Below are 55000 nucleotides of genomic sequence, written 5' to 3'. Positions count from 1 at the left end.
TTAACATTTAACAAATGTCATGAATTGCCAGTATTTCTTCAGACAAACATGCAAATGTACAAATTACAATTTATTGTTGTCAATCATGTCTATATTATAAAAGCCTACCATAATGGTATAGATATACGTGCAAAATAATATTATTATGACTCATCCAACAAAAAGATCGAACAAATGGTCAAATGACTGCATTTCGATCATTTCGATAATTTCGATAATTTCGATAATTTCAGAATTGCAAAAAATGTAAAACATTGCATCTGGAAGGATCTCAAGAAACATCACCGTGAGGCCGAGGGGTGTGACCTCTTAAAGGTTGTATCCACTGTGAAACCGGCTAATGTTAAACTGACAAGCTACCAGAGGGGACCCCCCCCCCCCACTAGAGGGGGTCTCTAGTCTCAGAGGGGACCCCCCCCACAAGAGGGGGTCTCTAGTCTCAGAGGGGACCCCCCCACTAGAGGGGGTCTCTAGTCACAGAGGGGACCCCCCCCCAAGTAGAGGGGGTCTCTAGTCTCTAGTCTCAGAGGGGACCCCCCCACTAGAGGGGGTCTCTAGTCACAGAGGGGACCCCCCCCCCCAAGTAGAGGGGGTCTCTAGTCTCAGAGGGGACCCCCCCCACTAGAGGGGGTCTCTAGTCTCAGAGGGGACCCCCCCCCCCCCCACTAGAGGGGGTCTCTAGTCTCAGAGGGGACCCCCCCCCCCACTAGAGGGGGTCTCTAGTCATACAGAGGACCACCCACCAGCTCCTTGTACAGCCGCTCCTCCATCTGGGGGTCGGCCAGGCTGAAGACGTGCTGGTGGGGCGGCGCGCTGGCGACGGAGCGCAGGCGCTCCACGGCGTCGCGGGGCTGGCCCGACGGCCGGATGGCGAACACCCTGATGTTGTGGTTCTTGGCGTCGGCGGCGGCGGCCAGCGCGCTGGGGCTGCGCGGGTGGTCCACGCCGTCGCTCATCAGCAGCGCCACCCGCAGGCTGCCCGGGGACGTCTCGCGGCCGAACAGCCGCGTGGCGTTGCCCAGCGCGTACGCCGAGTAGGTGCCGTGGCCGATGTACGCCATGGCGGCCACGCGGCCCCGGAACACGTCCAGGTCCTGCCAGTCGCGGAAGTTGTGCTCCACGACCACGCTGCTGCTGTACTGCGCGGCGGCCATGCGCAGGCGCACGCGCCACCCGGGGGCCTGCAGGCGGGACAGGCGCTCGCTGAAGCGCAGGACGAACTCCTTCTGCTTCTGGAACAGCAGCAGCTTGGCCGTCTCCGAGCTGTCCACCAGGAACATCAGCTCCACCGGGCACACCAGCACTGGCACATCAGCCACAGCCACGGAGACAGAGACAAGGGCAACAGGGTTACTGCGGCCTCGATGCACACCACAGGGGGGGGGTCCACGCTAGCTGTGAGTCGGTCAGGTTATGTCAGGTTAGAGAGGGCCTGTGGGTTAAAGCTGGGATTCATAACTGCTCAGTCATTTAGTCTAAAGCTATTCGCCTTTTTGTTTAAAAACAATGTTGATTGTATTTTCTTACAAAAATAATGGTTGCTTTAATAAGGGTGGGTACATATGGAACGTTGGTCACCATGGTTGGGTTTATGTTGATAATTGGGTTGTGGCTGGGTGCAGATCTTATTTCATGTAGACTCTGGGCCATAGAAACTTGTTTAGATGACTTGGAAGTGGGCCTTGAGGGGGAAACAAAGGTTGGGGTCCCCTCTGCTGAAGGGTAGCACACTAACCACTAGAACCAAAGCCTCAGCAAACACAGACTGAATATGTTGGGCTGACTGTGGAGGAACGTTAATTCCCTCTTGTGAGGCTGGGATTCCAAGATTTCTCCCATCTTGTGGTAAAATTGTATTTGCATTCAAACAAATAGTGCTCTCCAGTGCCTCACTTTTTCAAATGTGGTGCGGTAAAGTACATTGACAGAATCATGTTGCATGGGTCTTCATAATACGGGCATCAATACTCAAGGGAAGGGCATCCCAAGAAGCCCCCCCCCAAAAAAAAAACACAGACAGACACAGACAGACACACAGACACACACACACACACACACACACACACACACACACACACACACACACACACACACACACACACACACACACACACTCACACACACACAAACACACACGTATCCATCCAAACACACATGTGATGTGATTTACTTGTTGTCTTACCTTTCCCTTCGTTCAGGATGACCTGGTTGTCGTCTCTCTGCCCCTTCCTCCTCCTCCCCTGGGCTCCGGCAGAGAGCCGCAGGAGCAGCATCAGACAGGCTAGCTCTAGGACCCAGCGCATGACTCCAGCGTCCGCTCACCCTGCCGCACAACATGTGGGGACTGCATTTAACACGATATTGGCCTACTGCAAAAGTCGATATCGATGTTGTGTGATGTGTTATTTATTTATTCATGAACTATTATTTAGTTTAAATAATTATAAGAATATATTTACTCAAACCTTGAAGCTGTAAAACTCAATTTCATAATTTTGTTTCCTCCATCGTAAATCTTGCCAATTTTTGGAATTCTAACCCTGAAGTAAATAAAGTGTTCTGTTCCCTACGATTAACACAATTATATAATTGAGCATGTAGCCAATTATAATCCCTTATCCTTCAAAAAAGTAAGTCTTCACAACTCACACAGTGGAATCCCTCCACTGCTGGACGAATTCCGGCACGCCAAACATTGCTGGTTCACAACACTAGGGGGGGACAACGCTACACTCGTCTGTCTATCGATTTTGCGCCATAAATATTAATCATGAAATGTATTCACTGCATGGCCACTGATTTAAACCATCTCAGTCTCTGAAAGTATAGCGGCGTTTTTGTAGAGTCAGACAGAAGCACATATAGATCAATTGCTATAGTTATATTATATAATTGCAAACTATATTATAGGCTATATTAAGACCCAGCCAAAAGTATTTTCTTCAAAACAATTATGGTGGGGCCATATTTTACCGACTGTGGACTTATATTAACATAACTTAGTTAGGCCTAGGTTGATAACTGAAACGTCTTTCTAAGCAGTATCAACAGTGATCCATGAATAATGAAATAGATGTCTATTTGAATACACTTTTGGTGCTCCCCCCCCCCCCACCCCACCCCAGTAGCTAACTATGCCATCATGTAATCAGCACCGCAAAAACAAGCATATAATGAACCAGAGCAGCTCTCACCTGTTAAATCAGACGCAGATTGTTTTCCGTAGAGGCTCAGGAGGGACGGCTGTGGGTCCGAGGTGACGCTGCTCTGAGGCCGCCGAGTGAGGGGGTCCGCGCTCTGGAGTCAGACCTGCTGGACACCCCCCACACACACACTGAATATGTATGACGAGGACCCTGTGAGCTCAAAGGCAAAGGCAGGGCCAGCAAGGCTGGGAATGCGTTAATAATCCCCCCGTGAGAAGACAAAGGCTGCGTCCACGGTTGTGTTTGTGTGATCATGGACGGTTGTAACAACACGTTCTGAGAGGCTGCGGTCGCCCGGGCCCACTGTGGTCCAACACGAGGAACATCCAGGAACGCTGAATGCATTCCTGCTTTACTGTTCTGCTGGGAGCTCTCTGTGTACCATAGCAATACTTCTCCCATCTTTGCAATTGGCCTTAAGTGTGTGACCGAATGTCAATCAAACATTGAATAAGAAGCAACATAAAGAAGACTTACGGGGTCCAGAATGGGAGCGGAGCGATGATCCTCTATCGAGACGCGGTCCATGCGGGCGAGATCCGCTCAGAAGAGAGCTCTGGAAAATGTCAATATGGAAAAGAGCCATTTGGCCCCACGTCGTAACTCAGGTAGACAGGCTATAGGGCCTGACAGGAGCCTGGCATCAATCAAACAGACACACGCCGCTCCTGGCGCAAAGGGAAGGGAGACGCTCCTGATGGATTCACTGAGGCCCTACTGCAGCAGCCTGTCAGGGTGCAGCAGCCTGGGAGTTCAGCAGCCTGTCAATGAACAGCAGCCTGTCAGTGAGCAGCAGCCTGTCACTGTTCATCAACCTGTCAGTGTTCAGCAGCCTGTAAGTTCAGCAGCCTGTCAGTGGGCAGCAGACTGTAAGTTCAGCAGCCTGTCATGGTTCAGCAGCCTGTCCGTTCAGCTGCCTGTCAGTGTTCAGCTGCCTGTAAGTTCAGCAGCCTGTCAATGGACAGCAGCCTGTCAGTGAGCAGCAGCGTGTCGGTGAGCAGCAGCCTGTCAGTGTACAGCAGCCTGCACATCTGGTAGGTGCACTTTACACCAAACCTTGAGAAGCCGTTTAACTAATAAGCAAACCTGCGGGAAATAAACTTAACTAACTAAACAAAGACTTAACTTAAAGAAAGGTAGCAACAACTCATCTTCAGCTTCGTTTCAACCCAGGGAGCCAGGAAGCTATGACTTCCAAGCTCCAATAGCATGTGGCAGATCATAACTCTCAGACATCCGGTCTTTCCCTTCAGGTTCACAAAAAGTGACTTATTCCATAATGTCATATTTATGACTCCAGACAGGCCTCATGGTATGTTTCCTTTACCTTTACCCAATACTTTAAATACAATTAATGCATAGGACTAGGTCAAACTTGAAAAAACGACCACTACATTAAACCCAGATACCAGTAGGATCAATTCTAACAAATAAATTAAAAGCAATTAATAAAAAAAGAAATTCTTTACTATTAATATTCAGTGTCATATTCAGTCATATTCTGTGGGATATTCTGTGTTACATTCTGTGTGATATTCAGTGTGAGATTCTTCGTGATGTGATTTACTTGTTAAACCATTATTGTTGAGCTGACATGAAGGTAAGAGAACTACTTCATTTATTTTATGGTTTTGGTGTTTGTCTTTTGATTATCAATGACGTGATGTTTAATTGTCTTGTCTTTTGAGGCCCGAGAAAGAACAGTTGTTACGGCCGTAATAACTATGGGGGATCCTAAATAAATAAAATAGCTAAATGTAGGTTTGAAATACAAACCTTGTGTTTTTTGTTTGCCGCAAGGCAGAGGAGAAGAGCGTTCCCTGGCGGCTGCTGCCCTGCCTTTAATTCTAGAACCACACCGACAGGCTACCCGCTGTTCTTCAGTTCAAACCAAAAACGTGATATTCCTAAAATGAATAGACGTTAAGTAATTGAATAGTATGAACGTTTCATACATTTTCCTCCATTGGCTCCAGAGTATTTGCTGGCAAATTAAGTCTCAAAGCCTCAAGAAAAAATGAATGGCCGTTTTTATTAAAGCATTTGTAATTCACCCAAGTAGCTTGCAGCCGCAGCCATTAAGTTTCCTTGAACCTGCCATGCTCTGATCGTTTGTTCAACATGTCACAGACATGACACAGCGGAAAAGCATGTGGGAATGTGAAAAACTACCAAATGGGCCTGACAGCTTTATATAGCAGGCCTAGCCCCCCACGGCCCTAGCCCCCCACGGCTCTAGCCCCCCACGGCCCTAGCCCCCCACGGCCCTAGCCCCCCACGGCTCTAGCCCCCCACGGCCCTAGCCCCCCACGGCCCTAGCCCCCCACGGCTCTGGGTATGTGGACGAAGAAGGATGCCCTTCTGGAGGTGTGTTGGGGGGATCACCACGGAGGACTTCATTGGGCGGTTGAAGCAGATCCAGGGCCGGGTGGAGGCCGGTGGGGTGGTCCTGACGGGGTTAACAGGCACAACAGACCAGTGGGGGACCACCCCTGAAATGCTCAGGGGTCCAGGCCCGACCGAGGGCCTATCAGCACTGATCTGGTTGACTGTGTAACACTAGTGTTAACACAAAGCTGGGCTTTGTCGACCTTCAGAAAGGGAACTTCAAAAGACTAAAGTGCCTCAAAAGTTGCTTTATACTTATTTTATTATAGAACGATGATACAACTCTAAATTGAACCCTTCATATGTACAGCGTATTGTTGGCGGGCTTAACAGCTGCAAAGACAATGTTGGTAATGAGACGGAAACCTCCTCAAAGCCCAGTGTAGATCCGTGGAAGCTACCCTCTAATGAGGTCCTACCATTAGAAACTTCTAGTGCTCAAGCACTAAGAGAAAAGACAGAAACCATCCCACGGTGTTCAGCTTGTGACTCAGAAGGCCTTACTGGTACTCAGAGGGTCAGAACCAGTACTCCAGTACTCTAGCTCGGATGTGTGCAGGGCTGGTGACAGATCCACTGTTAGCATCCATACCAATTAACTTTAAGTAATGTGCACTTATCAACAGAATAAGCACATTTCTGATTCAATATTGTTTCAATAGGGAGGACAAAGGTCATAAGAGGCACCGTTGTATGCGCAGTGACTTATTTGTAAAGGGGAATATTATTAACAGTGATATACATCAGTTGGTATACGTGGGTTAGGTAGAGGGTTGGTATCAGTAGGTTAGGTATAGAGTTGGTGTCACTGGGTTTGGTATAGGGTTGTGGAGAAGGGGATTTGTTTAGCAGTAGCCACCTGATCACAGGGTTATAGTGCAGGAGACACACAGACCGTATAAGCAGATAAATGATATTGTATGCATCTACGCACCAGGCTGTTGAATGTACAATTTAGCAAATTTTTTTATACCTGCTCTCAGTATAGTTATTTCCACTTGAAAAAGAAATCTGGTCACAGAAGACGTTGCTTTACACCGGCTTCAACTGAATTTATTCATTTGGAAATGTAACCCTGCCTAGGAGGGATACATTTCTTTCTTCTCATTTGTCTAAATGTGATATCTTGCAAGATCTCTAAGAATAAGAATAATGACAGATTGATTTGCTAACAGATTGCAGCGATCGCTCTAAAATGGAGGCTCAGATAAGAGCAGATGTCAAAACAAGCGCAGTCGTCTCGACCTGCATTCACATGACAGCTGGCCTGCTCCAGGCAAGCCCTTCCCACCCCTCAAGAGGGCCGTGTATAGGCACGGTTACTCACTCCGTTCTGTCCACTAGATAAATCATCACTGCTGACAATCAGCCCATTACAGCCCCTTGGTGGTCACAATTGCTTTCACATTTTCTTTGGATGCGTTTTTTTTAATCATTGGTTGGGATGGATCATTGTAGCCTTGCACAACTGCATTAGCTGTGGTGCTGGAGAAATCCAGATAATCTTATGGTGGTTTCAGAAATTGTTATGGGAGAAGCCTAGATTTAAATAAGTATTGCAATGATGGAATATACCAGTAAAAGGTTAGGCATTAGCACGGTCAAGAAAGTTCAAAGGGCAGGTTAAGTTACATTGTATCAAATGAAATATCAGCTTTGACTTGTTATATATTTAAGGTAGGTTTATACATAGTACATTTAAATGTACACTTTTATGATTTCCTGCATCACTATAAATCAAGTTGTTTTGTATTATTGGTCATTTCTATGTCTAAATGACATGATGTCGATAAAGTAAAGTCATAGAGGCAGAGTACTGCAATAGGATGCATTTAGTCTTCAACCAGCAGATGGAACCATGGAGCAGGCTCATTACAGTTACATCTACATTGACAGGCACGTTGGAAAATGCCATTTTCATAATACATTAGGCATTTTAAATTATATACATTATGGATAATTTAATCTTGATATGGTTAAAGAGATTAACATTGTTTGCTGTACAGTGTATTCAACGTTTGGACTTGTAGTGAAGATGCAAGCTTTTAAATATACAATTTTATTACAGAAAGCTACTTTGGCTGCAAATCGTGCACAAACGTATAATTAAACATTTACAAAACAAACTGAAGGAATCACATAACGAAAAAGGGCCAAAGTCATTTATCCACTTGTTTCCACTTTAAAGGGGTAGTACTGAGAGAAGTCATGGATCACTTTGAGAGCTTCATTGTAAAGTTCCAGATCTGGAGGGTAAGAGGAAACAAAGATTAACAACATAAGAGCTCAAAGTGCACTAAAACCGCTTCAACATGAGAAAAATATGTACATGTGTCTGCAATGACAAATAAAGAAACTTCTTGTGTTCAAAAATAAAACTCACCAAAAGCGACGCCCTTCTCGTCCTGGAATATGGTGTAGGCAGAGCCCATGAGAGCTCCCTTGTTGGTCACCATGCCAACGACTTCCACCACGCCACTCAGCTCCTCGTCAAGCTGGAGAAGAGGAGGCATCCTTCATGTTGGTATATTATATCAGGCTACTCAAGCTACTGTACTTGAGAAGCGTCTCCGAAGTAAGAACTTTAAATGAGGACTTTGAGTTATTAAGATATTATTTGAGTTTGAGATACCCATTGTATAGTCTCGACTTGCATCCCAGCCCTTTATCGTCTATATGGCATTTTGCATTCCTACTGACGTTAGGCCTTTGCATTTAGCAATTGTCCTCTTCAGACATATGTCTTAAAATTGAGAGAATTTAGTCTGACCTCGGATTAAGCCACTTCTTGGGCACTAATCAACCCCCCTACATAACACTTGGTCGATTTCTTCATATATGTAATATTTCTCATCTTACATATTCAACCATGTAGTCGTAGTGGCTTGAAAGGGAAGATAAACAAACGGACCGTATGGAGTCAATCCGTCCCTGTTATATAACGTTAGACGTCTCTAGAGGATCAGTAACTAGGAGAGAGGCGGCTGTACTCACGGGTTCGTTCAGCTCCACTGACACCACCTTCCCTTCTCCATCACACATGGTGAAGGACTTCCCTGAGGGATGGACCTGCGGACAGGACGAGACGTTAGTGATCACTCCTTTGTGGAAGACCTTCACTCTCTCCATCAGACAGGGTTACGGTCCTCCCTGAGGGATGGACCTGTGGACAGGATGAGACTTTCGGGACCACTGCTATAGCCCTGGACTGAATGAACAAACACAACGTCGGTGTTTAACCAAACCAACCGACGAAGAGGAAAGTCCTACCTTCTCCACGCGTCCCACGAAGCAGACGGGGCGGCTCACATACTGGGACAACATGGACGTGTTTATTCTGGCTCTCGGGGCTTCATAGATAGCTGACATCTTGTTGTCCTCCTAGGTTTGGTGAACTGGGAACAACGCTGTGTTGCGCGGGAAATATTTGATTGTATGTTTTGTGTCAAAGGACATCCCTGATTGGCGGTGCATGTGTCACCCAAGGCCCCAACATAGGGTTCATGTACCGGGAAACCCAAATACCCAAAACGAACGCACCCAAAACGAACTACGTATTTCCTGGCGTTCTGTAGTGATATACTGTCCCCTCAAACAATAGTTATACCGTTAGGTGGTTCCCACTCAATTTGGAAATACATGTGTGTATCTGTACATAGGCTAATTTTACTATTATCTGGAATTATATGGTTGGTGTCGGTCAAATGTGTATTTTAATGTCCTGGTATTCATCATAAATATGTTAAGATTGCGTAGATTAGCGCATAATTCCGGGAATGGTTTGCGGAGGCTGGTTTCGACCCGGAGCGAGTTGAACGCCGCGCCACAGCTACCATCACAACAGCGATACAAGGAAGACACAAACCGATAATGTTGTCCGTATTACTTTAAAACGAGACATTTAAACCACCAACAGTTGATTTAAAGCTACATCTACAGTAGGTCGTTCATTTAATTTTGACCAGTGTTAAGGCGATGCAACATCGCAATGTTGAGGAATAATGGCCACCGTTATCATGGGGTCACCAGACAGTAAAGTAAACTTTCAGTTCCCTGGAAGTCACTCAGCACAAGCCCACTTACTGGCGATTAACTATTATGACTTGATCGATGTTATGGTTGTATTTGTCTAATGCTAAGGGAATACTCGTTGTAATCAGGCACTTGCCCACAGATCGGAGTCATGCTGAACTTTCTGGGTCTTCGTAAAGACCCCAAGAAGACGACCCCCGAGAAGGAGACGGACGGGGGGTTCGTGATAGTCGGTAGGACAGACTATGACATTTACTATCTCTGATAACGATGTGTTTGCTAAAACGATTTATCCTGATATTTAAAATAATCTCGCAATAAAACTGTAAGGAAACGAAACCGCTGTTGAAGCAGGTAGTCGCGTTGAGGTCACGTGTCTCCTGCACTACAACCAATGAGTTAATCTGAAATGAGATGAGAGATACTTTTTTAAGCTTCATCGCAATAAAATATCAAGTCGCAGACTAAATTCAATATTCTCATATGTATTAGCAGAACTGTTTTTGTTTAATTTTTTACATTCGTGAAGGCTGCCTTTTCTGAGCTGTATCTTCAAATTACTTCATCAACTATAATTATTTTCCCCCTAGAATTCTTCAGAGAAATAAACACAGTCAAGGTTGGTTCGTTTTGCAGATATGGACAATCCCTAAAAGAAATGTAGTCTGTGTTAGTATTAAAGATAATTTTGTGTTTCCCAAATTTGAAATGAGGCTGTAAATAGGCTAAAGAAAATGTATCAGTCTGGGAAATTCCTTCTTCCTACTGTTGGTTTCAGTGTGAGGTCTGGTTGATCCTGTGTCTTTAATTGGAAGAGCTCCCAGGAGAGTGGCCGCAGATGGCCTCGAGTGGCCTGTTATGTTTGGCGAGGGTTTCTGTGCACAGTGCTCTAACCTCCAGTCAAGTTGACCCACCCCCATGCTCCCAGATGCTCCCCATGCTTGGTTTAATCCTGCTCTTCGATCCAAGCATGTTGAAGAATATAGTAATGTCATATTGATGGCTGCCACAGTGTCATGTTACAAGGAATATTATAATTCAATACAAAACACAATGTTGTTAAACAGAATTTTAATTAAATAATACTGTTTTGTTCTATCTTTTTATCTATCCTTTATCTTCAAGAAAGTATACTCAAGATCAAATGCAATAAACAATAAACAATCACAAAGGAGAAACACTGTTCATAAAACATCCAAAATTAATAATTTGTTTTATTTTATTTTCAATGAATTTAGGGCCCCTTAAAATAGTTTTTTGGAATTTGTTAAATCGGTACATTTGTTTTGAGCTCTAATCCCATGGCGGTAGAATAATAGAAAAAGTAGATGAAAGTCCTTCAGTTTTGGTGTGGAGTGTTAGGAGACCAGTCCCATTCTGTAGCCATGGGAACTGCCTGCCAGCAACACCACCCCAGCAGGGCGGAGTTAGGGTCATGGTGAGTTTCTTGCCGAACATGACCCCCCCCCCCCACACACACACGCACGCCTTCATCTATCCATTTGGTAACCGAGGCAGGAAGATCAAATCCTCCTGAGGGTTGAAGGGTTTTTGGAGAAAAACAAGGTGCTATGGCTACCCCCCAACATTAGGGGGCAGGCTCAGCCTCATGTGTCACATGAATCTCAGAGGCTCGTCACTGAAGGTCTTTGAGTTCGTGGTTCATTTCCTTTGTGTCCAAAGGGCACGTTGACGCATGAATAGTGTTTTTGTTCTTTGTGACTGCATCCACATATCATTTAGATGCTTTTAATTGGCTGTACGAATTTAGTTTTTTTATGGATACAAATATCTTTTTCACAATGATGTTGCATGCAATCTGAAGGAGGACACATCCGTGGGAGTGGTTGCTTCAGAATTTTCCCCATTGTCTGATTTCTGAAGCTAGTTCTCTGAGAAAATGGTGCCTGCCTCAAAGTGTAGATCAGAGTCCAAGTCAGTGTGCAGCCGAGTCTGAAGAGCTGTCTGTTTAAGTCCCAAACAGCTGTTTTCCGCCTTTCTTGACCCGCCTCTTTTTCTCAGACACTCAATTGGCTTCTTGTGTGGATTACAGGATTTTGCCAATTTTATATATATCTTCAGAGAGGGAAGACAGTCGGTGTGCATCTGTGTGAGCTGACTTGGCTTCTAACGACATTATAAGCGATACCGTACTCTTAGCTTAACCAGTGTTAAGTCCCGGACCCTGTCACGCATTACAAGGCATTATCCCTGAGAATGTGTTGGCCCATTCTATTTTCTCACCTAGTTTGGGAGTGGCCTCTAGCTTTGTATGCCTTGCATTGCACTGCACTCATAAGCACTGACATAACCCCATGAGATCACTAACACAAGCTGCACAAAATAGCAGGCAAGCCAATAGAGTCTAGAAAACGTTTTACTTTAGAAATACATATGTTTTTTAACAAGCCACATGCAGTTAATATTTTTTGCACTGGCTTTTACCTACAGCACAGAGACTAAACTGTGTGCCCTGTTTGCAATGGGAAGAATATAACTAATGATGCCAATAAAAGGAGACGTCACATTAACTGGTGACATTAACTTACCAAAATCATGACCACTATCAGAAATCCAGCGGTAACTATTTGTGTCCCCTCCAATGCATGGTGGGAGAGAAGGGTTCGGCTGACGGGTCTGGGATGAGGAGGAAGGCTAACTTACAGCTTCAGCTCTGAGTCTTATTGAGGTCAAAGATGAGGCTATTTAGAAACTGCTAACCCAATTGTCTTGGCGATGGAGAATACCTAGTCTCACGTTGTTTAGCATTATGGATTTGTTTCAAAGCTGCAGATCTTTTCGAAGACAGAGACTCACCTCTAACTTTCACAGTGGCCCTGCCAGGAATTCCTCTTGCAGATGTGAATGGAAAGTGCGGCTCTAAAATGTCAGGAAATATGTCAGGTTCTATTTTAGATGGGTTTCATAGAACTGCAGACTTCATGCTCAGGGAAGATTTATTTTGGCAGCGTTTTCCTAAGGATTGTTCCTCGTGACCCTAAGAACAGGAATACACACAACAATCTCACTCCTTTTGCTTGCTGAGTGCCTGCATACTTTCTGGAACAGGAGGAGTGAGATAGGAACATTTTACTAAAGTCACTGGGACTATATTTGAGAACCATATGAGTTCCAATGCCAGTCTCAGTAAAGGGATTATAGGGTATGTAGACAGAAGTGATTAAGTGCACCAGTGAGAGTAAAGTACTCAAGGGATACAAAAAAACCTAAGTGTGGCTGCAGCAGGATTACAGTCCACCAGCACTGTGTTTTGGTTTGGACTGCTCAACAGAAAGATGCAATAAACTGGGCCCATGTGGCCCTAGCCTGAGTCACACTCCTGCTATGGCAATGGCTGCTTCTATAGGTTCCATTGAGGATGAATCGGTCATGGACCACAAGGGGATGGGGAGAATAGGCCAGTCAAATGCTGTATTAAATCCTGTAAGCATGTGTGGTGTAGCTGAGTGCTATGTGCTATCAAGATGTAGTGGGTGTGGTGCAAGAACAGCTGTTCTGTCTATGAACCAGGATCAGGGACCTCACTGGTTACAGTAAGAGCTGGTCTGTCTATGAACCAGGATCAGGGACCTCACTGGTTACAGTAAGAGCTGGTCTGTCTATGAACCAGGATCAGGGACTTCACAGGTTACAGTAAGAGCGGGTCTGTCTATGAACCAGGATCAGGGACTCCACTGGTTACAGTAAGAGCTGGTCTGTCTATGAACCAGGATCAGGGACCTCACTGGTTACAGTAAGAGCTGGTCTGTCTATGAACCAGGATCAGGGACCTCACTGGTTACAGTAAGAGCTGGTCTGTCTATGAACCAGGATCAGGGACTCCACTGGTTACAGTAAGAGCTGGTCTGTCTATGAACCAGGATCAGGGACTCCACTGGTTACAGTAAGAGCTGGTCTGTCTATGAACCAGGATCAGGGACTCCACTGGTTACAGTAAAAGCTGGTTTGTCTATGAACCAGGATCAGGGACTTCACTGGTTACAGTAAGAGCTGGTCTGTCTATGAACCAGGATCAGGGACTCCACTGGTTACAGTAAGAGCCTGATGGGACTCTGATAATCTCACTTTCTGACCTAGTTTACACTTGAATGACGAGAAAAAAACAGTCAAAGAAGTCGTTCCTGTCTTTCTTTTCCCCCCACTATGGTCCTTTTTTGAATCCCCACCATGGCAGCCACCCAGCCGTTGATCTGCCGACACTCTGACTCAGTGTTGAGCTCTTGGTTGGCGAGGAACCGCAACGAGTGAACCTGTTTAAAGGTGTTCCGGTGTGTTCCACGTGTGGCTTACTAAAGGACCTCTTTATGTTTCCTCCCCAGGGGAGACGGTCGGGGAGGAGAGCTGGAGGATGCAGAGGGCCTACGGGTCCCACCCGTCCACCAACGTGGTGGTGCAGTCGTCTCAGGTGCTCCACCGCTCCGCCGCCACCGCTCACACTGTCGTGCACTGCGGCCGAGCGGAGTAGACGTGTGCACAACAACACATTGGTGTACTGGTGTGTAAGCATGTGCTTCTTATGGCGCAACAGCAAGCTGGTGACGATAGCGGCAGACCGGCAAGACTGTTGACCAGAGCTGTGGTAATCATTAGCAAAGTATGTTTCTCTTGGAAAAGAAGGAACACTTTAACCGGATATGCCGACAACTAAATGTTTTTGTCTACATATAAAATATAGATGTTTGAATATATCTCTATCTTTATAGATATAGAAATAGATATATCTATATAGTAAGTGCTCACGTTGCCGTGGCCCTGCCTGAGTGGCTCCTGGTTTGTTTGGTGTTTGGGATCCTGGAGACTGTAACTATGTGTGGTTTAGCAGAATCCACAACACGGTAGGCCTGAGTAGGTAGACTCATGCTTGTTAGGGTTCTCTTTGTGCTCCCAAAGGTATCTGCAACTCTCTCTCCATATTGCAAATAATGAACGTCAACTGCAGGGACATTACGCTGCAATCAGCAAACAATGGCAAGGATGAAATAAATTATATATGTAATGCAGCAAAGGATAGCATGGAATATACAACCTTATTTTGTTCACGTTAATAACAGTAGTAGCTATGCACTTAAACTCTTCTTCATTCCATAAGACGTATAGAAAACGTATTGAATGCAAGAGAAAGACAGACTATGAGTGAATGAATGAATTCACTGTTAACCTATTCACATGAGCAGGCAGTATATTCCTACTTAAAAACGGGCACTATAATGACAAACAGAATAATACTTTTCACTCTTCACTGGTCTAAACAAACCGACTCCTCCACATCTCACATTAACCTGTGTTATTTAGCCGTCCCACTGACAGTGTTTACAGAGCCATGGCGAGTTCTACAAACAGCAGCATGTCTGCAGCGCTTTAGGACTGTAATTGTGGTGTGACCTGCATTGAGAACAGTGTTGAGGTTTGTACAGATACTGCATCTGTCGGTGGTCACCGTGGCCTCAGCACCCATCGCACTTCCTTCCTCGGGTTGTTGCAGAAGTGCACAGCCTGGACTGGTTTCACATGTGGCCGTGTCTGTGAACTGAAGTTTTATTTTGCCTACGTGTCGGGAGCGTGAGGAAGACCGTACACTGACTTAGGGATCCCACGAGCTGTGTCAGAGGTTCTGACAAGTACTGTCGGCGTCTGGGGATCAGCATGTTCATCACCTCATTAAGAAAGTATTTGGATGGAAATATTGACTCTGGGAAAGGAAGGTCATTAATACTAAATGTTGATCCATAAGCTTATATATTTCTGGCCTCATGTCATATAAATCACTCCTCTTTAAAGAAACGGGTCACAGTTTGAAATGTAAATATTAAATGTGTGTTGTGCTGCACACAGCTTGCCTTTTTATGCAAGTTAAGAGTAGGCCAAGTGTTCTATAGGCAATGCCTAAATGAACGCATTGTAGTAATGTGGAATGTCTGCCAAATGTGGCCTGTACATCAAACTCCACCTGGTATCAGCCCATGTACTTTCACTCACATTTAACAGTGGATAACCACTGGATGGACTTCCCTTTTAGTCTAAAGTGATGAATATAATATAGTCAAAAGAAGGTTCAGACCTAAATCTGCCACCCAGTGAACAGAAGCGACTGGTCAGCTGTATATAGACGATGCATGGCCTTCTGTTGAGCTATGGAAGGAGCGGAGACGATTCTGCAAAAATTGTTACCCCTGTAAAATTAGAACTTCAAAGTCATTGACCAAGTATTGCAATTAACAAACCTTTGCAATCCCATCTCCTTCCAGTACCCTCAGCTGTACCCCCACCTGGCGGAGCCCAAGAGGCCAGCCCCAGCCGTGCCCACCGCGGCGGCGGCGGCGGCAGCAGCAGCAGTCGCCCCAGCCCCTGCTCCCACAGACCTGAACGTGTCCGTGCCTGACTTCCTTGGAGACGTCCCCTTCACCCTGGCCCCCCACATCCTGGCCATGCAGGGGGGGTTCCCCCTGAACTCTGACCTGAACCTGTCCCGGGACGTGAACTACAACCTGACCAGTTTCAACTACGACTTCACCCTGGAGAACTCTGTGCTGTGTGACCTGTGAGGCCCCGCCCTGGGGGGGGGTCTACCGCTGGCTCTTCTGGCCTCCCCTCTGGTCAGAGACGATGTAGCATAGGAAAGAGGAGGAGGGGTGAGGGGGGGTGGGTGGAGGTCAGGCTACACCAAGCAGACACATATTGCGTACAGTTGGACAGGATGTGGGTGGGACAGCTCAACATGCCTGAGCGACTGTAGGGTGTCAAAACGACGATTGGACTTTTCTGATTCCAAGCTTCATCGTTTACAGAGCGTTTATTATAAAGATACTGACAAGTGTCAGTGCTTTGGTTAAGTTATATTTGTTCATTTTCCCATTTCAGAGAGAAAAAGGTCAAGAACTTCATTCATCTAATGCCATATCTGGTCCTCCCTAATTAGGCAACACTGTAACATCCAGGGGTAGTGGATATAATACAAATTCATGTACTGTATGCATTTAAAATGGGGTCTTTCATCAGCCATGGGGACAGTCCTGACCCCGAGGTTAGATGCAGTTTCTTTTGACAATATGTTGAGTGGCCATTGCCATAGCAGCCTACATTGGCCCTTACTGAACACTGAGCAGGATGCTGTCGGTGTTCCATGCTGATTACAGGTCAACTGTATACATTTTGAGCAATAGAAGAAAATGGCCTCCCTGTAGGTTAATCCAATGAGGATGTTAGAAGGCCATCCTGGCTTGTTTTATTGTTATGTAGCCACAGCTTACGTTGATGATTGTATCTTGGTCTCAGAAATGCCTGCTGTTAAGGACATAGCAAAAATAAACAATCCTTATGTCCTAGTAGTAGTTATACTTGATAGTATTACAGCTTTATATATTTTTGTCTAGGGGTTTTGCCAAGTTAATTTAATGATTCAGGTTACGGTGATATTGGTATTCATATACCAATATTTCTCTCTAATTATGAAGCAATGTGTAAATCCACACATTTCTGTATGTTCATTGGTTTTATTTGTGCTCTTTTTGTACCTGTTTATGAACAGATTTAGCTTGTTTGTATGCATTCACTTTGGAACTTGCTGTGCCTTCTTCATGTAAATACGATCTAAATTTTAGTCTACTTCAAAAGCAAAGACTATATTTCGGATTTTCTTGTTTTTATTAAAATGTTTTAAGATCCATGAAATTTAATGTTATTCTTTTTGTGATGGTGGATTTGTGCCTGGATAAAGAGATCTTGATGCTATTCAGGATTGGTCATCAAAGTGATGCAGTGAAATTATGAATAACTGTTATCCACGGATCCTTAACCAATACGATAGTCCCAAGCCAGGCAGGCAGGCAGGCCAATCAGAGTGGCTGAATTGATTTCGACCCGCCCTCTTCCATAACACTAGGGTCAAGGCTCTGGTAGGATGCGAGGTTTCGAGTAACAAAGGAAGAACTTTATAATGCGGTGATTCACTCACTCCGAAGCTGGAACCAGGGTTTTAACTGCACAGGGAAGTTGTTGGATGCTTTAGTTTTTAGCTAAGTGAATTAGTAAGCCTTAAGTAACTTTCTGGGACTCGTTGAGACCGCCAACATGTAGCAGACCACATCGCCGATGCCGACTTTGGTGAACTAAACAAGCCTTCCACAAGTTGGATCTTTCTTATTTTTAATCATTGTAGAGCTCAAATAGAAATAAACGAGTAAGGAAGTAGTGAATCACCATAGAGAACCTTCAAACATTTTCCACGACTTCTGTCAACTGTAGAAGTGAGTCAATCTGTGGTTAATAACAATGTCAGCATCAGCCTCCTCCTCCGCGGGCCCGCCACGGGGTAAGGCCGGCGGGGACGCGGCCCCTCCGACCCCCTCGGCCGGCAGCGGCAGCGCAGCGCATCGCCCGCTGCAGCCACTCCGCGCCACGGTTCCGTTCCAGCTTTTGCATGGAAACCAGCAGAGCCCGACCCGCTCTCCCTCCTCCTTCTCCTCCTCCTCCTCCTCCTCCGCAGTCGGTAACAACAGCGGATCAGCGACGTGCTCCAGTCCCGCCAGCCCGACCCCACTGCTGCTTGCGAGCCCAGGAGGAAGCGGCTCGGAGGGCAGGCTGGTGGCCCGACAGAGGCTCTCTCCGCCCGACAGGAGCTCGCCGGAGCCCGTATCCAAAGGTAACGACGTGACTTGAGGTCATCGGTTCGCATCCCATCCCATCCCTGCTGCTCGGATAGCTCGGTGACTAGCAGGCTAGCTGTCTAAGTGGGTCAGATCATTGGTGGAGGTGCCGGGGGGATTTTGAGGGACACCAAAGAATAAACAGCAACAACAGCAGCAACAACAACAACAACAACAACAACAACAACAACAACAACAACAACAGAGAACCGATCATCAATCCTGTCATATATCGATAAGGTATTGATCATTACATAAGTGCTGTTTTTATGATTCGGTTGATGCGATTATAGTTTTGCGTTAGGCAAAAGGTTGACGTTAAACTAAATCACAAAAAAATCGTGGAATAGCTCGAAGTGTATATTAGTTATAATGTAATGTTAGACTTCGTGGTTAAAGAGGTCCTTATAGATGCGATCATTCATTTGAGGAAATGGATGGCAGTGATGATGCGGCTCCTGCTGCGTAGCAGTCCTCACACGAACCCCTCGGTGTTCATCCGAAACATCCATCGGCCATGGGCTTCTCCGAGTGTAGTGCTAGTTCTATAATATGTATTCTGATGTTCAATATCCACCAGCTAAAGGGGGAGCATGATGTGATGACATGTCCCTTGCCCATGGCAGCACAGGGGCCTAGCTAAAGCCTCCCCAGACATAAACACAGCAGCCGTGCTGCTAGCTGTTGCACACTTGCACGAATATAGCAAAGCTTCATGCAAAAGTGAAAGAATTACCAACAAAAAATAACCTGGTTAACATCAGACATGACGGCACCAAAGGTTTGTGTTTCATTGTAACGGCAGACGCACATATCTACTGTCTCTCAAATATGTATTTGTTTAAGCACACTGTATCTTGTAATTGCCCAATAAATAAACCAAACCACTTTTCAGCTATGCATGCTTTATAGCACGCAGCGATGCAGCCTCCTCAGGTTTCAGGGGGGAAGCATCCAATATAAATGTAGCATGTTGTATTAGAGCCACTGGGTTTTTGAAATGTCAAAAACATGTCTTGCAGTGACCTGCAGACCGATACACTAACTGAGTAAAGAAAGTAAACAGATTAACACAAATCAGTAAGGCTGCACGTATTGCATGTTTTAAGCTAATTATAAAGCCCATGCATTACAACATTAGATTCCTATGAATTGACGTCATACTTGCTATTACTAGGAAATAGAAATCAATGCTTCCTATGTTATGTGATGCAGAGGAAGAGTTGTCAAATGGTAATGACTAGTCACCTCCGTCCCCATGTCTGTCCTAATGCGCCTCGACCAGGCCCCGGTTCCACCAGCGGGCCGGGGCCCTCTGGTGGAACGGGGGCCCGCTCCGAGGTCTGTGGGCCGCTGTGTGTTCTCCGGAGCCTCACGTCTGTGGTGGAGCAGTAAAATTCTGTCGTCATGGCTACGGTTCTTTAAGCATAAGGCCGCTGGTGCAGCAGACCGATGTGGATTACACACTGGGAGGGGTTTTAAAAAACACTAGTGTGAGTCGGGTATGAAGGTTGAGAATACAAGTTCAACCTTCATCTCCTGGAGATAAGTAACAAGCGGTGCAACCGGTCTGTTTATTAAAACAACACGCCTCGCTCCGTTTGTTCTATGAACCGCCCTCCTCAACCAGCAATCTGCCCGAGAACTGCCTGAGAACACCAACAGCTGTTGCTATCTGCAAGTATACGAGCACTGAATGGGCCCATGTCTGATGGCCATTTTGTGGTCTTGGCCTGTAAATCCTAGAATCCTTTTGAAACCCGTGGGCCTCGGTGAATCAGTGGGGCGATTATACAGTGGGTTGTCTGGGGCTGTGTTCTTTTGTATACGCCCCTCCTGTCCTTGCACGATGGGGGTGATGCTGTCAGGCGGCTAGGTCTTATGCTATAGCTCTCAACGTGTCCTAAACATCTTTTCTACCCATAACCCTGGGACTGTAGTAGGCTTCCATTCCACACTTCATTTAGGCAGTGCAAAGTTGAACTGTGTGTGTGTGTGTGTGTGTGTGTGTGTGTGTGTGTGTGTGTGTGTGTGTGTGTGTGTGTGTGTTTTAGTTACCCTACACAGGAGCAAAGGACCATGCAATCCAGACAGCCAATGACAGGAAGTCATAGGCTTGTTTTCATTTCAGCCATTCAACCGAGCCAGAGGTGGGGGTGGGTGGGGGAGGTCACGGGTGGTTCAACATAAGGCCCTCGAGACGATGGACTCTTTAATCAGTACGCCCGGCCAGGCAGGAAGTCATGCTAGAGAAGGGACCCCGTCTTTTGGAGGACTGTTAACATGGTACGAGGTAGGGGTCTTAAAGTCTGACCTCCCCCTGATCACTTTCTGTTCCATGAACGAAAGGCTCTGCATCATTCAATTTCATCAAACACTTTTGATGTCCATCATTACAAAATGGTTCAAGTCACCTCAGCAGATCCTTCTTCTAGAATCCAAAATACTATTTTTGTTTATTACACTTTTTGAACATTCATAATCAGTGTGGTTAGATGGCACCTAAGAATCAATGCGTTCTAAGTGTTTGGTGTTAGTCATAAGCAGAGTCTCGTACGATTCCAGCTATCACTCATTTAACCAGCTAAGTTTCTAGGGTAACCGCATTGGGCCTTTCCTCATCGCGGTGGTCCTCCATCCCTGGCCTAATAAACGAGGCCCCATACTGTGTTGCAGGCAACATGTGTTGTGTGGAGCCTTCCTTGGGCCCGGTCCTACTAACTCACTCTTGTACGAGGGAGGCTTCCCTTGTGTCTGTGGGGAGGCTCATGCTCAGCCACAATTTAGAGTACGCTGTCAGTGCGTTCTGTTGCCATAGCAGTACCTCTCTCTCCTGGTTTATTGGGCAGACAAACCCCAAACAGGCCTCACTTAACACTAGAATAGACTGATGTGCAGTCTCTGGTCTTTTCACCTTTTTTGCCACATGTCAAATTGGCTCTTGCGAATCAACAGGAAGGTTCTGTATTCTGAAAGATATTTTTATGCCTTCTATGGCCAGTGGAGTAGAGAGGGACCGGGAAGTGACTGAAAGAGGGAAGGAATGACATGTGTATTGAATGGAACCGTGGTTGCTCAAGGCATTGCACATGTGGTGAGCGTGTCAGTGGGCTGAGCCACCAAGCCTCCGCAGGAAGGGTTCAGTATTAGTGCACTTTTGTTACATCAGGTTTTAAAGAAGACCTTAAATCCGAATCCTCCTCCTTGTATTCAGTATTCTGGCTGGTAGACCATGTCACCCAAAGGAGTTCCCATTGTTTCAGTGCCACAGTGTAATACGGCAATACCTGTAACTTGGCACAAAATTATGTTTCTCTGGGATACACACACCAGATAAGTCTTGATATGGTAAAAAGTTCTATCTTGAACCTTCTGAAACTAACAAACACACACGCACGCACGCACGCTTGGAGCTGTGTGTTGGCCACCAGCCTGGCAGACAAAATCACGATGCACGAATCACAAGTTGATACGTAAGGTATCTTGCATGGAAATACTATACTGTAATAACACATCCTATATAGACAGTGGGTTGTACCGTACAGAGAGATTTGCTGCTACTGCTGTTGAATACGGTAACTGCAGTTCTGATCCAGCATCGGAGAACGCAATGTCAATCACACCTAACATTACCTTACTTACCCCAACATGAGGGCTGGGTAATGGCTAATGGCCACAGCCTAATTGCCGTTAGCTAAGTTGGCTTACAAGCCTGCCCCACAGAGAGCAGCGTTGCCTCACCCCGGCTCATGTGTTTAGCCTCTTCACTCCCCAGATGCTACCAGTCCCAAGGCTACCATATGGATATTCTTTAGCTTCTCGCATTAATGTTCACAACAAAACAGCACCTTTTTGTTTAGTGTTTTACCCCAAGGGGTGATTCTGGAACGTTCTGTAGAGGAGTGTCCTCGTTTGCCTTCCAGTCCGCTCTCCTCTCTTTCCTCACTCTCTTTCCTCTCTCCTCTTCCTCGTTCCAGCAGGGGTGGAAGTGGTGCCACATTAGCTAGCACAGGAGGCCCGTTAAGGACAGACCTACAACTGCCAAGAGACTTGCAACAAGATGAGGAGGGTGGGAATATTGTCGTCTCTAGCCAAGGGACGACGACATGAAGCAAATAAGCGTGCCTTTTATTATCGTACTGGTACATGCATCTTGATTTATGAACACATGATAACGGCAGCATCGTAAGAATAAACAAAATACCTTGAGCCAATGTTTCCTTCTCCTTATGGCGAGGTGTAGAACTGCCTCTGTGTAAAGGTCTTTGTGGTAAAAAAAAAGAAAGAATCTGCCATTCATCAGGTTTGCTCCCTAAGGTTGAGGTTGAGCTCGGGACACCAGCGGTCAGGCCGGGTCTGCTAGGGCCAGAGGCGGGAGACCTCTCCGGATAAAATAAATCCTTTTCAGGACTCCAGCGGAGATGGGCTGGTACCCATTTTCTGTGAATGGTCCCATCATCATTTCTGAACAGGTAGTTCTCCATGAAGTGGACGAAAGAAACCGGGCAACACTGGTTACTGGGCCACACTGAGGGAGCAACAGCATTGATGATATGGCAATACCATAATTAACCATATTTATTTGGTAGTATTTGTATTCATAAAATGGGGAGTATCTCCATTGCTCTGTGTGTGTGTGTGTGTGTGTGATTTCCTACTGTTGACCTTTTACTCTTGGTTATTTCTGGCCTAGAGTAAACCGAGGTTATTGACCCCTTGATGATCTGAATGAATGTTTAATACCACTATGTTTGACATTTCACTTTGTATCGACAACCTGACTCTATACTGCTTAACTACACAAGAGAAAATCATATACAGTGGGGCAAAAAAGTATTTAGTCAGCCACCAATTGTGCAAGTTCTCCCACTTAAAAAGATGAGAGAGGCCTGTAATTTTTATCATAGGTATACCTCAGCTATGAGAGACAAAATGAAAAAAAAAAATCTAGAAAATCACATTGTCTGATTTTTAAAGAATTTATTTGCAAATTATGGTGGAAAATAAGTATTTGGTCAATAACAAAAGGTCATCTCAATACTTTGTTACATGCCCTTTGTTGGCAATGACAGAGGTCAAACGTTTTCTGTAAGTCTTTACAAGGTTTTCACACACTGCTGCTGGTATTTTGGCCCATTCCTCCATGCAGATCTCCTCTAGAGCAGTGATGTTTTTGGACCTTCGCTGGGCAACACAGACTTTCAACTCCCTCCAAAGATTTTCTATGGGGTTGAGATCTGGAGACTGGCTAGGCCACTCCAGGACCTTGAAATGCTTCTTACGAAGCCACTCCTTCGTTGCCCGGGCGGTGTGTTTGGGGTCATTGTCATGCTGAAAGACCCAGCCACGTTTCATCTTCAGTGCCCTTGCTGATGGAAGGAGGTTTTCACTCAAAATCTCACAATACATGGCCCCATTCATTCTTTCCGTCACACGGATCAGACGTCCTGGTCCCTTGGCAGAAAAACAGCCCCAAAGCATGATGTTTCCACCCCCATGCTTCACTGTAGGTATGGTGTTCTTTGGATGCAACTCAGCATTCTTTCTCCTCCAAACACGACGAGTTGAGTTTTTACCAAAAAGTTCTATTTTGGTTTCATCTGACCATATGACATTCTCCCAATCCTGTTCTGGATCATCCAAATGCTCTCTAGCAAACTTCAAACGGGCCCGGACATGCACTGGCTTTAGCAGGGGGACACGTCTGGCACTGCAGGATTTGAGTCCCTGGCGGCGTAGTGTGTTAGTGATGGTAGCCTTTGTTACTTTGGTCCCAGCTCTCTGGAGGTCATTCACTAGGTCCTCCCGTGTGGTTCTGGGATTTTTGTTCACCGTTCTTGTGATCATTTTGACCCCACGGGGTGAGATCTTGCGTGGAGCCCCAGATCGAGGGAGATTATCAGTGGTCTTGTATGTCTTCCATTTCCTAATAATTGCTCCCACAGTTGATTTCTTCACACCAAGCTGCTTACCTATTGCAGATTCAGACTTCCCAGCCTGGTGCAGGTCTACAATTGTGTTTCTGGTGTCCTTTGACAGCTCTTTGGTCTTGGCCATAGTGGAGTTTGGAGTGTGACTGTTTGTGGTTGTGGACAGGTGTCTTTTATACTGATAAGGCGTTCAAACAGGTGCCATTAATACAGGTAACGAGTGGAGGACAGAGGAGCCTCTTAAAGAAGAAGTTACAGGTCTGTGACAGCCAGAAATCTTGCTGATTTGTAGGTGACCAAATACTTATTTTCCACCATAATTTGCAAATAAATTCTTAAAAAAATCAGACAATGTGATTTTCTGGATTTTTTTTTAAATTTTATCTCTCATAGTTGAGGTATACCTATGAGGAAAAAATAAAAAATTACAGGCCTCTCTCATCTTTTTAAGTGGGAGAACTTGCACAATTGGTGGCTGACTAAATACTTTTTTGCCCCACTGTATATATATTTGTTTCTCCAGTGCTTTGCATTGAGTGTTGATTGCACCATTGCAGCTTTTGTAAAAATAAAAGTCATCATGTTGATACTGGGGCCAGTCATATCGTGATCCAATGTCAATATAAATGGGATGTATTGTGCAATAACTATTTGCTTGATCAATATTTGTTACGTAATGGCGTTAATCCACAACACAGTGCAGTGGGTTTGATGATTGTACTACCGCAGCTATTGCCTAATACTGAACCCTATTCGGCACATTCACACTTTCACACATTCACAGTCAGATCAGTATGTACCGCAGGCTCCAACCACACTACAGCATGGTTAGCAAGACGTTCTCACACGGTCCAGAGTATCACACTGACTACTAAGGACGGTGGGAATACCTCTGTGTCTCCTCATCTGTCTCCTCATCTCTGTGTCTCCTCATCTCTGTCTCCTCATCTCTGTCTCCTCATCTCTGTGTCTCCTCATCTCTGTGTCTCCTCATCTCTGTCTCCTCATCTCTGTGTCTCCTCATCTCTGTCTCCTCATCTCTGTGTCTCCTCATCTCTGTGTCTCCTCATCTCTGTGTCTCTCCTCATCTCTGTCTCCTCATCTCTGTGTCTCCTCATCTCTGTGTCTCTCCTCATCTCTGTCTCCTCATCTCTGTCTCCTCATCTCTGTCTCCTCATCTGTGTCTCCTCATCACTGTCTTCTCATCTCTGTCTCCTCAACTCTGTCACCTCATCTCTGTCTCCTCATCTCTGTGTCTCCTCATCTCTGTCTCCTCATCTCTGTGTCTCCTCATCTCTGTGTCTCCTTATCTCTCTGTCTTCTCGTCTCTGCTTCCTCGTCTCTGCCTCCTCGTCTCTGCCTCCTCGTCTCTGACTCCTCGTCTCTGCCTCCTCGTCTCTGCCTCCTCGTCTCTGCCTCCTCGTCTCTGCCTCCTCGTCTCTGACTCCTCGTCTCTGTCCTCGTCTCTGTCCTCGTCTCTGTCTCCTCGTCTCTATCCTCGTCTCTGACTCCTCGTCTCTGTCCTCGTCTCTGTCTCCTCGTCTCTTTCTCCTCGTCTCTAACTCCTCGTCTCTGACTCCTCGTCTCTGACTCCTCGTCTCTGACTCCTCATCCCTGCAGCTGAGAGGCCAAAGGCCCAGCAGGTGAGGAGCGTGGGAGCCATCAGGCGGACCTCCTCTCTGGGCACCATCACTGGGCCCTACCTCACCGGCCAGTGGCCCCGGGACCCCCACCTGCACCACCCGTCCTGTATGAAAGATAAATCAACACAGGTACCCTCCCCCCTCACCTCCCATGAACACACACACACACACACACACACACACACACACACACACACACACACACACACACACACACACACACACACACACACACACACACACCCCTTTCTTTGAATCATCTGAAGACATCACCACAGATCCACATCTCGCTGTGATTACTGGTTCCCTGAATGGCTGAATTTGTACAGTCAGTGTTAGGCTGGCAGGGGGAGAAAGAGCAGCCAGTGAGTACTGCTGCAGCCAGTGTGGACGTGATCCCCAGGTCCATGGCTGGAGGTACGGGCCGTGCCCCAGCCATCACGTGTTCCCCTGCAGCTGCTGGGGGGGCCGCCAGGGCAAATGAGGAACTTGGAAGCAGAAGTGCCTGCTACTTCTTGTCTGAACTGAAATGTCCTCCCATATGTTTGAAGACAACACCCTGTCTCCTGCTTTGCTATCATAACCTCTGGCTATGCACCAAACGTGATAGCCTGCAGACACTCTTCATGTTGGCCAAGAGATGTTAAGTAGCAAAGACCACCTACTTTATGGGGGCCAATCTCTTGTCGGTACTTAGGTTCTTTATTTATTTGTTGACATGCCTTTGAAATGAAGGATGGGCTAGGAGTCTTGAGTCAAGCTATTTCAGTGTTGGTACTAGGGCTGCACGACATATATCGTTTTCGTTTAGAAATTGCGATATTCATACTGTTTTCTTTTAAATATCAATGACTTATTTGCAAGATAAATCTGTCAGAATAACATAATTTACGCCTGATTTACGGATTCTTGAAAACACAGTTTGTTGCCAGGGATTGACACGCAGGCTCTGAATGCCCACAGCGAACCACCAATCACAGAGGACAGGGTGCCAGCGTCCAGGGCCCCACGCCCGGCCCCCGCGGGCCCCGGGGCTCTTCAACCGGCCCCAAGGCGGAGGGGTGTTCCAGGGGATAGTTAGCCAAGTGGTACCCGGGGCAGAACGCTTCTTTTGGAAATTGCGACTCCAAAATGTTTTGAACTGCAGTGCGTTTGGGATTTGGGAAAGCACGGATCATCAACAGCTGACAATCATCGTGTTTACTTTGCGAGTTGTTAGTTTTTCTCTGGGTGGTGAAAAGCTTCCTGCACAGAGAAGCCTCTTTATACAACCCAGTAAGAGGAAGGCAACGTTGAACCAGAGCATGGATCCTCCTCCACAGAGGAGTCCAGTGAGGAGCGTGCTGCCGCATGGAACTGTCTGCATCTCCACACACACACACACACACACACACACACACACACACACACACACACACACACACACACACACACACACACACACACACACACACACTATAAAAGTAATAATGATGTGTTGTTTCAAAAGCATTTGGAGTCCTGGATGTTAGATGCTGTTTCTGTCCGACGTGTGTGAGTGGCACATTTACAATATTAATAATGAGATCTATATTTTAAATGGTCCTGGTCGTGAAAAGGCCCCGCCCCTTCAGACGTCAGGGCTCCCCTATTGGTCAGGCCTGTCAGGGCTCCTCTATTGGTCAGGCCTGTCAGGGCTCCCCTATTGGTCAGGCCTGTCAGGGCTCCCCTATTGGTCAGGCCTGTCAGCCCAGCAGGAAGAGGGTCAATCCTCCGTCTGTTCACACCTTTCCCTCTCTGCCCGCTTTGCATATTGGCCCACAGAGTGAAACATGACGGGGCTTTGGCCTCTTTTCCACCCGGGTATTTTCCAGTGCTGAGCCTTTCCACAGCTTTGCCTCCAGATTTAGTGTGGCTCTTAGGCCCCCGGAGGCCTCCAGTGCTCGTCCGCTGGGAGCCGCTAAAACAAGTGTGTGTTGGAATAACCCCGAAGCCACCAGAGAGAGAGAGAGAGAGAGAGAGAGAGAGAGAGAGAGAGAGAGAGAGAGAGAGAGAGAGAGAGAGAGAGAGAGAGAGAGAGAGGAGAGAGAGAGAGAGAGAGAGAGAGAGAGAGAGAGAGAGAGAGAGAGAGAGAGAGAGAGAGAGAGAGAGAGAGAGAGCTAGCTAGTAACTGACTTGCTGGGAAGAAAATGAATAAACAAACGTCCCTTTGAGTCAAGAGCCATTAAGAATGAGCAATGCTGGAATTCAATTTCCTCCCTCTGTCAGGCTACAAACTGGGAGTGTGTGCATGTGCACTCATCTGTTAGCTAACAGGAGAGGCGAAAGGGATGCAGTGTCATTCATGACCCTCTGTCACAACAACCAGCGGTGTGTGACAGGCATGACCCCCCCTATCCACACAGGGGGTCATGCCTTCAGCCACGACAGAACGTCAAACTACCGCATGATTCCTCCATCCGGTTTGATTCCATAGCCGTGTGTCCCTGTGCTCTTGTGTTCAGACCCCCGTGTGTTGGATTGAGGAGGTGGAGGAGGAAGAGGAAGCACACACCAGCGATCCGCCTCCTGGGGCAGCACTGACCAGCTCAAAGAGGTACGGGGGCGGGCCCGCCGTCACGCAACGATGCACACGCACCCGACGCACGCGCGCGCACGAAACGCACACGTGCGTCGCAACGTACATGTGCACGCAGCGTAGGCACAAACGCAGCGCCACGTACACGCGCGCGGAAATCACGTAAAGTATGCACGCACGCATGCACACAGCAGGCAGGCAGTCAGGCAGGCAGTCAGACAGGCACACGCACAGACAGGCAGGCAGGAAACCAAGGCACGCGAGCTGTCATTGAACCTGCAATCAAACTAAGGTCATTAAAAGCTCTTTCGACTGCTTTATGAGGAATAGTGTGACAGCTGGCGGGAGTTGTTCCACATTCCAGCCAAAACGGAAAATGTTTCCGCTTTCTCAGATCCCTTAGTTCCGTGTGCGTCCCATAGCCGTGGAACAGCCTATCTCCTGCATCTCAGCGGCCTGGCCACGGGGACCAGGAGCAGCTCCTGTTGGAGGACGTGTCTTCTGGCCTGATGCTGCTCGCTGTCAGACAGACGGACAGACGTGCGGCCAGACAGGCAGGGCTCCACCCAGCTGTCTGTTGAAAGAGGGGAGGTAGTAGATAAGCCTATCTCCTCTGCTAACGACCAACATCCTCTCCATAGATTACGCCGGACGCAATCTATGGGGGGGGGGGGGGGGGGGGGGGGGGGGCATATGATGTTTGTCCCTGTAGCTCTGAGGGATGGTTACTGGTGGATCTACACCGGTTGGTTTGAACGCATGGTTGAGCAATATGGTGTTCCACCCCAGTTCACCTTGTTATCGTTGTGTTCTCAATTCACAATTTAAACAAGCTTCTCCCTGGGAGTGCCTGAACAATGTGTTCCCTGCATTGTGATTGGCAGCTGAGGAACGGACCGGCCGAAATAGGAGAACTCCTCAGAAGCAGGGTCACATGACCCCTGCAGTCGGCCACATGTCACAGGACTACAGCTAACGGGTTGAGACGCCCCTTCTTCTCCATTATTAGCATCGTATTTCATTTGATCCACTCATGCACAGCGTGAACGTAGAACTCTTCCATTTGGGTCTCCAAGCGTCTGAACAGGACGCCTGATCCAGCGTCGCGTCTTTACACCACGTCAACCGTTGTCACTGGAGACGGGCACTCAGTGTGTAACCCTGATGTGGAGTAAGAAGGGAGTTAATGGCTGCGGTCTTCCTCTATGTGTGGGACTCTGCTGGAGGGTAATCCATCCGCATCAAAGCAACCACGTGACGTCACTACGCTACTATGGGACTGACACCAGCGTGTTGAGGTGGATTCTATTTCCTGCCATTCCCTGCGTCCATCTGCATTCCACCAAACAGCTGTGGAACAGACCACCAAAATGTGATGTGTGTGTGTTATTGTGACCAAATAAGGATGGCCGACTTGCCTGCCTCACCAGACTAGTAAATCCCTGGGAAACCTTTAATGATGAACCACAACACTTTGTCTCCTTTCCATTAACTGTAGTGTTTGGCTGGCTAGCGTTTCCCCCTCTTAGACACTGAGCATATCTATCCACTGCCATGCATTTCTGCAGAACGTATGACTGCTCTGCATTTATCCTCTATAACATGGATTCACATCTAGATAATGAAAGCAGCATAACTAGCTCCGTCAGTGTTGAATCTAGGGATGTAGTCATTTAGCAACCTTCTGGGGCTGTGGTCTTCATACAGATGATAAACCACAGATACATTTTGACATGTCAGTGCTTTCCACAAATTTTCAAATACAGGGAATATTCACTGTAGGGCAATAAATCAAATACAGAATGATTTTGGACTAAACAGAAAAGCCAGGCGCTTATAAAAACAAAAACACCAATTATTTTAACGTGTTAAACTGGCACAATTGCATTCCTGTGGGAAACAACAAACTAACCCTGACCAGAGAATTGCTGTGAATTCAAAGACAGCGTTCTACATTTCTGCGTCATTTGGCCAACGATAGTGCAAACAAACAAACAGAGAAATCCAATCCGTGGTCGAGTGCTGCTGCTGCTCCCGCCGCCGGCGGGACGGGGGTCCTTTCTGCTCCTCCCCAGCCCAGGCAGCTCCCACGCCCCCCGCTGCCCCGGCCCAGTGGCCCCCCCGGGGGCCCCACGGGAAGAAACCTGACCAGAGGCCCTGGTTCACCTGTGATGTGTGAGGAGAGGAAACCAGACCTACCCGCTCCACGGTGTCTTAAGCAGCGGCCCGGCCAGAGAGAGGAGGGGATCGCGTGTCGGCCCCTTTCAGACGGCCCTCTGTGTTACGTGCGTGTGTGTGTGTGTGTGTGTGCGCGCGCGCGCGTGTAGGAACATGTGTGGACATGTCCCAGGCATGTGCAGACAAGTTCCGGGCCGGAGTGTACAGATTTGAGCAGACCGATGGTCCTCAGAGTCCAACCACTGCTTGTGGTTCCTAAATGAACCAGCGGGCGCCCCCCTCCTACCAAGAGCTCTGACTGGGTCTGCAGCACCTGACCCACACAGGAGCATCATGTCCCACCCTCTCTCATGGATCAATTAGAGCCGTTGTAGTCGTCATGACACCATTAGCTGGCTGTTGGTCTACTGGACTCTGTGCTCGTTCTGGAATTCAACCCATGGATGTGTGCTACGTTCAGCGCTACCCTCCACAGCGTCCGCTCTGCCCCATCGCCCAGCTCCCGGGTTCAGTCCCCTCCCGTACCGATGGGGACCTCCAGTGGCGGCCTCTGCGTATAACACGTGTTGTTCTATTAGCCTCACCGCATGACAAAGGTCCTGCAGGAAAGTTCAGTCAGGCCTCCGTTCAGATCTGAACCGTAAACCCTCGTCTCCACCTCACCTAAAAGTGAGGGAGATGGCTTGGCTGTAATCACCGTGTCTCCCCTCTCCCTCTGCCTCTCCCTCTCTCCCCCCCCCCTCTCCCCCAGCAGATAGCCAAGCTAAGGCAGCAGCTGCATCGAAGCAAGCAGAGCGGGCGCCACCACCCCCTCCCCCACCTCCCCCCGCACAGCGGCAGGGACAAGGACTGCCTCTCCCCCCCGCCTCCGTGCATCGCCTACGGCCCCGCCACCACCCTCAGCCCCCTCACGGCCCTCAGCCAGCTGCAGGTACACACACACACACACAACACACACACAGACACACACACACACACAACAGACACACACAACAGACACAGACACAGACACACAACAGACACAGACACACACAACAGACGCACACACGCATGAATGCACGCACAGACACACAGACACACAGACACACACACACACACACACACACACACACCACGCACACCTGACACTCCCAGGGGCTCAAGAATGATGACAGTGAATCCTATGTGTCTCACCCCCCCCGCTGTGATCCTCCCCTCTCCGTGCCCTCGGCCCCAGCAGCAGGGCTCCATGTCTAAGCCGGCCGCCCTGCCGCTGGCCAGCATCTCGGTGCCCAAGCCGTCCATCTCACGGGTCCCCAGCAGCATGGAGGGCATCAACCACGAGCTGGAGAAGGTCTTCATCAGGGACCACGGCGACAAGGACGAGCTCAAGGTCAGCGCCGCCCGGGGGAAAAGCCCTCGCACTCTGGCGTCACGAGGCCTTCCTTAAGAAGGAAGTCGTGCCCCTCAAGGCTCAGCCAATCGTAGCCCATCGTCCAGGGGGGGGGGGGGCGGGATAGCGTAGCCGCAATGATGCATAGAACCTCCCTGCGGCTGGCTGTCATTAGAGTCTGCTCAGTGACTAGAAACAGTAAATAGTTGAGCAATGTACCTTTAGAATGTGCACGCTTTGTTCAGTTAGCTTATATCTGCATACAAATATTAACGCGCTACCAACGAAGAACGGATAATGTTTCATATTTGCTGTGGTGCACCCTGGTAGTGAAACGGCGACTATTGGGAAATCACTTTTCATGTTAAGGGAGAATTAAGACCCGCTACTCTTCTGATGTATTGATATGCTCAAGGAATTCTTATTCACACAGACGTGTGTGAGTAGTGCAAAGGAAACCGACATGGAGCAGGATCTTTAATGACCGTTTTGTAGGGTTGTTTAACTGCAGGGACACCATGTGATACGAGTGGCAAAGCATTTGAGTTTGGTTTACCATGTTGATTGGGCATTAATAATGTAATAATAATGGATTGAATTTATATAGCGCTTTTCTAGACACTCAAAGACTCTTTACAGTGAAGGGGGAACCTCACTAACCACCACCAGTGTGTAGCACCCACTTGGGTGATGCACGGCAGCCAATCTGTGCCAGAACGCTCACCACACACCAGCTTGGAGTGGAGAGTGAGGGAATTAATGAGTCAGCCAATTATACAGGAGGATGATTAGGGGGCCAGATTGAATGAGCCTGGTTGGAACAGGACACCGGGGAAACCCCTACTCTTTGTGATAAGTGCCCTGGGATCTTTTATGACCTCAGTGAGTCAGGACCTCGGTTTTACGTCTCCTCCGAAGGACGGAGACTTTGCAAAGTCTCATTAGATTGTAATCAAACTTTATTTTTTCATAACTTCAGTTATCCATTTTAAACACCGTGCTGCGTTGATGTTTCAGGTTGAATGAAGCTAATGATGATGATTTTAGATATATACATCTACTTCCATCACCCTGTGCGCATCGATCCGGGCACCATGCATGGCGTGGTCCTCACATTGCCCCCTCCCCCCTCCCAGGCCCTGGAGGTCCCTGACGGCCGGCGGGCCCCCTGCCCCCCCCAGCAGCGCAGCAGCAGCACCCGCAGCGTGGACACTCAGACCCCCTCCTCGGGGCCCGGCCGCTCCAGCAGCTGCTCCAGCCTGTCGCCCTGCCCCTCGCCCGCCACCGCTGGCCCCCCGGGGTCCCATGCCGGCAGCCCCTACTCCACCGACGAGATGCTGTACGACCGCGACAAAGGTAGGCCCCGCCCTGGGGGGGGGGGGGGGGGGGGGTACCACCGTAACAGCGTGACCTCCCGTCACCGTGGAAACGTGAGTTCAAGTCTAGAACAGAAAGGGAGCCGGTTGGTTGCTGGCTGGTTTATGAGCGTCAAACCCCACCTGATTGGACGAGCTTCGAGAGGTCAGCGTCCACCTGGAGGTCAAAGGTTAAATCGTTGGACTCCAGGTGGACGACCGAGGGGTCCGCTGCCCCAGGGTCGTACCCAGAGCTGGCTCCACGTCCTCCTCTTAGGGCCTTCCCCCGCCACTGTCCCTACCTCGTACCCACTGCTAGCTAGCGGATGCCTGTAGTGGTGTCTGTCTGTCTGTCTGGGGGTCCGCACAGGACGGTGTCTGAGGTGCAGTCCAGACTCGTTGGCCCGCTGTTCCATCCCGTCTGCATATGTAGTCGTACCTCGAGATGTGAGCGGGCTCATACATGCAGCCCATGGAGCCAGATCATATTGGACGAGGCGTGCACAGATGTATGGGAGGGGTAACAGGCTTTACCTGGGCTACAGCACCTGGCCCCCTGCTGCCGGCAGCCGGAGAGGCCTGTAGGCCACGGGCCGGACCGTAGGTGGGCGGGGCCTGTAGGATTTGGGTAGGCGTGGCCTGTAGAACGCTAGGTAGGAGTGGCCTGTAGGGTGTTGGGTAGGAGTGGCCTGTAGGACGTTAGGTGGGAGTGGCCTGTAGGGCGTTGGGTAGGCGTGGCCTGTAGGGTGTTAGGTGGGTGTGGCCTGAAGGACGTTCGGTAGGCTTGGCCTGTAGGACAGTAGGTAGGTGTGGCCTGCATGACGTCAGGTAGGCGTGGGACACTTTCATTGAGACACTTCCTTAACATCAGACTCAAACATTACAACCTCCTGGTGGATTTAAATCATTTCAATCAATCAGGTTGACAACCAGAACACGCTTCTCGTTGTGTTTGAACCTTGTGTTGGGTGGGTTGGGTTTAGAAGAAATGCTATTAGAAGTCTGCCGCTCAGCATGGATGCTGAGCGGCAGACTTCAGGGCTCGGTCGGGGCGTCCAGCCTCCTGAACCTACGACACGTGCATGCACAGCTTGAACCAGGAACCTCCAGCAAGTGGTGGGATATTGAGTGCTCCTCTGGTCGGGACCCCAGGAGCCAGGCGATGACCCAGCTGGTGGTCCTGCACTGGGCCTCCTTGTGACGCCACTCTGATCCCATGTCTCCAGTGTTCGAATTATCACTCCAGCTTCGGGGGGGTCAGCATTTTGAAACGGATGGTGATGACGTCACATGTTTTTTTGTTTTTTTTAAGCGGCTCTGTACATAGGAAACTAGGTTATAAATATACGGTAGTGCTATCCCTATTGTGGTGTTTTTTTTACATTAAGTCATTTAGCAGACGCTTTTGTCCAAAGCGACGTACAAAGGAGATGCTACAAGTAATATAGCCTAGTGTAACAATAAATACTATTTTGCACAAGAATCAACATGCAGAACTGTAAGCGCAAGTTAAGTAGCCTAATAGCTGAATAACGTTATGACAATCAAGGTAGAAACAGAGCACTGTCTTTAATAGCATCTTAGACAAGTGTAGTTAGCTAGCTATCCAAAAATAGTTTCTGACTAGGTTTATGAGTTGAATTCCGCTAGGTTGGTAACGTTAAGCATGAAAGATTAGGCTTTACGTTATAGATATGATACAGCTATCAGGTAGTTGCACCCATAGACATACAGGTTGCACCACTTCAGAAACTGTACGCCAAAGACACATTGGTAGGGCGGCCAGTTGCTAACGTGATGATGGACCAGAGGAGTTGAGGGGAAAATGAGGGGTGTTTGAATTTTAATGTCAGTATATTACTCATAGTAAACATCGAACGCATTTAAGAAATAAGAAGACACTTTTAAACACGCAATTTGAAGAATAAATATATTATTCTCGGTACCCCCCAAAGTTTCATTTTAATGCCATTTGGGGGGTATCAAGTCTCAATCGGGACCGTCAGACCCCCCCGGTACCCCCCGTAATTCGAACACTGCATGTCTCCTTCCAGGTGCCGACAGCGGGAGCAGCTCCCCGCTGCCCAAGTTCGCCTCCTCGCCCAAACCCAACAACAGCTACATGTTCAAGCGGGAGCCGCCCGAGGGCTGTGAGAAGATCAAAGCCTTCGAGGAGACCAGGTATGGGTTCTGGTCCCCCTGCTCCGTCTCTGAACCGCCGCCCCTGAGTCTCTGGTCTGACGTCTCCCCGAGTGAATTATGGCCTCGTTTGTAATACATAGCGTCGGCTCATGTAGCTCTAGGTCGAGCGCATTCTTGGTCTTTGCGGAGGCGTGTAAAAGCCCAAGGGGTTGGCTAGCCGCCGCCGTTAAACTCAATGAGTGAAATAAGATTGCTAACATGCATTAGATTGCTAATCTAGTAGCATCATATCTAATAGCATGATAGCATCATGGGTTCCTGTGTTCAGAGTGTGATGTAAAGAGTGGCTCTGAGACCGTGTTCCCCCCCCCCCCCCCCCCCCCTGCCGGTCCCAGCAGCTCCAGGCCGGCCCCGTCCGCCCCGCTCTTCTCCTGCCCCGACAAGAACAAGGTGAACTTCATCTCCACGGGCTCGGCCTTCTGCCCCGTGCGGCTCCAGGGCCCGCTGCACCCCGGGGCCCTGAGCCTCGTGCCCGCTTTCCAGCCCCTCGCCGAGGGCGGGGACCCCCCCCGCCACCAGGGGGAGCCAGAGGGGCCGACCGCGGGGCACCCCGCCGGGACGCCGCCCGACACCGAGGCCCCGCCCCCCCAGACAGACCCCCCCCAGGCGGTCAGTTAAGGGGCCCGAGCAGAGGCTGGCCTCTGCCCCCCCCGTTACCCATGCGCTAGCCCCCCACGACCACAACACACACACACAGACGCACACACGGACGCACACACACACACACACAGACACAGACACAGACACAGACACACACACACCAGAGATACCCCCCCTCGCTCTGCTAGGCAGCGCTTCACATCTTTGCTAATTCTTAATTATTGTTATTGATGTGCTGTTGATTTCCCCCCCCCCCCCCAAATCAATCTTCCCGCCCCACTGCATGATGTGTTGCCATGACGACCCCCGTGAGGGAGGGCACCCTGCGGCAGGGGGGGGCACCGCGTACACATGACAAGCGGAGTTTGAGGAAGCAGTGACACAAGCTCAATTAGCGTTTGTGTGTTTGTCGGTCGGAGTGTGTGTGTTTGTGTGTGTGTGTGTGTTTGTAGGTCTGAGTGAGTTTGTGGGTCTGAGTGTATCTGAGTGTCTTTGTGTGTGTGTGTGTGTGTGTTTGTGTGTATCTGCGCTGGGGGGGGGGGGGGGGGGGGGGGGGTGAGAGGAAGGGGTGGGGTATGGGGGGCATTCACAGTATGAATAAGCTCTCTACACATGCATATATAAATATATATATAATTTCTTATATCTCTATGAATAGAAAGAAAAAAGTTTGTTTTAAGAAGAAAAAAAAGAGGAAAAATATGTTTTTCTTTGTTATGTACCTAGCAGGAAAAGACAGCCGTACTATTCAGGATTCTGTTTATACAATCAAGGCCAGAGTTTGGGTCCCTATCCATCAAACACTATGAGAGGAACAGGAAGACGGACGTGGCCTGTCTGGACGTAGCCCATCTCTTCAGGTATATCCCTCGGAGTCTATACTCAGGTAACATGGAGCATATGTCCACACAGTAGTCTGCTGGGGACAGCAATCAGAGCTCAATCAGAGAGGTACCTTATCCCCCCCACCCCCCCCCCCCCCCCCCCCCCGGGGGTAAACATTCCAAGCTTAAGGCCAGTTGTGTGTTCTGGACCCTAGGAGGGTCGGGCACTAGGAGGGGGTGGGGTGGTTCTGGACTGACCAAGGTACACTGTGAGAGGCGGACCAACAGGAACTCAGTGCTTCCTGCTTCCGAGCGGCGGGCCCGAGCCACATCCCGTGCTCTGAGCGTCTGAACCGGGCCGTACTGTGAGTGGCTGGCCTGGAGAGTGTAGCCCCTTCCCCTTGAGATGACGCCCCCTATCTGTCAAGACTAAAGTATGCACCAAAGTTTCCCCCGTTTCCAGGGAATGTCCAACTGTTGCGGTAATGCAGTGCTCTGCTATTCCATTGAATGCATTCCATGCGCTTTTGAAGCCGCGCTGACGGACTGTTGAATCCATTCCCCGGGAGAGGAGAGAAAATGGAGGCTCTATTGTCATGGCTTTGTCCCGCCACCACGTCATCTAGGGGTTTTTGATGCACAGAAAAAACAACTCCTTGTCTCTCTCCCTTTTCATTCATTGGTGTGTTTTTATAAGAAACCATAATGGCGCCACAGGAAAAGAACTTCTCAGCAACTTTCATTCTAGTTATCCTGTGCGAGACGGCGCCCTCTATAGGTTACACAATGCATTCACGTTAAAACAAACGTCACTTTTCCAAATGTAAATGATCCACACTATTATTTATCAAGACAAGTGAAGAGAAACATAATAAAAAAAAAAAAACATTTATTTTGATATATAATGTGTGCTCGTGGAATTCCTGCATCCTTATTTGGTACATATGTGGCTTTAAGAAAACAGGATTAAGCAACATTGTGGTCTTCTGACTACATTTCAGCACCTTGTCCAGAAATATAGCTTATGCAGTGTCCACCATACCCTGGCGCTGGTAAACTAGATGTGTGCAATAATAGAAGGTGTTGTTGTTGTTCTCCTCCTCCCGAATGCTTTCTGTTTGACACATCATCACGTCTCCCGTTTCCTTTGAGCAGCGAGTGTGGGCGGGACTAGCGCTCTGTAATGCGGCTATCAAGCCGTCAATCAATACAGATACGCGCCAGTGACTGGAGCGCACCACTGGAACACAGTGTTTATCCCACATGTGAAACCATACTCGTGTAACCTGCCTTGTCAAAGTTCATGCACAAAATGGCAATAAAACCATTGGTTTGTTTTGTCCACTGCTTCTTGTGTGGCGTCTGTTGCTTTGGCTTTCTTGGGGAATTAGGAAAGTTAAACTGGAACCCGTTAAACTGCATGATAACTTGTCCCGTGAGCAGCCTCTAGTGGCCGGTATCGGACTATCATGTGTGTGAGTGAGATTCTTCTGTCTGAATTAATCCTTCAATTAGTTGTAAAGAAACCCCAAATGCAAAATAAGAATTTGACGATACGGACAACACATGCAGATTATTCAGAGCTGTTTAAAGATTTTTCCAGAAACCTTTCTGGAGAGGCTCTCAGGGGGTCACAAGGGTCAATCAAGGGGTCTCCAACCCTCCCATATGTTTCACCCTGTCTACAAGTACGCCGGATTCCCTGGTCAAGTCTCTATTAGAAACAGAAGGAATAAGAAGGCCTCAAATGATTCTGCACTAGCCTTTGGACCTCCTCTCCTCTGTCCCAGAGAACGGTGACAAGGAGGACATGAACTGCAGCATGGCCCACGTCTTACTTTAATAGTATCCTACCAAACACACAGAGAGGTGGATGGAGTGGGGACGATGCAGCGCTGAGACAAACAACAGATCAACGCTCAAACTGAGTGTTGATCTGAGAGCCAGTAAGAGGACAGCACCACAACAACGTCTGGGCCAGGTGACGGCGCCGTCTCTCTATGAGCCTGTTTAGATTTGGCATGGGTCCTGAATCATTCCTGGCCAATCAGGGCTACCTCCCCTGATTGTTTGGGGGATCTTCATCAGGTGTGTGAATATCAACACAGTAACACAATTGCTGAGAAACAGGGGGTTACATTTCAAATTCTTAACCCTCAAATCGTACATGCAACCGCTTAGAAGTGACTCGACCGTACTTCATCAAATATTCTGCCAGGCTCAAAACTTCGTGTCCCAGGAGGGTCAAAGGTCAAAGGTAACTTTCAGACCAGCTCAATATTCATATTGACGATTGTACAAGAACCAAATCTCTCAGGGGGCGTGAAGCTGCTCATTGACCTCAGTTCTTGTGATCAGGTCTTGTTCAGGACACTACTCAATATGTTTCTGCAGAAGGAGTTTTATGAATGAAGTATATTATTGATCAGATCTCCATCAGGCTGCTCCTGTGGCTGGGGGCTCGACCCCAGCGGGCGTTGTCTGAATAATGCAGATACGGTCGGTACCAGAGCAGCGCTCCAGTGTGGAGGATGGGCCTCCAGGTAGCTGGATGTCTTCCTGAGCGGCCTAGCTAAAACACAGCAAGAAAACACAGGAGCCAAAGCAATGTGTAAAAGGTATGCCTTTTACATTTATTTCTATAAATAATGAGAAATGTGGAAATCCAAATGACCATGAACGGAAAGCGTTGAACTGTCACAGAATATTATCTTGAGTTCTTAATATAAGGTGGAAGAAGGCATCCACATCTGTTATTTCATTTCCTAGATTTTCCTTATTTGCTTCCTTGATCAAATGGTGCTAATACCTTAGGTAATACCATGTGTTTTTATACCGAGATGAACTAATTCAGCTAAGCAAACACACGGCACGCCTGTGGAAGTCTTGTCAAAAATATGTAATATGTAAGTATTTGATGTTGTATGACACTCCGCTACCCTACTCAACAGAGTGATTGGAAGGAAGAAAGAAAAAATAAATTAAACTGAATGACATGCTTCATGGGCTTTCACTTGTTGAGATGAAAATAAGTTATTTATCCATGTGCATTTAATATATTGTTAACTTGGTACAATCTTGTAAAGGTGATATACAAATGTGATTTCCAGTCCTAAGCAAATTGGTTAAGACTCCTACACAAAAAAATAATACTTTCCTTTTTCAAATATAAATGTTAAAACAATGCATGTTGACATGCGCGTGTTTACGTGAATGAAGTAGTTTTAGTAGTAGTCATAAATTAAAGTGATTATCATCCTTTCCAATGGGTTAAGTCACTCGTATCAATAATAATAATAATAATAATATTAGTATACAGGCTTCAGTTAAATCTTTCATCAGCCCGTAATGGCCCTGGCGTCAATACTTAAACATAACCACCAAGCTGCTGAACGAAAGCTATAGCCCAAGGCTGAAGCAGCTTCAACATAGAAAGTGTGTTAACAAGGTGCTCCCTAGAAAGGGGAAAAGCTTATACAAGGTTAACAACAAACAAAAGCTTTGTGCTTGAACAACCCAGTGTGCAATTCTATTTAGGCTCAAAAATGGAATAACGGACCTTTCAACAATCTTATCAATTTGTCCTTGAATGCGCTAATCAGTAGTTTATACCCAAAGCACGTCGTTGGAGGGACGCCACGTGGATTTATTTGCAGCCTCAGGTGCATTCTCTCTAGCTTGTAAAATACTTTGTGCGTTCAAGTTTAGAATCATCCTGCTTTTCTATTGGTTCCTGTTGCCAGCTGCCTTTACAACAGGCCTGTACGACCAACACAAATGTTAAGTCAGGGATGAGTATCGAATGAATAAATGAACGAGAGGATGAGGGAGGATGATGACACCGGGGGGGCAGGGAGTGCTGCAGCCGGTGACGGGGGGGGTTCACTGGGAAGGCTGGAACAAGCTGGCCGGTATGCTCATCCCGTGGTTAGATGTGGTGTTTCCACCGCAGTCCACGTACTGGTACATCTCCATGGACACCTGCTCGGCGTGGCCGAAGTACGTGGTGGTGACCATCACCCTGGGGGGACAGCAAGGTCAGGACGGGGGGACGACGCACAAACCGCTCCACAGGGTAACGAGGTACACAAGCACATGCTTTGTATCGCTACCATTACTTTGTCGGAATTCTGCTATAGCATATGAAATGTAGACACTGACCCCCTGTCTACTGAGAGTGAGTTTTATTGACTAGTTATATGCTGATATTTGTTCCCACATTTCACAGTGGGACTCCACCTTCTTTCCCCCCTCACATTTACATTTAGGACCTTTAGCAGACGCTTTATCCAAAGCTACATACAACGACGATAGAGTCAACCATTCTCGTCGGGACTGGTTAGGGTTAGGTGTCTAGCTCAGTGACACCTCGACACTCAGCTAGGTGGAGCTGCGACCGAACTAGCAACCTACCGTTTACTAGTCAACTCGCTCTAACTCCTGAGCCAAGCCGACTCTCATCAGTTATCTTATAACTTTACAACCAGCTAGCCCTACCAGCTAGCAAACTATATGCTCAAAAAGCTATGCTAGCCTTGAATCGTGTGAACAAGGTTGATCGACAGCCAGGGGTTACACTCTTTCTCTTTGAGCTTTAGAAGGGAATATCTCTGCACTGCTGCTACACTGGTCATTCAAAGACACTCACAGCAGACAGTGTCTCAGTGGGTCCATTTCTTGCTAGTTTTTTGGGGAAAAAGCTAAATAGAAACTTCTTCCCTACTGCAGCTTTAAAGGGGAGCTTTAAACAACGAAAACAATGAAAAGTAAGTGGACTAAAAGCCACCAAGCTCAACGGATACTTACTGCATCATGACCACGATGTTGTGCACCCTGATGGACTGCAGAGTGCAGTAGTCACTGGGGGGAGAAATGCATTACGATGAACAACTCCTCAAGGTCTGAGATCTAAATTCATCTTCTTCATCGTCCTTCACCCAACATCGGGGGTTTTGATCGGGGTCATGTGATGCTGGTGATTCAGAGATCCAACATGTTGATAAAGACACTAAACCAATTTGGGAGGAAGCTGGATGGGGTCTGAGCAGTGACCTCAATGGCTAATTCTGCTTAGCAACACAATGAGACACAATCGGCCAATCCCAAATATGTATCGGGGCAGTAGATCCCAGCCTTTGTTCGGCCTGAGACCCAAGCTCAGAAATGATCATCCCACCAGGTGACCCCCTAATGGTGCCTTTGTTCCCCCTGTCAGCAGGACTGTACTCACTACATGTAGCTCATCTCATCCGCCAGAACCGTCGACACCATGTAATCGATCTGAGGGGGAAAGCAAACACACTCAGAAGACGTTTGAAGCCAGCTTCAAACCTTCTAGAACAGGGGTTCTCAAAGCTTTGAGAGGCCAATATAGGAACCCAGAATTAGAATGTTTCTGCGGGCCGCCATTGGCCCGCGGGCCGCACTTTGAGAACCAATGTTCTAGAACAGTACAAACCACAGGCTGCAGCTAGGCTAGGAGTGGAGCCAGTCACCTGCTTCATGTCCAGCGGGCTGATGGCCGTGATGTTGTTGATGCGAGACTTCCCGATCACCGTCTTGGCAAACTGCACCTGGGCCGTGATGTTGGCCACCTCCACGGAGTAGTAGTTGTTGTTGGTGATGTTCAGGGTGTTCTGAGGGATACAGGCCGTTTCCCCGTCACAAACACGTAGGCAGGGGATGGGGGTACCGTCTACAACGGCTCCCATCAGAGGGTCATTTGTTGGAAAGGCCACAGCCATCAGTCAGCTACTAGTGAGTGAAATGCTCTGACGTTATGTTTGAATGCATGCTACGGTTGGGTGAAGGTTTTCTTTTTTTTTTTTACCGTCGAAACCTCCCAAAAACATCAAGGTTTACAGTTTAGCCGTCAGACTAAAGTTGTGCTGACGCCTCATATTTGCCTATTAGTAGGGGCTCTCAGCAGATTGCAGTCTGTGTTGGTCGGCTCGCTGCATTTTATATTATGATGAGCATGTGCTTGCATTGTTAATATCTCCTCCCAAGGTCTGATGTCTAGGCCGTCGGACAATCCCCATATATTTGTCCATATTTCTACAAGATAGGCGAATCACAAAGTATCCTGCGCCCCACAGAGGCTTAACTGAAACGTAATTAAACCGGGTATGGCTCATGTTTGAAAAGGTTCCTGATAGGTACAACATTAAAACAACAGTTTAGAAGTGTGTACCGTTAGCAGTACAGCAGTAAGAGGAAGGTCAAAGGAAGCGCCTGGGACAGTGCTTAGTTTAAAATGATGTCATTTTTTGAGCTTTGGCCACAAAACGATCCAGATCCCCTAAGAGGGAAGGCCTTAAAGTGACCACGTTTTAAGCCCCTGGGCTCCTCTGTAGCTGACCAGTGATTGATTTAATAATGCCCGCATATTTGTATTAATCTTATTTGTGCATAACTCAATCATTGAGGTGAACTTGGTCAGGATCTTCCAAGGAACACGTGCACTATCGGTGGTTTCATTAGGATGTATGGTTCACCTGTACTGTTCTCAAAATGTGTCTACAAGTACACAGTTCAGCATGTCAAATAATGCTGTTATTTCCCTATTCGCTTTCCAGAGAACTAATAATGTTATAAAATGTATTTAAGAATCGATCTACCTTGGTTCCACTGAAGTGATGTGTGCCTGACTTATGCTAGGGGGATGACAGAGACCCTCACCATGTTTCAGCCATGATCACCATCCACTGTGGTTTCACCATTCTTTTTCCTTTTGTATTAAAGACTATTTAGGTAAGTAAATGAGCATTCAACCAAACCAACTGATTTACTAAATAAGGACTCATTTAGAAAAACATAACCTAAAACAACCAGATCAGAGACCATTCAATTCAGGTATATTATCAGGTTTTATATTATATACTATATATACAAACACATATATACATACGCACACACACACACACACACACACACACACACACACACACACACACACACACACACACACACACACACACACACACACACACACACACACACACACACACACACACACACACACACACACACACACACACACACTAATTTATCCTTTTTTTGATTTAGTGTGCTATTTAAAGCACAAACATTCAGTAACTATCTCTTCTCTGCCTTTATAGACCTTAACCACGTCACCTAACCCTCACACGAACCACTGATTCACTGACGTGCACATTTCATACCTTCATAATGCAATACGTCTTTTACAGCAGTTCAATTGGCGGTTCATCCTGGATTGATTGGGCTCAGGTTGGGTTAATAAATAACCTTTAGCTTCTTTGTGCCATAAACATATTAGTTTAAACCTTCATTATGTGGTGTCTACCTTTGGTTAAGGCCACTTGAGCTAGGTTGTAACACCACTCTCTAGGTTTGTCACCTCAGATACCACGTCATTAATAACGTTTACCTTGCGTCTAGTTTGTTGTCAGTACTACATGATGCAAAATCTTTGAGAAATGAACAGCGATTTTAAGTTGAATCATGTGAGTGGTTGGCCGTGTTGTTTGCTGAAGGATTGCTTGTTTGTGCCTACCATGGCAACCAGATGAAGCAATCATTGCTAATCCATGAGTGTTTGGACACCCAATATGCTGTGATTGAAGTATCGTTTATCTGATGAAAGGCAGTGCACCTGCATGCAGCGCTGTAGAGGCCGAATGGACCAGAGAGATTTGGTAGAGTCACGCGTGTCACACTTTGACCTGGCGCATCATGTCAGGGCCAACCAATAGATGTGCAGTAAAGCTGAAGAGACAGAATGTTATGAGCCGTCGTTCACCCTGTGGTTTTAAACGTTAGGGGTTCACCGTGTGGTTTTAAACGTTAGGGGTTCACTGTGTGGTTTTAAACGTTAGGGGTTCACCGTGTGGTTTTAAACGTTAGGGGTTCACCGTGTGGTTTTAAACGTTAGGGGTTCACCGTGTGGTTTTAAACGTTAGGGGTTCACCGTGTGGTTTTAAACGTTAGGGGTTCACTGTGTGGTTTTAAACGTTAGGGGTTCACCGTGTGGTTTTAAACGTTAGGGGTTCACCGTGTGGTTTTAAACGTTAGGGGTTCACCGTGTGGTTTTAAACGTTAGGGGTTCACCGTGTGGTTTTAAACGTTAGGGGTTCACCGTGTGGTTTTAAACGTTAGGGGTTCACCGTGTGGTTTTAAACGTTAGGGGTTCACTGTGTGGTTTTAAACGTTAGGGGTTCACCGTGTGGTTTTAAACGTTAGGGGTTCACCGTGTGGTTTTAAACGTTAGGGGTTCACCGTGTGGTTTTAAACGTTAGGGGTTCACCGTGTGGTTTTAAACGTTAGGGGTTCACTGTGGTTTTAAACGTTAGGGGTTCACCGTGTGGTTTTAAACGTTAGGGGTTCACTGTGTGGTATAAACATTAGGGGTTCACTGTGTGGTATAAACATTAGGGGTTCACTGTGTGGTATAAACCCTGCACGCCCTAGCGAACATAGAGTGTCCCACCAGTGATGCACCGTGACCCCTCAGGGGGGTACGAGTTGTAGCGGGGGGTGGACGGTGGACCCCTACACAGCTGCATGCGGCAGCCCTACGACCCCCCCCCCCCGTCTAAAGGGCGGAGCTAGTTCTGGCTCTAGTCACACCCTACCGGTCAGCTGACGGCTAATGCGGTCCAATCAAAACGCACGTACACCGAGAGGCGGTCAATGAAATAATTGGAATGCTCACCGTGATGTTGAGGTACACGATGCGCTTCTCCTGGTCGTAGTTGACGAACACCGACTTGACCCCCACGTGGGACACGTCGATGGTGCGGGGGAACAGGAAGAACACGGCCAGGCTGGACAGCAGCAGACACACCAGCACCGAGGCCGTCACATACAGCTTCCTGGGGGACGCCAGCGCACAGAGGGGGGTGGGGGGATCATACGCCTTGAACTCTACATAGAAGTACATCCTGTTGTTATAGACTGAAGGCTGGGGTCGACTAAATCGATTAAATCTCAATATGAGCCTCTATCTGTAGGCTTCCTGGAGCCTACAGATGTCGGAGGGTACAACGACATCGCTGCGATTCGTGGGAGGTTAGTTTGAGGAGGCTAATAGCATGAGACAAGAGAGGAGGCTCTGAGGAACATCTTACAGGCCTCTCGTCACTCATCCGCATCCCGTACATGAATCAAGAGAGTTAAATGGTTTACTTACGTTCGTCTGGGTCTCAGCCGTTGGTCGCTGTATGGAATCAATGCAACCAGCTGATTCTCCTGGCCTGAAAACCCAACCATCATGTTTTTACTAAGCAGTGAGGATTTGGTATATTCATAATCAACAATGGCATCAAATATTGGCCAACCCCACATACATCATAGCCAAGCTCTTCGTAATATATGACAACATTTTTTGGGGGATTTTTCTTTCTCATTTCTTGCCGGTCATAGGTATCATTTTTTTTTCACTACAATGCCACTTATCAAACACAAAACAATTTCTGGATATTAAAAGCATGTGGAATGCCAAGTTGTCAATAGTGTGAAGCCCTCTTCAAATCCTTATGCATGTTTATGTGGTCGACGTTTCTTCTCCTTACCTCTGGGAATCCTCCCAGTCCCTTGACACGTGGGGCAGGTGACGCTGTCCCTCCCAGTGAACTCCACATAGGGGAACTGGGACACATCCTTCCCTTCACCGTCCTCATCCTTGGCCTCATCTTCCAGAAGAGTTCGATCGCCGCTGCATGAATGCTTAGCAAAGAGGGAGAAGGACTTCCCCATAGCCACACCTACAAGGAACCACACTGTTACGGCTGGGGGTTTGGAGGAACCAGCCAGAGCGCTAGACTCTGAAATGATCCAAACCAAAGATGGCACATAGAACACTGACAAGGTGAGGATATGGTCAAATGACAAGTGTGGATGGACTAAGGCTTGAGGAATAGCATTATTCTGTAGTTGTCTCACCCTATAGTCTGTGGGCCAGTACTGATTGCAAAATCTGCACCTCTTCTGTTGCTAAAGCTTATCTCATAATGATCCTCACTCCCTGAAGTCAAGCAGCAGAAGTTAAGTGACAAAGTGCAAACACTGCTGGCCCATTTCTGGGTGAACTAAATATGCAGGAGTAGTCTTACATGTCACTCTTTACAACACAGGGTGTTTGTCCCCTAGTGGACAGAAATCTTTAAAGAGTACAGTTCTCCTCTGATACAGGCCTTGGACAGCCAGGAGAGGCTGTCGATAGCACATCGATTACTCTCGCGAGTCGCGACACAGAGATTTCACACCAATATGACACAAAAAAGCTTCTCATACAAACAGCTTGCCCCAGCTTTAAGTATGCAGCAGTGTAATGTTTACGAGGAGAGGAGATAGAGGAGGACATAGGAGAGGAGACACAGGATGACAAAGGAGAGACACAGGAGGACAAAGGAGACACAGGAGCACATAGGAGAGACAAAGGGGAACATATGAGAGGAGACAGGAGGACATAGGAGAAGAGACACAGGAGGACGGAGGATAGGAGACACAGGAGGACAGAGGAGAGGAGAGGAGACAGGAGGACAGAGGAGAGGAGACAGGAGGACGGAGGATAGGAGACACAGGAGGACGGAGGATAGGAGACACAGGAGGACAGAGGATAGGAGACACAGGAGGACGGAGGATAGGAGACACAGGAGAACAGAGGAGAGGAGACAGGATGACATTCGATAGGAGACAGGAGGACATAGGGGAGGAGACAGGAGGACATACGATAGGAGACAGGAGGACATAGGGGAGGAGGAGACACAGGAGTTCATGGGAGGATACATGACTAACCCCCAGATGGTCAGTGAGCTCTAGTCAAGTTATAGTGTCGTGCACCAGGTGGGACACATAGATAGATGATTATATTATATTATATCATGATATTATATAGAAGAAGTCTGAGCTCCAGTTGTAGTGATCTAGTGATAGTACGTCATTAGCTAGCTGAGCTCCTGTCACATTAAAGTGTCTGCAGATCAACGACCCCGACAGCAGACCGCCTCCCCGGCTCAGGACGGGACTAAAGTACGTTGTGTACACTTAAACCTCAACCCCGTCGACGGTGTCTACTTACCGATATGCGGCCGTTTAATAGTCAAGCTTAATGGCGGTCAGCAGCAGCGTTAACGTTACTCATGGACGTGTTGTGTGTTTACTGTTAGTTTGGCGAGCAAACAGCGCATGTGCGAGACGTCATGACGTCTCGCGCATGCGCGCTTTGCTCGTCATACCGACGGCGGCTTCGAACGCCTCGATGGTAAAACTGCAGCGATTAAAGATTTTATTTTGTGAGATTTGCATGTGTTAAATTGTATGATTTGAAACTTGACGGGAGTCATGATTGGAAATACGATCATATTTTAAGATCAACATAGAGGTTATTCTTATCAACGTATTTGCACAAGGGGGCGCCATTTGTTTATAATTATGAACCCAGCTCGAGATGATCTGTACATGGATTGTTACACATATTCAATTAGGTTCAATTTATCATTTTATTTTCTTTCTGATGTATTTAAAACCACGTATTCTATCGACCTTATGACATATTTTGATGTTAAAAAAAAATCAACCAGACCTTATTGATGCAACACCCATGCTGTGACATTTGTTCGATATACTTGATGATATATATTTTGGGAGTTACTTCGGGTTATGACCAGCATCCTTCAAGTGTTGAGCCAGAGATGTATGGTAACAAAGAAAAACAAAGAAAAGAAAAGGCCAATTGCACATGAGGACACTGGTCCATAGGTCAAAATAAGTACTCATGTTCTCTATCCCATTTTGAATACATTTCATTTTGACCATTTTATATGGTTTATTGGATGCTTAAAGGGAATCTCTTAATATTTCATCGAGTCAGGTTGTTTTATAATTCTAATGCATTAATTGCAACATTATTGCAATTGATAGGATTATTGTTTTGGTATCCACCATGTATATGGAAGACTTCATATATACTTAGCCTTCACAGGATGCTGCTGCGAAGAGCTAGGAGAGGCACAGCTGTAGAACTGATGTGCTTAACTGAGTTTACACTTAAGGCGCCAATACTTGGAACTAACCATTGTTATATTCTGCAGCACCTCGTAACATCCAACCCTGAGTTTGGTTTGGCGCTAAATCGTTTTTTGTGTTGTGTTTATTCATGTCTAATGGTTATGTTGTGATGGCTGCCGTGCCATCACAAGAGAGGAAGGGGGAGAGAGCAGCACAGTGAACCGTATGACTGGGAGCTATGTTGAAGTTCAAGACCTAGTTCAAGGAGCAGAGGACACCATTGAGAAGGACCTTTAGGAATTGACTTTCCTTGTTAACTTTGGCTTCTTTGAATCCATGTTTATGTATTTTTTTTATGTTTACACATTAATTCATGGACTAGAAGTCTTCATCTTGAACGTGTGGTGGGGTAAGAGCTGCAGTCTCAGTTGTTTATTCCATTCTTGCTGCTTGTCAGAATTAGATTGACTGTCTCCCCCCCCCCCCCCAACAGGAAGCGCGGGGGGGGGGGGGGGTGGGGGGGGTCGTGTTGTGGTCGTGCGTGCTGCACAGTGGCGAGCTTCCATGTGTTACTCAGCGACTGTGGTCGGCCGCTCGCTGCTCATCCAATCAGCCCTGTGGCTCGAGCCCTCCGTCTAATCACTGCGAATCGGTCCCATCACTGCCCCTGTCTACACCGACCGCCAGGCAATGCGGGATGATATTGTTTTTGCTGCATTGTATTTTCATCCACAAAAGGCTGGCCCTGGTGCGATCACTCATCCCGCCATTCCAGCGGTCAATTCATTCGTTCCGCGTCAGCGGGGTCAATGCAGTGTGGTGGTCCGGGCCTGTGGGCCTGGGAGGTGAGGAACGGCTCGGATGCTTAGACAGGAAGAATGAGAATGCTGAAGAGTCTTTTCCATTCCTTGCAACTTAAGGCCTATGTCACAGAAGCCCTCTGAAATATAAAGCTATATTATCGCTTTATACTTTTATATTTGGTCCCTTAAGGGCATAATAATTAAACATTTATAAACATTAGTTCATGCAGTAATGAACATTATTATGGGAGGTGAGGGGTAAGGTTATAGGGTAAGTTGGTTAGGGTTGACCGCTATCGTTTATCAAACAGGTACACCATTAGTAAATTAATACTCTACCATAGTTTACTGTTAATGAACTATTAGTTAATTCACTAATATTTAATTAACAATTATCATCAATAGATATTTGACTTCATGATTCATTAGTATTACCATGAATGGGAAAGCAGTAATATCAGCAGTAGCAGTAATAGTATTCCAACTATTGGCGTTGCGATACTAAGTGGCATATGACGCAGCTTAATACATAAAAGAATCATTCAAATGAATCCAACTACCTATATGATCTATTAATGAAGAGCCCTGCAGGTGAGAGGTTGGGCAGTGGTAAGTCACCGCCCACAAAGGGGTTCCAGGCTCGTTTGACCTCCAGACTCTGTTGCTGCCCTCCAGTCAAGCAGCCCTGATGAGACAGAGCCAACAGGAGGCTGGAGCCAGCGATTACCTTGAAGAGCCCTCCACTGATTGGGCCTAATGCTGAGATCACCCCCTCAGCCTCAGGCCCATTGTAGACCTGCATAGGGGCTGATGGCTGATTATGTACGAGGGAGGACGGGATTCGGTCTCTCCTTGAGATGACCTTTGGTTTGGGCCGTGACATCAGAACCACTTCCCCTCACAAGCTGGAGGTCGCCAACCCCCCCCCCCCCCCCCCGCCACTAGAACAAAGTGTCAAAGACTTGTGTGTGTGTGTCTGTTTGTGTTTGTATGTATTTCCATGTGTGTGCGGTTGTTCGGGGCAATGGAAAGAACACAGTAGCTGAGGCAAACCCCCCAAAATAAACTACCTGCTGTCTCATGTTTCAGGGTACAGCTAAAGAATGAAACATTCATGAGTTCAACTTTTAATCGTCAAAGTGATAGCTTGAAGGTCCTTTTGTTAATGCAACACAAGCTGCCAACATATTCCCAGTTCAAATAAGCCCCTTTGCCCCGCAAAAGCAAACCTTTCATACCGCAATTTTGAGGAACCATGCAGCTTCATTCTGATAGAAACCTGCTCCCTTCAGATCTCCCGCCAAAGTCACTGCCAAAAAACACACAGCTAGCTTGCTAGCTTTAACCACAGGTCTTCCTAGCCCAGTGGAAGCCCAGTTCACACACACAGGTAGGTAGGCGGATAGGAGGACAGACAAGTACATATTCCCATCATTTCCTTTGGGATGATGAGATGATTGAATGAGACGATTGGACAGTCTTATTACAGGCCTGTGACAGCCAAAGATACCACATCTCTTATTTCTGTCAGGGCATTTGATTTATTGATTTCTGTCGACAAGATGTGAGAATTCCGACAAATGACCAAGAAATGCTTCTAGAAGAAATAGAAGCTACCCTTAACATGACTTAGCATCACCTGCGGGCAATGCAAACATATGTTATCCAAATTGTTGCAACGTTTCCCAATAAATGTTTAGATCGAATTTATAGAGATCAAGTGAAGGAAGATACATTTTCAACTAAATAAAAGGGTTTAGGAGACAGAAGATTAAGACATGTTAAATGAGTGCTAACAGGAGGAAGTGAGTCTGATGCCAGAAGCCAGGCATTTCTGCTGTGAAACACTGAAGTTAATTAACTAAAACACGAGCCGAAGGGCTCCAAACAGTCTCTCTCACTGCCTTTAACTAACTATACAGCCCACATACTTCTACACTTTGACGTTTTAGTTGCATAACCAAACACTGAAAGCTTATGCAGTCCACACATTTAAATTTCAGCAAACATCCTAAATGATTTTCCTTTGCTGGAGTAAAACTATACGAGTACTACAATAAAAAGACAACAGATGCACATATTTTCCATTAGGGAGAGAACATCAGCAGAGTGATAAGCAGTCAGAGTGACTCCAGCTCTGCTAGACTTGGCTCAGTGTCCTTGCTCAAGGTTTATATGAATCACGGCTGTCTGGTGTAGACCCAGGGGACTTCATATATATATACGTTCTGAACATGAGCCTCTCTTGTATGGATTGGAGAGGAGAGGGAGTCTGAGGCCTGGGAGATCTTTATTTTCCGAACCCAAACTTTCCGGTTAGGAATATAAAGGTATCACGCTGCTAATTATGACCGCACAGGTAGATAGAGACGCGTTATGGAGGAGAATCGACCAGGCATACCGGATTGTCTTTCCTTCAGCTAAGAACAGTCATTATAGTCTTCACAAAAAAGAACAAACACAGTTTCCATGAGCTTTAATATGTAATACTGCATCATAAAGAGAGAGAGAGAGAGAGAGAGAGAGAGAGAGAGAGAGAGAGAGAGAGATATTAGAATTTTACCTTTAATCAGGGTATTTGATGCACCATTAAGAACTGTTTTCCCTTTATTTGAAACAATGTACATATATGTATATATATATATTTATTGACATATAAATATAAATATGTTTATATATCTAACCATTTGTGTATTCTAGATATAGGCTACCTGGTCAAAAGCTCTATATATTCTAATAAACTCTGACCTCTATTCCAGTTCCCATGGGGGGAAGAGAACCTCCCACTTATTGTTCTCTCCTATGGTGAAAATACTCAACACACCTTCACATGCAGGGGGGTGAATCGATGACACTTGGTCAGGGTACAGTGAAGACGAATCGTTTTAATCATTTTGTGTCCAGACACATGTCACTGATCAAAGATCTGCGGAGACCGGCGACAATGTCATTTTGTCACCGGCGTTAATTTCGATCACGCTAGACTGCTTTCTGATTGGTCACATTAACAAACCTGTGTTAGTCATCAGGGGCAGAGGGGGCAGGTCTGGTGATGGTCAGGGGGTTAATGATTTCTCACTCCGTCCAGGTGATGTCACTGTGATGGCTCTCGGGCCCTTGGGTCCCCCGGGGGCCTGTACAGTGTGAAAGGCAAGGTGTTGCACTCCATTATTAATGCCCAGTTTCCCCCTGGCCTCGTCTCAGGGAGCGTTCATTCATTGCTATCCGCACTCGCTGCATCACCGAGGCCGGGGAGGGCTTTGGTTGCAGCACCGATGTTTGCTCTGCTTTCTCTGCGTTGTCGTTGTAGTTATGAGGGCCTTTCCTGTGGAGAGTTAAGTGGCCAATTAACTGGGTCTGAACGATGGGTTTAAAGGTAATTGGTTGTCATTGTATATTTATAATTAGCTTGTCAGGCTATCAGTTGGTAGACCTATGTTGAAAGCCAACAACATTGTAATTGTCTTCACATGTAAGCACTTATATGTATCGTGTGGGGATGTAGAACTGATTTAAATGCATTGGCTGCTGCATGTAGTACACCAAAGGCCCCGGTGCATTACTACTGGGGCATTCGTGAGGCAGTGAGACTTGTCTAACCTTAGCCAACCCTCAATGGATACTGAAGCATTGAGTTAGTTAGCAAAGGAAGAATGGTTTGAATATGATAAAGGCCTTTGGTTGATTCCCCATGCCCCAGGCATCATGTTTGCATTGGATTAGGAAATATATTTATGGTATTCTTCTACAATTACTGTCCCACCGACGTGTTTGAAACAACAAGCTATTATTCTGCCGTGTCTTGAATCTTCCAGAGAAAGCCATTTAGTCGACTTCTCCTTTAATAGTCGAATCGCCGTTTCGTTTTAGACATTATGCGGCAAGATAACAACTGTCCACCACATGGCTTGGGTTCTCTTTCCTAGCATGTTTAATCCCGCACACACACACACACACACACACACACAGACACACACACACACACACACACACACACACACACACACACACACACACACACACACACACACACACACACATACACACACACACACACACCTTCCCTTTCTCTCTCTATCCCCCTGTGTGTCTCTCCCCCCTTGTGTCTCCATAATTGGTTTTGCTCAGCAGCGTGTTTGTCGTGGTGTGTGTGTGTGTGTGTGTGTTGTGGTGTGTGTGTGTGTGTGTGTGTTGTGGTGTGTGTGTGCGTGTGTGTGTTGTTGTGTTTCGGTGTTTGTGTGTGTATGTGTATGTGTTGTGCTGTGTGTGTGTGTGTGTGTGTGTGAGTGTGTGTGCATGTGCGAGTGTGTTGTGGTGTGTGTGTGTGTGTTTTACAGGTGGCTTTATCTCTGAGCCGCAGACCTCAGCGGCTCAGCTTCTCACGCCTACACACCTTCGTACAGAGACTGTACCGCCGTTATGTAATGTGTGAGTGTGTGTGTGTGTGTGTGTGTGTGTGTGTCGGTTTGATCCAGGTACCTTCTGGTTCTTTTAATTCTCTACAACACTACAACATCATAGTACAAACCCCCCCCACCCCAGGGTCGTCTCCCAGCTAAGTTGACCTGCGTCACGTGTTGTTGTTAATGGTTTCTTCGCAGAGCATCCATCTGTGTGTGTGTGTGTGTGTGTGTGTGTGTGTGTGTGTGTGTGTGTGTGTGTGTGTGTGTGTTTGTGTGTGTGTGTGTGTGTGTGTGTGTGTGTGTGTGTGTGTGTGTGTGTGTGTGTGTGTGTGTGTGTGTGTTGGAGGCCTATAGGCTAATCTTTGATGTGCACACTCAGCACAAGTGTCATTTTCAGGGCCCCCATAGTCAGAGAAAATACATAATGAGAAACAGACCGCACATTGACTACCAATCTCTCAGGCGCTTTACTCTGATGTCAATGGTCTCTGTCATATATATAAATATGCTCATGCATCTTACTTCGTATTGAGGTGTTGAGAGCATTTAAAGACAGCTTCTAGTTTGTGCTGCCCTTTCTTGAGCCTCTTTCAACATCTGCATTAATGAATGTATTTTATGTATTCAGAGCTAAACATCCTGGGCAGGACGATGGCCTTAAGACTGAGTTATTTAGTGATTGATTTGTGAGTTCAGGAGTTGCAACCTGATACCGGGCTAATTAAATATGTACAGTACATAAATACCTATATTTATATATATAGTGTGTATAGATAATACTTTTCACAACCTTTTTCATTGTACATAATTGTTACCATGAAGTTTGTGTTAGCTAACTGTGAGGCACGTCCAA

The 55000-nt window shown here is 47.1% G+C and overlaps 5 protein-coding genes across 6 annotated transcripts in view; 2 read left to right on the top strand and 3 right to left on the bottom strand.

Annotated features, from left to right (window-relative positions):
* The window catches only part of col28a1a (collagen, type XXVIII, alpha 1a), a 22844-nt gene extending 18474 nt beyond the window's left edge, over positions 1-4370 (bottom strand). The window contains exons 1-4 of the mRNA XM_060043267.1: positions 3684-4370; positions 3195-3312; positions 2183-2323; positions 744-1303 (exon numbers count right to left, since the gene is read on the bottom strand). Of these exons, the coding sequence (XP_059899250.1) occupies positions 744-1303; positions 2183-2303 (681 nt within the window). The 5' untranslated portion in view covers positions 2304-2323; positions 3195-3312; positions 3684-4370. The remainder of the gene's footprint in view (positions 1-743; positions 1304-2182; positions 2324-3194; positions 3313-3683) is intronic.
* A 3267-nt stretch (positions 4371-7637) lies between these two features.
* Positions 7638-9075, bottom strand: rpa3 (replication protein A3). Its single transcript, XM_060044324.1, has 4 exons — positions 8865-9075; positions 8589-8663; positions 7978-8089; positions 7638-7840 (listed from the first exon to the last, which is right to left on the bottom strand). The coding sequence occupies exons 1-4, from the start codon at positions 8961-8963 to the stop codon at positions 7758-7760; spliced, it is 369 nt and encodes a 122-aa protein (XP_059900307.1). The 5' UTR covers positions 8964-9075; the 3' UTR covers positions 7638-7757.
* Positions 9076-9231: 156 nt separating this feature from the next.
* umad1 (UBAP1-MVB12-associated (UMA) domain containing 1) lies at positions 9232-17315 on the top strand. 2 transcript variants are annotated; one of them, XM_060044322.1, is made up of 4 exons: positions 9232-9532; positions 9769-9859; positions 13967-14052; positions 15893-17315. In XM_060044322.1, exons 2-4 carry the CDS (start codon positions 9778-9780, stop codon positions 16187-16189), a joined length of 465 nt encoding a protein of 154 aa, XP_059900305.1. In that variant the 5' UTR covers positions 9232-9532; positions 9769-9777; the 3' UTR covers positions 16190-17315. The 2 variants fall into 2 exon arrangements, with proteins under 2 accessions (XP_059900305.1, XP_059900306.1); XM_060044323.1 differs by having other exon boundaries at positions 9755-9859.
* A 184-nt stretch (positions 17316-17499) lies between these two features.
* On the top strand, positions 17500-38297 carry glcci1a (glucocorticoid induced 1a). The gene is given in 9 exon segments (XM_060044321.1): positions 17500-18285; positions 25840-25991; positions 28346-28384; positions 28387-28437; positions 31352-31528; positions 31817-31969; positions 33106-33325; positions 35379-35505; positions 35862-38297. Coding segments are annotated over 9 exon segments (1572 nt in total). The 5' UTR covers positions 17500-17915; the 3' UTR covers positions 36145-38297.
* Positions 38298-39555: 1258 nt separating this feature from the next.
* tmem106bb (transmembrane protein 106Bb) lies at positions 39556-48134 on the bottom strand. Its single transcript, XM_060043140.1, has 8 exons — positions 48013-48134; positions 46505-46696; positions 46123-46186; positions 45646-45805; positions 42446-42586; positions 42181-42230; positions 41757-41810; positions 39556-40971 (listed from the first exon to the last, which is right to left on the bottom strand). The coding sequence occupies exons 2-8, from the start codon at positions 46686-46688 to the stop codon at positions 40833-40835; spliced, it is 792 nt and encodes a 263-aa protein (XP_059899123.1). The 5' UTR covers positions 46689-46696; positions 48013-48134; the 3' UTR covers positions 39556-40832.
* Positions 48135-55000: the final 6866 nt, after the last annotated feature.

Source organism: Gadus macrocephalus, chromosome 22, assembly GCF_031168955.1.
Source record: "Gadus macrocephalus chromosome 22, ASM3116895v1".
NCBI classification, from domain to species: domain Eukaryota; kingdom Metazoa; phylum Chordata; class Actinopteri; order Gadiformes; family Gadidae; genus Gadus; species Gadus macrocephalus.
The sequence above is the reverse complement of the archived record's forward strand: the minus strand, read 5'-3'. Positions and strand labels throughout refer to the sequence as shown.

What these genes read in the sequence shown, in the direction of transcription:
- rpa3 (XM_060044324.1), bottom strand. Translation starts at nt 8,963, where the DNA reads ATGTCAGCTATCTATGAAGCCCCGAGAGCCAGAATAAACACGTCCATG. An exon ending in CAGTGGAGCTGAACGAACCC is followed by an intron (nt 8,090 to 8,588) that starts GTGAGTACAGCC and finishes CCTCTTCTCCAG; the next exon opens with CTTGACGAGGAGCTGAGTGG. An exon ending in CGAGAAGGGCGTCGCTTTTG is followed by an intron (nt 7,841 to 7,977) that starts GTGAGTTTTATT and finishes CTTACCCTCCAG; the next exon opens with ATCTGGAACTTTACAATGAA.
- umad1 (XM_060044322.1), top strand. Translation starts at nt 9,778, where the DNA reads ATGCTGAACTTTCTGGGTCTTCGTAAAGACCCCAAGAAGACGACCCCC. An exon ending in CGGGGGGTTCGTGATAGTCG is followed by an intron (nt 9,860 to 13,966) that starts GTAGGACAGACT and finishes TTTCCTCCCCAG; the next exon opens with GGGAGACGGTCGGGGAGGAG. An exon ending in TGGTGGTGCAGTCGTCTCAG is followed by an intron (nt 14,053 to 15,892) that starts GTGCTCCACCGC and finishes ATCTCCTTCCAG; the next exon opens with TACCCTCAGCTGTACCCCCA.
- tmem106bb (XM_060043140.1), bottom strand. Translation starts at nt 46,688, where the DNA reads ATGGGGAAGTCCTTCTCCCTCTTTGCTAAGCATTCATGCAGCGGCGAT. An exon ending in GATGAGATGAGCTACATGTA is followed by an intron (nt 41,811 to 42,180) that starts GTGAGTACAGTC and finishes TTCTCCCCCCAG; the next exon opens with TGACTACTGCACTCTGCAGT. An exon ending in AACATCGTGGTCATGATGCA is followed by an intron (nt 40,972 to 41,756) that starts GTAAGTATCCGT and finishes CTGTCCCCCCAG; the next exon opens with GGTGATGGTCACCACCACGT.